Below are 54705 nucleotides of genomic sequence, written 5' to 3'. Positions count from 1 at the left end.
GTACCCCAATTGTACCCCAGTGTGAGAAGTAAAAGAAATTGCGTTTTTCTTACGCAACATGTGCTTAAGGCGACGAATTGGTCAACAATAATTCCATAACCGGTACGCGCATCTAAGGCGCCAAAAGGGGTCGGAGCGTCTGAGCAGGGCGAGGATAACAATACGCGCGCTAGCTTATAACTAAAAGTCGTAAGCGACAAAATGGTTTTGTAATTTTATTATTTAGAAATGATAATTTGATAGAAATTCCTTCTACTCAACTACTAAAAAAGTTAAGAGGCTTAAATCGGTCCCGCTTGCCCATAATATGTGAATCTCTTTTTAAAAAGAGGTATGTTTGATATATTTTTCTCTGTTATAAAAGTTACCTAATCATGTTTCTACGTCTAACAAAATAAGGTTTATATCATGAACTTTCAGGTAACCAAGTTGTATTTTGATCCGTTTTGTATTTACTGAGAAAAATTGAGATCCTTGGCACCAAAAATTCCAATTCGTCCTCTTAAATAAACTATAAATTTAAAAAACTGGGGTAATCAAATCAAACCTAACTTCATATCCTTCATATTTTAAAGGCGAACGGCAGGCTCGTATGGAACTTCCTTACCGCTAATAAAATTTCGTGTTTTGTGATATTTTTTGTTTTAATTGGTGAGTAATATGATAGACAAGCCCTTTGTAAATTCTTACTTAAACTTGGGAAGTAAAAGTTATAACCAGTTTTGTTTTTTAAGGTTATGTACTACAGTGCACCCATATAGGTTGTTTTAGCTAGGTACATAAACATTGTTATGGTAATAAAATAAATGTTCTACGTAGCTCGTCTCTTAATCAACAGCAAAGAACTGAACAGAGACTCTGAAAGATTTTCGTTACCTGTCAATAAAATAATTGCCAATACAAAAAAAAAAACATTGATGGTGAAAATAGTTTATATCTTAAATTGTTAATTATTAAGATAGTATGCAATAATTATTCATATTAAGGTATAATATGTAATTGGTTAATTATATTTACTGTTATTTCTACTTTTAAATAATTATTTATCATTGGCCTCGTGATATTTTACAAATGGCAACTTCTAAAAACAGAACTGCGTTTAGTTACGTTTAGTTTAAGATTATATTACGTTTAATTACTCTACTCTTTTAATTGGTATAATTAATTAATCCGGAGTTCTAAAAATACTACACTAACATGAAAATAAATGGCTTAGCTACCTTAATAATTGGTACAAATTCTATAACTGAACAACAGCAATATAATAATCTTCCACGCCGATTTCGGCAACGGCGACCACTTCGACCCTAATGGCGTGCGTGTGCTCTCATGTGGCTGGAGTATCCAATTTTGTGCGTGAAAGTCCGCGCACACTGCGGACATGTCAGGGTACCAGCCACAAAGTTGTAGTTGATAGCTACAGGTGGTCGAGCTTTCAACTCATCTCGTTTGGCATCCAACTCAGAAAGCCGGCGTGCTTCAAAGTCAAAGACTTTGGCTTTAACGCGGCTTCTCCAGTCTCTGCGGTTGGATGCCAGATTCTCCCACTGAGACGGGTCAATGGAACAGCTTTTCATGTGGCGCTTCAGCACATCCTTGTATCGCAGCAGCTGTCCGCCACGTTTCCGCTTGCCCTCCTGCAACTCGGAGTAGAGGATGCGCTTGGCCACTCTAGTATCCGGCATGCGCAGTACATGCCCGCACCAACGAAGCTGTCTCCTCATGAGGTATGCTTCAATGCCACCTACATTGGCTTTCCTCAACACTTCTGTGTTACGCACACGATCAAACCAACGGATATTTAATATTTTGCGCAGACATTTGAGGTGGAAGCGGTCTAGTTGCTTGATGTGGCGTCGGTACGGTGTCCATGTTTCCGCTGAGTAGAGTATACAAGGCAACACAACTGCCATATACACAGAGACCTTTGTGGATATCTTTAGGTCATGGGAGCTGAAGACCTTCTTGTCGAATTTGCCGAAAGCAGCGGCTGCAGCACCAATTCTGCTATTGATTTCGGCGTCAAGGTCGCACTTTGCTGTTATAGTGCTCCCCAAATATCGAAATTTATCGACCTGCTTCAGGACATCTTCACCAAGCATAATGGCCAGTTCTTGACGTCCGTGATTGTCTAAACATACATTACTTCTGTCTTTTTGATGCTGATTTTTAGACCAAATGTACAGCACTGCTTGTGAAGGTTCGTGACTAGCTGTTGCAGGCCTTCAGGGGATTCAGCCACGAAACAGAGGTCATCTGCATACATAATGTCCTGTATATGTGCATAGGACACCTTTGTAGTCGCCTTGAGTCTATTCAGGTTGAAAAGTTTGCCGTCAGTCCGATAACGAATACGAACTCCTTCAGGAGAAGAAGTCAATACTTCACGGACTACAACTGCGAAATATAATGCAAACAATGTGGGAGCCAGGACACAACCTTGCTTCACTCCACAGGTGACGGAGAAGAAGCTCGATTGGTCATCTTCAACCGCTACACAACATTGCATGTCATCGTGCAGGAGTCGCAGGAGTCTTATGAACTTCTCTGTACACCCCAACTTTCTCAGTACCTTCCAGAGGGCCTCGCGAGGGACGCAGTCAAAGGCTATTTCCAGATCAATAAAGCAGAGATACAAGTGCTGTCCCTGCTCTCTACTTTTTTCCTGGAGTTGACGGACTGCGAATATTGCCTCACAAGTTCCTCGGTCTGGTCTGAAACCAAATTGGGTTTCCGGCAGAATCTTTTCAGAGAGGTTCCTGAGACGGTTTAGAAGTACTCTGGCGAAGACTTTTCCAGAGACAGAGAGCAGTGAAATACCGCGGTAAGAACCACATTCCGACCGGTCGCCTTTGTTCTTATAGAGAGCCCTGACGCGTGATAACTTAAAAGTTTCAGGAACTTGTTCTTTCTCCCACATAAGCACAAACATTTCCCAGACGCGCGAATGCAGTTCCTCGCCGCCGTACTTCAGAAGCTCACCTGGTATAAGGTCTAGGCCAACCGCACGCTGATTTTGCTGTTGTTTGATGGCACAAAGCACCTCATGTTTAGACAAGGCATCATCCAATTCTTCTGCTATTTGAAGTTGAGGCAAACTGTCTATGTAGTGTAGATCGGCTGTTCGATCTACATTAAGTAGATTATTGAAGTGTTCTGCCCAACGATCTAATACTTCATTTTTGCTTTTCAGTAGACTTTTACCATCCAGCGACTTCAGTGGTACCTTTATGAAGTTGGTGGTACCCAGGAGATTGCCAATTTCGCTATAGAAATCACCGAGCTGATTACTATCAGCAAGCGACTGGATGTATTGAGCCTTGTCTTGCCACCATTTATCTTTAGTGTGTCTCGTGAGTTTACGCAACTCACGGTCACTCTCTCTTATAAGTGCACTGTTATTACTGAGCTGCGCTTGAGAAGGTCTCGGTGTTTGGCAATAGCTTTAGAAAGAACTTCGTCGTTCTCATCAAACCAGTCTTGCTTGCGTTTATTTTTTAGCCCTATGGTGTTAATGGCTACGTCAAGAATGGACGACGATAAAGCGTTCCAGTCTGCATCAATATCACCGGTATTTTGATGAGAGTGTATATCACATGCCAGCGTTTCAGCATATTTGCTTCGGGGTCCCGGATGTTTGAGTTTCTCAATGTTTATGTTCTGAGGCTTTTTCCTGCTAGCCCTGAATGGTCGCCGAAGGCAAAGACGCAGTTTGGTGACAATTAGTCTATGGTCCGTCCAGCAATGAGCACCGCGCATAACACGAGTGACTAGGACCTGAGAGATGTCTCGCTGCCTCGTGATGGCATAGTCAATGAGGTGCCAGTGCTTAGATCGTGGATGCATCCACGTAGTTTTGTGCTTAGCAGCAAGACGAAACATGGTGTTTGTGATTGCAAGTTGGAATTGAGCACATAAACTAAGCAGCAACTGGCCATTAGAGTTGATGTTGCCTACCCCATGTCTACCCAAAACTTTAGGCCACGCTTCATAATCTTGACCAACTCTAGCATTGAAGTCCCCTAACAAGAGAATCTTTTCTCTGTTCGGTATTTTATGGAGACATTGTGTAAGTTCTTCATAAAATTTATCCTTGATGTCGTCAGAACTACCTAGCGTCGGTGCATAGACACTGATAACATTAAGGAAATTGTCACCGTCTAAGTGAAGGCGCAATGTGGTTATACGGTCCGAGATGTGGATCGGACATTCTTGAAGTGTCTTCACAAGATTATTCTTGATCACAAAACCAACTCCCGACCTTCTTGGTTCTGTTGCAGCAGTGCCCTTCCAGTAGAAAGTGTAGCCACCGCCATGCTCGACTAGCTCGCCCTCATCGGCAAGGTGGGTTTCGCTTACAGCAGCTATATCAATGTTGTAGCGGCAGAGTTCTCGAGCAACTATGGCTGTTTTCCGTTCCGTCGAGAAGGGTGCGAACATTCCATGCACCAAAAGTCAGTAAAGGTGTTTTACGTTTATTACTATTGTTGTGTCGACCACGAATAAAAAGATGCGGAAGCAGCCGTGGTTACTGCTATCCAAAGAGTGTTTGGGGTGAGCATTTTTTTAGGGCACCTTTTCTAGCCCCCTCCCAGGCTGAGCAAGGAAAGCAGTGCTCCCCTAAAAAGGGCTGCTTTGTCGCTCTGGGTGCTGCCGGATTCCCTCTGTCCCCCCAGCTCAAAGAGAAAACGACCACGGCGTGTACTCACACCCCCAGAGCCGCTAGTGTGCAGGTCTCAGACAAAGCTCAGGTTGCATCAGCCCGAACCTCTCTACCTCAACCTATCGCCACTAGTCTTCGCCAAATCGGGGTCCATTATACGGAAGCAGTCAGATGCGCAGGATATATTACAGTGCTCAAACATACGCGCAAACGCAAGAGCACTCTCTCGTCTAACATCCCTTTATCCGATGGAACGGTGAACCGCTACGATCGGAGAGATGTTAGATGCAGCAGTTTGACATACGATAACACGATCCCTATCGCTGCCTCTAGGCCTTCCTGCGATGCCTCGGTGTCTTGCCACCAGTACCAGTGGTGGTCTGCTATTTAGCCAAGACACAATTTCGGGGGATTTCCGATCAGGCTTGGGAGATGTTGTTACCAAGCCCCCTTCTATAGGTTTAGCCCACGAGCCAACGTGGTTACCGGGGTGCGGCCGCTGCGAACAGCTTCTAAGAGCCACTAGAGAAGAGTTGTAGACTAGCGACGGATTATTTGTTCCCTGTCACCTATATGTAGGTTGGCTAACAGGACACAACGCAGGCAGTCCACTACACCCCTGTACCACTAGTGGCTACTAGAGCCTGCCCTCGCACACGTCCGGCGCCGGCGGTGACCGCCGCGCTACTGACGGCGCTCGCCGCCGTGCTCGACACTGTGGCGCCCTCTAGCAGACACGCCAGGTACTGTGGCTACTAGAGCCTGCCCTCGCACACGTCCGGCGCCGGCGGTGACCGCCACGCTACTGACGGCGCTCGCCGCAACTGAACAACAGCAATAATATGCGGTACGAAATCTGCCGTTCGCCCAAAATCAAATCAAGTGTCATCATGTCTATGACGTTCCGTTACACCCTATATAAAGTAGCCACTTTATACTTAGCGGTACTCCTATACATATAGATATAACTTTTTTTTTCTTTCAGTATTATATATCAAAGATTGCAATGAAGGAGACAAACGCCAGTTGGATGAGTGCACTCATTGCTTCTGTCACGGCTGCGCGAAGTGGGCGTGTCTAAGATATTGTGAAACCATTGAACCTGAGTTACCACCTACGCTACCGTCTAAACCACCATCTATCCCACCATCTATCCCACCATCTTGTACGCCATCTACGCCACCATGTACAGAACCATCTAGTCCACCATGTACAGAACCATCTACTCCACCATGTACAGCACCATCTACTCCACCATGTACTCCACCATGTACAAAACCACCTAAGAAGCCATCTACGAAACCATCTAAGAAACCATCTACTAAGTCATCGACTAAGCCATCTACTCCACCATGTACTCCACCATGTACAAAATCACCTAAGAAACCATCTACTCCACCATCTACTAAACCATCTAGGACACCATGTCATAAATGTAAGAACCCACTTACTAGACCATCTAAATCAACAACGTCCAAAACACCAATGAAGCTACCCCCAGAGTATGATGAAAATGGAAATCCTGTATTTTTAGGTAAGATTTTTTTATCCGACTGCTAAGAAAGAAGGGTTTTTTCTGCAATTATATTTTTGCAATACTTTAATCGTAATAAAATACCTCTATTAATAATACATTGTTTTTATACAAGCTGTTGATTTGCATCCGTGCCATATTCAAGGACGTAATTATGCTAATGATTCTCAACCCAAATCAACAAAAAAATTGGTAGTCATCTAGCCGTATTTAAACTTGGCGCGTGTGTTACTGGCCTTAAAACCGTGCTGCGCCCTCGCACAAACGCAAAGACAAAGCATACGCAACGATTATTCATAATTTTCATTCATAAAATTGGATTACTTCTGAAATACTACGACATTACAATGACAAAAAAAGCAGTGCATATTAGCTATTTCCCGTCTACTGTAATTCCAATCGATTTTACGATTTTATGTCCTCCTCCTGAAGTATGGCACAAATGCAAATCAACACCGTGTATATCTACTGTTTAGTAAATCTATACTTATAATAAATCTGTAGAGTGGTCAATTCTGTACATTGAATATATTTGCAAAAATAACTATTAGGGGGTGATTAGTGATCGATACTGATGCCAAAAATGCAATCAGTAAAATTTTTGTCTGTCTGTCTGTCTGTCTGTATGTTCGTTATGAAAACAAAAACTACTTGAGTGATTTCAACGAAACTTAGTACAATGATTCTTCATACTCCTGGGCAGGTTATAGGATACTTTTCATCACGCTACGATTAATAGGAGCAGAGCAGTGAAGGTAAATGTTAGGAAAACGGTAGAATTTACTCCATTTTTAAGCTTCCGTCGCGTGTGCCGCCTTAATAGTTAAAGATACACAGAAGCCATGTAGGACGGAAATGTTCTCCTTAAAATTATGTAAAAAATACCATGACAGTATATGTCTATCTTTTATGGTTGGCTCACAAATTACAAATTATTAACAGTTAACATTTTATTTCTATTTAGGTAAAGTAGTAGTAGGTACGCATAGATTTAGATAATTGGATAGGCTGGTGTTTATTATTTCTTCCTCTCTTTGCACAAAGTCCGAATCTAACACGAACGAAGTCGCTGGCAGAAGCTAGTACAGAATATAATACAAAATTTCTGACTCTTTCGCAATAAAACGACTGAACAAATGTAAATGGAATTTGCTATAGAGATAAAACATTATTGCAAAAGATGGTGGGTATGACAGTTTGATTAACGGTGTTACAACTTATGGGATGTTTTGTTTCAATATACAGACCACCATTATTAAACCTTTAGAGATAAAGTTAAAAATCTATTAAAGTTTGTTAGATTCGGCCAGCTTGCGCTGGCTATATTTTAGCACTGTACGAGATGTTCTGTAGGAGACAGAGATTTTGGAAAAAATAATTACTTATAATAGTATGTACTTTATAAGTATATCTTAGACACCATTGACTGTGTTTCGGATGGCACGTTAAACTGTAGGTCCCGGCTGTCATTGAATATCCTTGGCAGTCGTTACGGGTTGTCAGAAGCCAGTAAGTCTGACACCAGTCTAACCAAGGGGTACTGGGTTGCCCGGGTAACTGGGTTGAGGAGGTCAGATAGGCAGTCGCTTCTTGTAAAGCACTGGTACTCAGCTGAATCCGGTTAGACTGGAAGCCGACCCCAACATGATTGGGAAAAGGCTCGGAGGATGATGATGAATTAGTACGGAAACAGTTCTATAATAGTCTTTTAGTTCCAGTTATTTAAGAATTTGAAACCTGACAGTTTTAACTGTTTTGTTTTCAGTTATCAAAGATGCAAAATGTAAAGTTGGAACGTGGTATATGATAGATTCATGTAACAGCTGTTACTGCCATCTCCACGTCTGGTTTTGTACAGATAATATTCATTGTGTTCCTGACAAGAATAAGAAGAGTAAGATGTTAATATTTTTACTTCAGGCCGGGCTATGAGAGCGAAAGAATTGGTAGTGCATCTGTGTCTATGTAAATGCTTGTGCACTAAAACAGTCCCACGCAGCTAGCTAAATGAACGGCCGTCATTGACAAAAATAGGCCTTGGACGCCATTACTATTGTTACTCGATCTTGTACTACGTAGCTGTTGCCGCATGTCGTGTGGCTTATGTCAAATTTCGTGACAGTGACAGAGCCACACGACCAAATTGAGTGTTATCAGCTTGGCAATCCAGGACTGGGCGTCGTAACGAGGGATCCAGAGTACTCACCGACAAACTACGTATATTGATTCAGGGAGACCACGACCACGGGTGATGCGCTTTGTGAAATGCACATTCATGCGGCAATGAATTTCTGAATATAAAACAAGTGTACTTATATATATATATATACTTACACTAATATACTATACTAATATTATAAAGAGGAAAACTTTGTTTGTTTGTTTGTTTGTTTGGTTGTAATGAATAGGCTCAAAAACTACTGGACCGTTTTTAAAAATTCTTTCACCATTCGAAAGCTACATTACCCACGAGTAACATAGGCTATATTTTATCCCGGTACGGGCAGTAGTTACCACGGGACGCGGGTAAAACCGCGGGAAAACGGCTAGTATATATATAAGCCTTCAGAAGCTTCATTAATACAAATCCAATAGTTGTATTTTTTATTTCAAATGTACATAATATATTTTGTAGGAGACGCTAAAAACCGCGAAAGATCACTGTCATACTATATAGCCACACTTTTTATGCTCCTTTCAGCTCGCGACGACGATAAAAAATGCCCTTTAGGACAACAATTTAGAGTGGGTACATGTCATCGGTGTTATTGTCGTCCTTTAAAACTTAAAAAATATCATTGTAAACCCGAAATTAAGTGTAAAATCGTCTCACGTAAGTCAACTCAAAATATCTTGGTATTTCATAATTTGAGAGGCAGGCTTGAGGATTAAGTTACGCAGTACCACACCAAAAATATTGCGCAATAAAACGTTTAAATTAAATGATATTAAGTCTATACGGTCAATTACTTTGCACCCTAATTTCCCCTACGACCGAGGTGCCGACCGGCACCGTCATGTCCCCGATAGGCCATGCATCTACCCTCCAGATAAGCCCCTACCGTACAGCGGAGGCAGGGAGGCACGCGATGCCATTTGAGAGCCTCTCGCATACAACTCCAGGGAACGGTGTTGAATGCGTTGGAGATGTCTAAAGACACCGCCAGCACCACCCCACAGAGAACAGAAACTACACAATAGAAATAAAAACTACAAGTCTGTTCAATAATATTATAATTCTAATATTATGATGGTCTTTTTGGTTTTTTTTTTTCAGGCTGTCCAAAAGATAGAAACTTGGATCCAAAAACTTGTCAAGGTACGATACTTCTATAGATAAAATGGACCATTTTTGATGGTTTCTTTGTACCCTAAAAGCTACGAAAGTACTGAACTACTTATAAAAATTGCATATTTGTTGGAAAGCTACTACTTTGTCCGGTTACGGGAAGAAATAGCCCCTGAATGCGGGCGAAACCGCGTTTAGTAGCTAGTGGCAAATAAGTCGCCTACTTTATTATTAAGTAAGATTTTTTCACCCGACTGCCAAGAAAGATGGGTTTTTCGAGTGGATCTTGCTTGTATGTAATCATTTTGATTACATCATACCGTCGTAATAGCATTAAACCGTATTACCTATAAGGGTATCGGTGGATTGATCTCGATTGCCAAGTTTTATACAGGAATTTATTTATTCAGGCAAACCAACAAAATATTTACAAAACAAAGTATAGTATGTGTTTACAGTGTAAATATGTCACAAGCATGCACAACATTTACAATAAGGTACAGAGAATAATATTATAACATTACTGAGAATGAATTTTAAGCAGTGCGCAAAAAACTGGTAGTTCAGAATCAATAACAGAACATATCTGCATCATTAATAAATATTTTTCTTTTCATATTTTTATCCGCCCTAAAATCAACTTCTTTCTGATTGCTTCTTCGCCCGTGATCGTTGCCGAGAGTGGACGTGTCGCCGATTTTAATAAAAAGTTAAAAGTGCTCACGCGACTATAAACCGTCAGGGCAAAGTTATTGAGTTTAGTTTCCCTATAAACAATAAAGTAATATTTGTCATCTTAATTTCCATACCGTCGCGCTCGCCCGGCCGGCCACGCCTCCGTGCTAGACTAAGCCTGGAAGCACACATTCGGTTTCCGGATACGGTTTCCTGATCAGGAATTCAGATTCGGGATTCCGTGACACTAGCGCACACGTTCCGGTTTTCATTCGGAATTTGCATGGTCAGTATGTAAAGAGGAACTATATTGAAAGCACAACATCATGGACTATGACGAATTGATTGCGGTTGCACTTTTACTGGCGCTAAACAAAAACACACTAAACAGGTACACCCGTCGAATGCTCAAAGATTATCCGAAAGTCAATTCTATGTTAAAAGAGCTAAATTACGAGCATACCCAGAAGAATTATTTAAGTATTATAGAAAGTCCATTAAATCCTTTGAACTTTGAACTTCATAAAGGCGTAGGTAAAAGAGAAATTAAAAAAAACGGCCAAGTGCGAGTCGGACTTGGCTTTTTTAAATATATTTTTTTTGTATTCACACTATTATTAATTTATATTCATTGAAATTTTTAACACTATTTTCTTAATTTAAATTCATTAAAATTTATTTTCTATTTTTTAGTTCGGTTTTCTATAAAAAGCGTGTTTTTTAGTTTTTTTAAACTATTTTTTATTTTCTACTTTTTAGTTTGTTTTAAAACTATTATTTGTTTTGTAGAATTAAAATTATCTTTAGTATACAAAAAAATTTCAATATTAGAGAAAACGGCTAAAGATAATTATTGGAAATAAAAATTAACATCGAGTCCTGCCTTATCGACTGTAGAGAAAAATTCTAGAAAATTTTAATTAATTTCCTTACCTTATCGACTATAGATGAAAATTATATAAATTAACAAAAATCATATTTTGCAAATTGAAGGCCTAGAAGTCGGTGTCTAAAGGATGTTACTAAGTTAATTTTGCCACCTACTTCTAGGCCGATGCACCTAAAATTAGTATTTTTTTGCTTTTTAGTGTTTTGGGAAGTCGGTTTATTTTTTTTGTAAAAAAGTTTTTTATTTAAAGCTTTTCAGTGATACGAGTAGTTGTCACTATCCATACAAGTGGGAAGTTCTCATCAATACAAAGAATATAAGTCCAAATGAGGTATTTTACATATTCAGTTGTCGAGTTCCCTCGACCCTCTCTGGTCTCCATCATCAGGTCAGCTCCAAATCTTCACAGTTGAATAGTGCTTTTAGGCGTACACCTGAGTGTCAAGTTTTTACCCTATATATGGCTACAACTTTCGAAGGTTGCCCTCGATTTCTCAGGGTTTCCATCATCAGATCCTGACCTGATGACTATGGGACCAACTGGCAGCTATTCCGAGTCGAACACATAGAAAAAAAACATACCGGCCGAATTGAGAACCTCCTCCTTTTTGGGAAGTCGGTTAAAAATGGAATAATTTTATCAAATTAGTGTATTGTCATCGGTCCTCAATAAATCTACAAAGTTTGAACGAAATCTGGCCGTTTAAAGTGGGTCAAAATCGCGCCCAAAGAAGTCGGTTACAAACAAACCTACAAACATACAGGTGAAGCTAATAAAAAGCGTGTAAAAAGTAATATTCTATATATATATTTATAGATATCGTGCAAAAAAAGCACGTTAGTTGTATGGGAGACCCTCGAAATATTTATTTTATTATAGTTTTCTGTTTTTGTTATAACGGCAACAGAAATACATCATCTGTGAAAATTTCAGCTCTCTAACTATCACGGTTCATGAGATACAGCAACAGACGGACGGACAGAGGAGCGACAACAAGGTGTTTATTTATGCAAATATGTATACGTTTGTTAATTGTTAAATATACAGGATTTTTAAAAAATAATATTTGATACAGAAATAAAAAAGCAAGTCACAGGCGGGCTCTGAATGCTCTGATACACGTCTATTCGGAATAGGGCTACCTTGATTCTGAATGAAAATTTCCGTATGTGTGCGGCGGTCGAACCAAATTGTTCGCAAGCGCTGCGTTCGGAATGACGTCATTAGGTTTTATTCCGTTCTGAGTACCCGAACGCACGGAGAAAATTTTAAACCGACTGTCAGGTTTTTTTCCGTCCGGAAAAAGTAAGAACGTGTGCGCTCTTGTGAACATTTTGTATGAAAAATTTCGGTTTCCGAATCAGAATTCCTGATCAGGAAACTGAATCCGGAAACCGAATGTCTGCGGCCGGGCTAAGAGAGTGGCCATAATTGCCATCGCGCTCGGACATCTGCGCTTGCACCGACCGTGACCTTGGGACGCCTCGCTCGAGATAGTACTCGCACCTATGCACTAAAGTTTACGGTCGACATCTCACCGTAGATAATGTCACGCGTGCAGCGATCCCCGCCGGCGACTAACAAGAACTTAGTGCAAGTATCCTTGGACTCAGACATAACGCATTCACTATCCAGTAGCCCACACGGAAATGAAAATATATCTTCCAGATACAAACGTGCTCAAGACGAGTCATTATCGCCTCAAGCGGAGACACCATCTCTAAGCGAACTACAGGGCTTCAAACATGTGGTTTTCCAAATCTATACTAATATTGTAAAGCTGAAGAGTTTGTTTGTTTCTTTGCATGCTTGAACGCGCTAATCTCAGGAACTACTAGGTTAGACAGCCCATTTATGGACTTGTCGGCTACTTTTTATCCGGGTTCGTGCCGAGGTTCCCACGGGATGCGGGTGAAACCACTGGCAGATGCTATTGCTTAATAAATGGAAAAGTGAACAGGAGTCCATTTTAAAAATATACTGGATGGCCAGGCTTCTTCTATGATGAAACTGGCTTCCGATATCGCTGAGTTAAAATCTCAAAATGCTTCTATTCAGAAATCAAATATGGAGACTGAGAAGACTGTTAGTTTTATCAGTAAGAAACAAATGGAGATGTTAAAAAAAAATAGAACCGCTTCTGAAGATAGCATTCAAACAATGGAAGCTAAAATTCAAGATCTTCAGGTATCTTCGCGTTCATCCACTATTGAGATCCGCAATGTCCCTCCCTCAAAAGAAAAAGAAACTTTGTCAGAATTAACTAATATCGTTAGCAAAATTGGAACTGCAGTAAACTTACCCACAAATTCCATGCACATACGGGACATTTACAGCCTCCCTGCAAAATCGGGATCTACCAGACCGATAGTTACTGAGTTCAGCGTACAGACTAAACTCGAACTCCTCACATCAGTTCGAAATTTCAATAAGAAAGCAAATAAAGAAGAACGACTAAGTATGCATATCCTTGGTATCGCTGGCGATCGCTGCCCAATCTGCTGCCGAGTATCTTCCTCCGAGTACAAGAAAGCTATTCTTCTAAAACAATTTAGTTTCTGCTGGACCACTAATGAGAATGTTTTTCTACGAAAAAATTAAGGCGACAAACAGATACTCGTAAAATCGGAACAAATGCTGCGTCATATGGAAGTGAATCAATGACTTTGTAAAGTCATAACAATACTAAGTTTATTTTATGATTTTTGTGTACTTTTTAGAATAGGTTCAAGATCTCACACACAACTACTCACGTAAATCTTTTCCTTACCTAACACATGAGCGGTTCATAACTATACACATAGCGAATTTCTTATTCATTTACTGTTATTAGTTTTATCTATCCTTTCATGTCCAATCTCCCTCTAAAGGCGCATCCCCAATAACCTAGACACACTCAGTGTTGCCAAATCATATAAATGTCCACCCGAGGCGTGTTTGCGGTATATCACTCACCCTATCAGAGGGTTAAAGGTACTTCATCTAAATATCAGGAGCATTCAAAAAAATTTCGATGATTTAACTGCAACGTTATTGTCCTATCTGAGTGTTGGCTGAGCAAAATATCTCAACTACCTACTCTGGACGGTTATACCTCTTACCACACTAATTAAACTTTTAAACAAAATGATGGATGTGCTATTTATATCAAATCTTCTATAAAACATGATGCAAAAGAACCTAATTTCGCCTACGCAAACTGTCTTATCTGTACCATAGAGTTTATCTCAATCATTGCTATGTATCGTTCTCCTTCTTATAGAATCGTAACCAACGTTTGGATAAAATTCTCACACACCCCACCCAATCTGTTGTCTTGATCGGCGATATCAATATTGACATCAAGAACAACAACAATGACACCAACTCAGACGAGTATCTCACCTGTGCCGCCGCACATGGTCTACTTCCGGCACACCTGTATCCCACGCGTGTTTCAAACTGTATTGACCATATTCTTCTAAAACCTAACTTTTCTGCCACAGCAATTGTCATTGAATCGTCCGTCGCAGACCATAAACCCTTATTACAATTTTTGCAAGCTAACAAGGATCGTAACCTCCCTTTTACCAAGTACAAATTAAATCATGATGCAGCTAAAGAAACCATTAAAGGCTTTGACTGGACCCCATCCTAAATATGTAGGACAGATGCTGATAGTGCCTCAGAAGAGTTAGTAGGTAATCTCTCTACCATAATTTAGGCCAACACATACGAATATAAAATACCAAAAAAACAAAGAACTCTTAAGCCCTGGATCACGCCTGGTCTATTAAGGTGTATACGAAACCGTGACCGCATGCACGCCAAATTAAAAAAAAATGCAGTAATAACGAAATACTGAAAATCACATATAACCGCTACCGCAATCACTGCAACAAATTATTTAAAAAACTAAAACCCTCGTACGAGAAAGAACAATTTTCTAAAGCTAAAACTAATATAAAAGCAACCTGGGACATAATTAAAAAAGTGGCTGATATCAGTTCTAACATCACTCCTCCGGTCGAACTGAACTCGTAAGCTCATTTACGTTTTCAAAAAACTACGTAATTCTACTGATACGGACATACTAAAAGTCGTGTCTTTTGCTTTATGCCAATCGATTTTAGCGTAGTGCATTCAAGCCTGTGGTGGTGCTACGGAAAACGTCTTCTTACGACTAGGGCGAGCGCAAAAAGATGTATTGAAAATTTTTCTCTATCGCCCGCGGAGATATTCAACAATACAGCTTTATGGTGAATCAAAAGTTCTGACAGTAAGACAGTTGTATATTTTCCAGTCCATGATCCGCAAACACTCTGTGCGCCCAATATCAGAGCCTACTGGCAGAGTCACACATAGTCTTTCCCCAACAATCGTGTAAAATTTCTTCCGCTAAAAGGTGCTACCATTTCAACAGTTCGAAAATGTACAACCAGCTTAATAAAGAATTTTAAAAAATTTCATTCCACTAATTATCAGTTCAAATCTGCCTTACGAGAATATCTTCTGAAACTCGACCATCGCAAGACGGAAAATATTTTGATGGGAAGCTATTTCAATCTAAAGGACTGAATTTTCATTATGGACAGTAATATATAATTCATATTTTAGTTGTTATATACTACGCTCACAATCATTCTTACTTACAAACACACCCTCACTTAATCCACATTCCCACCATATATCACACACACACACCCTCACACACACCCACCTCACAGAACCATTATTACTTTTTTTTTCTCTCCCTTTATTACTGTTTCCACTATCAATACTTTTTTTTGACCTGGATTAGCTTACTTTGATCTGTAACTTTTTATTTATGTTTTTTGTTATGGTCCTATCCAGGTAATTGTATTGGCTTATTCATTAGTATAATTTCGAAGGTGCACTGGCTTCTAAGATACAGGATTTTTCCTAGTTTAGAAGTCAGGGTCCTTATGCTCTGGCCCACATTGCCATGATCCTAAAAATGTAAAAGGACAATGTCCAAATTGGCCCTGTGCAGTAAAGAGTATCAGAATATACGATAATTAATCGCCTATTTTATTATGTAAGTTGCAAATACTCCTGTATCACGGACTAGCTGTATTCCAAAATATACTTTTAATAGAATTTAACGCGACTAATAAAATTAGATCGCCATCTTTGCATAATGTCATGTCATGTCAGAAGTCCAATAGGGATGTCCAATCAATTATAATCTATTGATTGAATTATTAATCGATCGATTGCGTTTTCTTTTCTAGTGCTTTCTTTTAAACCTAATAAGAATACTTTATGAATGCAGTCATACTCCAATTTAAATAGGTAGTAAGAATAATATTATACAGTAATCAAAACTTTTTATTTCTATACAATCATTAAAACATCTTATTCATTTTTTACGACAATTAATACAAAAATAACATTTATTTTTCGGCGTAAAATAAACCATTGTCATAAATACCTACTTGTAATGTTTATATGACAAAGGTGATGTAATAGACAGTTTGATAATTTAAGACCACAGTAAATCTTAATCGAAAAAATCGATTATTGGTGTGGTGTTGTACTACATCCCTAGTTTTGCTGTGAACGTCACGTCGTCCGTCATTGATGTTATTAATGTTATATGTCATTTTATTTTTGTACTTCATCCACTTTTTAGAAAAACAACTGCATAGGTACCTAATTATCTAGGTAGGTATTAAGATATTACCTACTTTTCAGTTTCTTAAAAATCACTCAAAGCTATGAAAAATCGTAGGTAGGTAGGTACCTACATTTAATGGTACGTTCACACGTGCGCGTTCAAATCGACATTCAACGGGCACAGTCACGTTCATGAGCGTGTAAACGGTACGCCCGAGCCCGTGAACGCGCCCGTGTCCGTGAATGCCGCGAATCGGGCGAGTGTCAGTTTTTTGGCAAAGTTCAAAGGATGAATGTGCGGGCGCCCGGCGACTGTTTACACGCGCGCGGGCAGTCAGTCTCTCCTGCGCTTTCGCGACGAGTGGATCTTCATTCAACGTTCTAAGAAAGTCGCTTCGATCGGAGATTACAACATGGCGGAATGATCAACGTCGTTCATCATTTTGTTTCTTTTTCCAATAAAAATAAGTTAAGCCAAAGGCTATGACAGCAACAACACCGAGATCCTCGCTTCTCGCCATTCTTGCACTGACTGACACGACGGCGCGTGTGAACAGCTTGAATGTCCGCCTGCCCGCGACGGGCAGCCCGCCGGGCTGCGCGGCGCGCGTTTGAACGTAGCATTATACTTATTCGTTGTTATGGTTAGATTATAACCTCAAAATCTGATACTTTTTTTGAAATATATCTTTTTTGCAGCTAGTCCGCTATAAATACAAGATCTTCTAGGAATCTACTAATGATAGAGAATACAATACATAATTATCCGATGCTCTTGGCTCCAGGGCCAACTATGTATGGACGCAGAGCAATGTCCTTTGTGTTCTTTTTGGAAATAATAAAGATTGTTTATTTATTTATTTATTTAACTAATCAGTTAAGTGTCCATATTTTGCTGATTTTAAGTATATCGTAAAAATTTACGCGCTTGGAGCCGCGCTCGCGTCAGTAAACGGGGTTTGGGTGCTTACTATGACGACTGTGGCCATACAATCGGTAACAAATTAATTATCTTTTGCTATCAATAACTATTTTTAACACGCTTATATTAGTTTCACTTGTAACTATGTATGTAAGAAAATCTTGATGTTTTAATTTGACCCACTTTCTGGTCTTGGATTAGGATGAAAGCACCCGCACTAAGTTCTGATGACAATACATTACTAGCGTGTTCTCTAGTTTTTTATTTATTTAATTTTCTACAAAAACACAAATTAACAAATAAGTATCTAATAAACTAATAATCAGCGATGAGGATCAATTTTTCGACGCGCTTTATTAGTTTTGAGTTTTCTTTTTTTTATGTAAATATATGTAGATATAGTACACACATACACCGTGACTTTTTAGTCGTACAAAGGTGGTCTACTCAATCTATCCGACATAATTTCGAAACGATTATAAAATACCACTAGACACGATTATTAATTTTATAGCCTTACTTAATTAAGATAATAGGTGCAAAGAAAAATACTGAAGAAAAAATGTTTATATATCAAACGGTAGAAAGTAGGTACCTTCCCAACGCGCCGCGCTTTTTTTTTTGTCAGAGGGGAAAATCCTCATGGACTGTACTCCACCTGGGGTAGGTGGAGGGGTGTGCGGCGGACTCTTACCGGCTAAAAACCCTACCTGGTGTTGCCTCCAATTACCTGTTGTCGAGGGCACGGGTATCGCCAAAGCATTCTTCCGCACCCCCGACAGGTATTGGCCCGCCAGATGTTCGAAGGCGGGCCCCGTCACCCTCTGTGGCCGTCACCCAGCGGCCACAGTAACTCCACTAAGAGAGGCGCGCGCAACACAACGCCACCGTCTCGAGGCCTATTTCTAATCGGACGACAGACGCCCCTAGTCTGTCGTCCGCAGGCCGCGACCTATGGTGGCCGGAGATCAGCCACCCTGCGACGCCCCCTACTTCTGCTGCGGGCGGGGAGAGAGGCAGCAGATTCTCTCTCCCTTTCCGCCGCCTCCTTTAAAACCATCACCTCCTCGCAAAAGGAGACGACGGCATTCCACTCTTCTTCGCTGCTGACCATGCAAGACACGACGGCCAGCAGCGAAAGATTTCCCGCAGCATCCAGTTGCCCATGCTGGGCAACGCGCCGCGCTCCATTGATACAAGATTCGGGCAGCGCCCACAACAGGGTGTTCTTATAATCTACGTCATGCATCATAATAATGAATTAATTTTTATTTTTAAATTATTCAAATCTCATAAATATTTTTTTTTATGAACGTTTACTAGTCATAGGATACATGAAGTGGGCTAAAAAAGACGCCTAAAAAGTCACCGTGTATATGTCACCGGAAAATAACGGGATCCGTAAGTTTATCAATTTACTAGGAAGTTTATAAACTTTCGTAAGATTCTTCTAGTAAATTGATAAACTTACGGATCTTGTTATTTTCCGGTGACATATATATTATTATAAAATATAATTGAAATAACGTATATATTTATTTTAAAATATAATGTACAGATTTTATTGAACAATCTATAAAACTTATTTAACTATAAGTTGACAGCGCACTGAATAAAATGCAATCCCTTTATCGATGCCTTAGAGTGAAAACCTCGTAAGTGCAAGAGATAAATTTTCAGAATAAGGATTAGTATTAGATATTTTTTACGATTATCTTCCAAGAAATGCAATAAAGAGTGAAAACCTCGTTAGTGCAAGAGATAAATTTTCAGGATAAGGATTAGTATTCGATATTTTTTACGATTATCTTCCAAGAAATGCAATAAAAAAATATTGAGAAAAAATGCATTTCCGAGGTTTTCATTCTAAGACGACGTTATATGTATTGGTTTATTCATTAACTGGAAGGCGAGAACACCTGAACCGTAGGCCATATGATTTTCGAATTTAATTATCTTTTTAAGTTTTTTGAGGGGTACTTTAGTAACTTTTGTCCGGGCGTCACCTACAAAAATGGAACCTTGCTTAGATACCGAATAATACCTTCACGCGACGGACAGTGTCATCTTAGCAAATTATGTATTGATCTATTTCTAGCGGCAGGTTTGCCCTTTTACTTACATTTTTTAGAGTACAGTGTACGAGTACGACTACGAATAGTGTATGTAGGTATTGCTAGTATTAACGTGTGTATTTTTTTCAATGCAATTGCATTTTGTTCATGTTTATAAGTCGGAGAAAGAGTACCCGCACATTGCAAACTTTAAGTCAGCCGACAGTTTGTTGGGAAAACAGTATGGAAATGATTAGTATAATATTACGCAAGTAACACAGAGATCAGGCAGGTACTTGGCCGGTATCAGACCGACTGAAGACTTTGATTGAAATCAATTTTCTTTAAGGGTGTATCTACACGGTACAAGTAGCTTGTGCATGTTTAGGCACATGCACACAATGCACAGGTTACATGCATTTTAAAAAGTGCGGGTCCAGCGACTCGCGCATGTACCAAAGCAAAATACTCAGCTGCGTGCTCTTGTCACTTGCGCATGTTAACTTGCTGTAGCTACATGCACCGTGTAGACGCACCCTAAAAATATTTTGTTCTAACCATCACGCCAACTGTCGGTCGACTGTTTAGTTTGCGGCGTGCGTCTTTACGTCGGTATTAAGAGGGATACTCTTAAGCTAAGTAAAAAATGTCTGAAAGACATACACACTTTTGAAATAATTTTGAAACTACTTCAGAGGTATATCTTTGCAAATTTCAGCTCTTCAAACGAGATATTGCGATTTAGGACATATATTAACACTAGATGAATGCAATTACTGTATTTGCTTTCTTAAGAAATACTTTTGTACGGACATTAAATGCTACATTTTCAAAAGTAAGTCTAATTTTTCTGTCGTTTTTTGCAATTATATTGAGGCCGCATCTGAGTATCGGTGTTAAGAATGGAGCTCCTGTTTATATAACCTCCTCAACTACGTCAAACCAGTTGCTCGTTATCTCGAGGTTACTGCTGTGTTTATTTTGCCAGATGCAACCGGCGCTCACCGCTTATACAATTACACGATAGATATTGTATGATCTGGAACTCAAAAGGGTCCAGAAGGAACAAAGTTGGGCACAAGTTTTACACTCCTATTCCCTGTTTCACCCGCAGCGATAGTGGTCATCTGAGGGTTTTGCAGTTCAAAACAAAGAAGTACAGCCGGGCCGGACCACCAATAAAATGTCATCTTAACATACAAGCTCATTTTCTTGAGTGTTTTTTTTATATTCAGGTACAGAAAGATCTGGCAGATGTGTCGAAGGACACAAATATTACTTGGCTGATAGTTGTAACTTCTGCATATGTCAAGGCGGCCAGGAGTTCTGCACGTCAAGACCTTGCCTGCCCAATGCTGATGGTAAGTACTTCTTCAAGTAGCGGCGACATGAACTTCATTTAGAATAATATTGTTCTAGAATAGGACTTGGGAGTAACTTAACCTATCGCCATGACATTAACTAATGTGAAATAAATAAACAAATACTAAAGTATGTTTGTATGGTTAACATTAGATTGGATACGTAGGTTTGTGTTTGTTTGCAGGTACGACATCTAGGCCTACTTTGAATTACAATTTTAAAAAGTACTAATAATTTTCTGTTTTCAGATGAGTTCGAATCTTTTGCGGACTTGAGGATTAAAAAAGAGAAAAAGTGCCAAGAAGGGGAAATGTATAAGAATGAGCACAATGATCCCCGGTGCCCCTATATATGCATTTGTGACCACGGCGAAGTGCTCTGCACTAATAGGGAATGTGCATGGGGTCATGGAATCGGTACATAAAAGCTTGCTCTGCATACGAAAGCACTGATTACTAAATAGTTACTAACGAAAGTAACTTTGTTAGTTATTACCGCTGATTTTAATTTGAAATCAGAGACCACAATTTAGTATTATTTTTCATTCATATAATTTTGTCATTTTCGCAGCACAACTCCAAGGAGGGTCAACTTCACGTGCTGTAGCGAGTCCAGAGCGGCAACTCGGGACTTGCGTTGATTATGAGGAAGTCCCTTCCGACGGTGCTTGCAACACTTGCATATGTCTGCACGGCCGAAAGATCTGCACTATGACACATTGCACTGACAGAACTGCAGACTGGACAACCCGTCTTGCTGCTGCTCACAACCGTAACGACTTATTTCATCATATCCTAAGGCCAAGTGCTGTCAACTACCTCGTTGGTCTAGTGGTCGCAAGCGAGACTGCTGAGCTTGAAGTCTCGGGTTCGATTCCCGGGCCGGGCTGAAATCGCTTTGTGCATTTTAGGAACTTTCACAAAAGCAGCCCGTAGTCTGGAAGTTGGTGATTGATTCACCCGTGCATCGGAGAGCACGTTAATGTCGGTCCTGCACCTGATCTCTCTCCGGTCGTGTCGAATTTTCCGTCCCATCGGGCTATGAGAATGAAGGAATAATGAGTGCACTTGTGTAAGCGCAAATGCTGCTTGTGCACTATATGTCTTGCGCAGCTGACTGATCTCCTTATATGGGAGCAGCCGCTGTGGCCGAAATCGGATGTGGACGCCATTAAGGCCACGTGTTTTAACTGAATCTACCTATACCAGTTTCATAAACGACAATGTTATGTAGGTATGTAGTAAAAATATAATTTATTGGCATTTTCCACATTTTAGGCATCATTAGGAAGAGTTACACCAAAAATATATAAAAAGTCGATTGAAAGACTTACACCAGTACTCGCTTGTAGGTATTGAGTTTTCAGTTTGCTTCAAATACATGAGAAAAGAATATGTAAATAATGACAAATTTAGGTTGTGCTTGTGTGTGTGTGTACACACACATAGGTACGTAAATTTTAAATTTCTGATAAACATAAACATTATCCTTTCCTTTCCAGATATACAATACAAAACTCGTACGTAATATAAATCGCATTTACTTTTTTTTTCTTGTAATTCACAACATTTACCTATTTATAATTTTTTAAAGTACTACTTTACTAACGAAACCATAGCGGGATTTAGACCAGGACAACGCCATCTACCGAGCGAGCATGGAGCATTAATATGAAAGATTTTATCATTATTCATTTCATTTTAACCTACCTTTTTTATTCATATATATGTATATTTAATACATAATAACAATATACCACATTATACAGGAATGAATTTTATCCAGTGCGCAAACTTTGTCAACTTATAGTTAAATAAGTTTTATAGATACGTATATTTTTATTTTGTCGTGTTTTAGTACAAATAAACCGGCCAAGTGCGAGTCGGACTCGCGCACCGAGGGTTCCGTACAAATCCTGGTTAGATAAAAAGTGAGTCTCGCGCCAACCGTTCAGTTTAGAACAATCATAGTTATGGTAATTTCGTGAGAGTCAAAATAGCTAATATTTTTTATTTTATAATATAACTAAAATAGTAGGCCAGTACCTTGTAAAAGTTATTTTATTAAAGTTATTTATATACAACATTTTATAGTCATCATTCAGAAATCTGATTGAAAATAACTAATTATGTCTTAAAGGTCATTGGGCATATCTGACCCGCTTTGTAAAAAGTGGCGGACATGAATCAAAGTAGTTTTAAATCGTGGAGAATGGTATGACGTTTCTTTGAATGTCCAGGATCGTTTGAAAAATATAATAGACAAGCAGTTTCAGAGGATTTTACAGGTTGCAATGCTAGTTTTTATTGTTAAAGACTTTTCATAAAGAAAGGATCTGGAAACCCTGAGTAATCGAGGGCAACTCTTGAATATTGTAGTCACGCATCGAGTCAAAACCAGACATGTGAGTGTATTTTTGAGGGTACTTGTAAACAGTGAAGGTTTGGAGCTGATTTGATTATGGAGACTACAGAGAGTCGAGGGAACTCCTGAACGGTATGTTGCAACTACCACGTGTTTGGGCTTATTTTATTCGTATTGGCGAAGACTTTCCACATAGATAGGTTTAACTGCCATTGTGGGATCGATAGCAAAGATCAGATATAGTTATGGGAACTCCTTTACAATTTATAACGTAACCTTGTGTTGGAGCTTATTTTATTTTAGGTGATGAGAATTCACTACTAATGGGATTTATTATTTTTTTAAACATGCATAGAGTTCTCTCGACTTTCTCACGTCTCCATCATCAGGTAAGCTCTAAACTTTCACTGTTTGATAGTATCACCAGACATACATCTGAGAATCAAGTTTTAATCCTATGCATGCCTACAATTTTTTATAGTTGCCCTCGATTTCTCAGGATTTCCATCATCAGATCCTGACCTGATGACAATGGAAATAAACGGCGAGTATACTCTTTCACTACAAAGAAATGATTTCTCAAATCCGTCAAATTTGGTCGTTTAAATTCCCCATTGAAATGAGGAAAATATTTGATGTTTACACCTGATTTTCTCTAGATTCTCACGGTTCACATAGATGCGACTAATGCCATAGTAAATCAGAGCCTTTATCATTATACTGTGCTATATTTCGTTCGTATCCGCCGTGGGTATGGTTTTCATACTAAGGTGCCCAATGACCTTTGAATGATTTAAAATTTTTCATAGTTTAGTGGCAATTATATTTAAGAAGTGTTTGATATGAATTTCAACTTTAATATCTCTACGCGTTCATGTAAAAAAGGGTAGTTAGTAAGTTTATAATTATTAAAAAAATATTTTATGTCGTGTAAGCAAAAATAATATTTTAATATTTTATGTAACTTCAAATTAATCATTTTCGCAATTTTTCCTTTATCTGTACTATATAACGCTGCTTCGTGGCGAATTTCAAGATTCTGAGTTCACGGGAAGTACCTTGTAGGTTTTGATTCCCTAGCGTGTGACAGAAATTCGTCTAAGGTGTCGGTATAACTGCTGTATCTTTTGATCGCGTTAACTTAGAAGTTTGTTTTTTTCACTGCCTAAAGGGACAATAGACTTAGGTATTTGGTATAAATTTCAATTTGATACCTTTATTCGTTCGTGAGAAATAAGGTAGTAAGTTTCATTTTATTAAAATATATTTTTTTATATTATATAACTAAAAAAATGAGATTTTCGTAATTTTTCCTATATTTGCATTATATGACAATACTTCATGCCAAATTTCAAGACTCTGAGTTTACGGGAAGTACCCTGTAGGTTTTGATTCCTTTGCGAGTGTCGAGAATTTGTTGAAAATATCGACATAATCGGTTGTATCTTTTGATTGGCTTGGCTTAGAAGCTTGATATTTTCACAGCTTAAAGGGACAACAGACCTGAGCATTTCATGTGAATTTCATCCTGATACGTCCACGCGTTCTTGAGATAAAGGGTCTTGACAGACAGACAGACAGACAGACAGACAGACAGACAGACAGACAGACGGACAACAAAGTGATCCTATAAGGGTTCCGTTTTTTCCTTTTGAGGTACGGAACCCTAAAAAGAATAGTTATTGATATCGAAAGATGTTTATTTTGTAACCGCTTGTACGGTCACAGTCGTCATAGTAGGTACAGCGGCAACGCGAAACCGGTTTACTGACGCGAGCGCTGCTCCAAGCGCGTAAGAATAGTTGGTATCCATATTTTGCTGATTTTAGGACGGACAAAAGAATGAAAAATTTTTTTTTACTGATGATGCAGATATGTTCTGTTAATGATTCTGAACCACCAGTTTTTTTTTTTGTGCACTGCTTAAAATTCATTCCTGTATAACAATAAAACAAATAGTAACATTTTGAACATAAATAAAGAACAAAGTTATCAATGCAATCAAACATTCATATACAATGTTCTTGAAAAACCGCAAATATAAATTTGTTTCCTATTATTTACTAAAGTATACACGTTATTAAGGTTTTTATAATTTTCCCTTTAAATGTACCTATCTTGGTGCCGAAGGTTTTAGGTTTGCTTAGATTTTTGATGATCGGTCAGTGAGTGAGTCAGTGAGTGACAAAACTATTTATTCAAATGTCTTGTAATTTTGAGACTGAGCTTTTTTTAATACTTACTCTTGGTCATCGAAAACCTAAACTCCTAGCTTTGTCCACATGGATGATACAGAGGGGTGAAATAGCCGCGAAAGGCTTCGAGAAAAGGATGATACGGCCGTGCCCGCTTTGCTCGAGTCTTGGCTGGGGCACTGCCGTGCCCCCAGGTTAAAAGTGTTGTACAATATCACACTCACGCTGCGAGTATTTCTTATGATCAATTTATACTTTATTTCAGATCACATTAAGTAAAACTTCAGTATAATGAAAATACACGCCAAGAGCGTGTCGGGCCACGCTCAGTGTACGATTCTGTAGTTTCCCGATTATAACATATATCTATCCCATCCCCATAAACTCACAAATAATCTTAACGGCGCGAAGTAGCCCAAAATTTTAATAATTATTAGCCTAACATTCTTTCCGAAGACATAAACATGATCAAAAATGATTTTGAGTCAACTCCTATTTTAAATACCTGTCCAACAATACATATATCAATCTTTAGGGCTGGAATGAAAAAAAAGCATTCCGCAGTTTACGTGTAGGGGAGGTACCCTGATAAAACATTCTTTTTCCATATTTTGTATCCTACCATTTGCCGGCGTTATTGATATGCATATTGGTAGCAAACAGCTGTCTAGTTCTAATGGTCGCTGAGATTAAGCTCGGACGTACAGACGGATGGACAGACAGACATGGCGAAACTATAAGTGGTTCTATTTGAAGCACTAGCAATATTTTCAAAGTTTTGGAACATACGGCCCCAGGGCTTTCTGAAGATATACTGATATCTAACTTAATAAAATAGGAAAAAAAAAACACATTTATTATAATGACGATGAAATGTACGTAAGTAAATAAATGATTGATTGCTTGATCTTTATATTAATGATACCACGTTACATTTTGCAGGTAATGCCGCATGTCCCAAAGGTACCTTCATCCACAACCCGAACCAGCCCTGCAGTATATGTCTTTGTGGCGGCAACGATCCAGGGTCCCACAATATGTGCTTCACAGATGCCAAGTGTGTCAAACAAGTCATCAGCCACTTGAACGGCTAAACTGTAGTTTCTTTGTGAATATCAACGTCAATAAATCTTATGAAACTGGTCTCAAAATATTTTGCTCATCCCTGATAGATACTTAATGCAAAGCGACATAAATGTCAAAAAAATATGGAAACCAGAATGTCTAGAAGGCAGTCGCCCCATGTAAGTCTGCGTCCAGGCTTGCCGAATATGCCGGTCGTGAACTAAAGTTTGACAGTTGTTTAGAATTTTAGATCCGTATTATCATTATTCTAAATACCTCGTTGGTCTCTCTCGTTGTGCAACAGGTCCCGAGTTCGATTCCCGGGCCGAGATAGCTTCGTAGGTTTTAGAAACTTTCACAAAGCAGTCCGTAGTCTGGAATTTGGTGATTGATACACCCAGTAAAATCTTTGTCAGTCTGTCTGTATGTTCGTTATGGAAACAAAAACTACTCGACGGATTTTAACGAAATTTGGTACATTTATTCTTCATACTCCTGGGCAGGTTCAATCAATGGGATCAGAGCAGTGAAGGGAAATGTTGGGAAAACGGGAGCAGTTACTCCATTTTTTAAGCTTTCGTTGCGTGTGCAAACTTTATATTTAAAGCCACACAGAAACCATGTATGACGGAAATGTTCTCCTTAAAATTATGTAAAAAATATCCCATGACAGCATATGTATATGACGGCGCCACCGTCCATGTGTTGCCATGTAAGTATGTGTCCACCGCTGGGACCTTATATAAAGCAGCGCGCGCGCACGACTCGGTTATACGCCACTATATGCCTATATAGGGACGTCTGTCGAAATATATACAAAACATTTACATTTTTCCACGCTTCCCATATAAATTACCATACCTTACTCAATGTATTTGTCCACACTCATTACATACAACATCACTTTATATAAACAATATTTACATTATAAAACAACAATACAATACTACAACTCACTACATACAACTTTATACAAATAATATTTACATTATATACAACATTTTTCAAATTTTATTTACATTTACAACTACAATACTACAACATTGTTACTATTTGATTACAAATGATTACAAATAAACGTATTAGGTTTGGTCTATTGAATGCAGGCTCCCTGGGGACTAACCAGGACGAGTTTTTGGTCGCAATGGGCAATCATTCAGTGGACATAATGGCTGTCAACGAAACCTGGTTGCGCAAAGGTGAAGATGACCGGGCGCCTAGTGTACCTGGTTATAAACTTAAGCACATCCCGCGACCATTGTCTAAAATCTAATACTATTAGGAGACTTCAATGTCAATATGTTGGACGTTAGTAACTCGAAATCCAGACAACTTGCAGATTTTCTCAGTTATCTCAACTTGACTCAAGTGGTCACAACTCCCACGCACTTAATAGGCAATAGTAGCTCGCTCATTGACGTAATCTGCACTGATGCTCCAATCCGCAATGTTGAGGTGAATCATATAAGTGAGCTTAGCCATCATGCATTTATCACCTGCGAGTCGGTCTTCAAGAAACCTAAATGCCGACCTAGATCAGTGGTTTATCGCCCTCTCAAGGACATTCTGCAGGATTACTTCGACAGCGATTTAAAAAGTATACCTTGGTCTACAGTGAGTGACATGAAAGATGTTGATTCAATGGTGCAAACTTTCAACTCATTTGTTATTCAATTGTTCGACCTCCATGCTCCCACTATATGTAGAACTTTTAGATCCCGTCCCACTCCATGGATCACTGATAACATCAGACTAATATCGAAGCTGAGAGATGAGGCCAGGGACAAATTTCGTAATTCAAAGCTACCTGAACATAAGACTAATTACCTGGACCTTAAGCATCTAGCCATCACGGCACTGGCTAACGAGAAGACCGCTTATTTCGCTAGTAGCATTAATAATAATATCAGGGACCCTAAATTGTTATGGCGCAATTTAAAAGCAGATGTGTTGCCTGACCACAAACATAGACTTCTACCGGAATACTTTGATAACCCTGACGAAATCAATGCGGCGTTTCTAGATGTTCCCGGTGATTGTAGTCTTAATGATTCGCAGTCATATTTCTTTGAGTCGCATAGGTTCAGCGATGCTACTTTCACCTTGACAGCAACCACTTCCGAAGCAATCCTCAAGATAATTAGAAGCCTAGGGTCTAACGCACAGGGAGTTGATGGCATCAGTCTCGACATGATAAACCTCACATTACCAACTACCTTGCAAGCCATCACAGATATCATAAATTGTTCAATCATTACACACACATTCCCTGAACTCTGGCGATGCGCCTTTGTGCGACCGATCCCTAAAATTAACAACCCAAATAACACAAAGGACCTAAGGCCAATCAGTATACTGCCCTGCCTTTCTAAGATACTGGAACGCGTAGTGCACTCGCAGGTCATTGAGTACCTTGAAGCTAATAAAATTCTTCCGGACCTACAATCGGGCTTTAGGCAGGGCAGAGGTACTGCAACGGCTCTGGCCGACGTAGTGGGGAATATTCTTGAGGCACGTGACAGGGGGGAGGGTACAAATTTGGCTCTGTTAGATTTTTCCCGCGCTTTTGATGCAATTAACACCGCTCTACTTCTGTCAAAGTTAGCTTTCTATGGTTTCGATAAGAATACGGTGGAGTGGTTTAAAAGCTATCTTTCGGGCCGATTTCAATTTGTAGAGATGCAAAGAGAGGATGGGTCCAGAGTATCATCCTCCCCCCTAAGCGTGTCCAGGGGCGTTCCCCAGGGATCGATTTTGGGGCCCTTGCTTTACATCTTATACAGTGCGGATATTGTAAAGTCTTTCACCCATTGCAAATATCACATGTACGCTGACGATATACAGCTGTACTTGTCGTTCAAGGTCGATGAAACATAGGAGGCGGTGCAGAAAATCAATGAGGATTTGCATAGGGTGGTTGTATGGTCGGAGATGAACTCACTGGTCCTTAACCCGCTCAAATCTAAATTTATGATTCTGGGTTCCAGAAACCAAGTTCTAGCTATTCAGTCAGCTAACCCTGAGATAGTGATCATGGGAGAGAGAATCGAGAGGGTTGAGCAAGCATGCAATCTGGGCCTGACTATGGACCCGGAGCTACGCTTCGAGTCACACATAACAAGAATCCTAGGAAGTTGTTTTTATAGGCTAAAGGTATTATATGGTATACGGAAATATTTGAGCATTCCTTTGCGCAAACAACTTGTTGACAGCCTCGTCCTATCGAAGTTAAACTATTGTGATATAGTGTATGGTCCATGTCTTCTCTCTAGAACCGAGCGCGTTATCCAACGTATTCAAAATGCCTGTGTTCGTTATTGTATAAATATTCCACGTAGAAGTCATGTTACCCCATACATTAATGAACTAAAATTATTAAAGATGGCTGCCAGGAGAAAACTTCATTTGGCCAATCTGTTGTTTGGTACTGTTAGGGCTCAAACACCAGAATATCTTTTCAAAAAGCTGACCTGGAAACAAAGCCAGATAAAGCATGGTCTTCGCTCCATAGTGTGTCCGCTGACCGTTCCCACGCATCGCACTACGGCTTTCAGAGGATGTTTCAAGTTTGCAGCTACGCGCTGCTGGAATGATCTCCCTCCCCCATTTCGATGCCTGAAAACAAAACATTCTTTTAAAACAAAGCTCAAAAATCTGTTATTACAAGAACAAATTAGTTTTAATCCATAATATTATTCCATACCTTAGGTTTCATGGCACACATGCTTTGGTTTGGGGATCACTTCCTGCGGTGTGGGCTGCTTTTGAATCATCCTCTTCGGTATGGAGGAGCATCTGCTCTGGTCAAACTTTTTTTCCTCATCTCTCTGTCATTTCCTCTATTTTTGTCTGCAATTTTAATTCAAAGTTTATTTCAATTCTTTAATTTTGTAATCACAATTTATATTCAATTCAATGGTAAGTATGTCAATTTCTAGATTAGTATTTGTGTCAGTCCTATTTTGTACAGCAAATTCCTATTATGTAACTTTATATGTAACAAATATTCATTTATAATTCAGGTAGTGGCGTGCCTAGGCATAAAAAAGAAAAATCTATACATATAATAAATCTGTAGAAAAGTAATTTTTGTACATTGAAGAAATTGGCAAAAAAAATAGCCAGCATGTTAAAGGATAACTAACAGAACCCATTTCCATCATTTTTGTCATTTTTGTCTGTTTGTCTGTTTGTCTGTTTATCTGTTTATCTGTTTGTTCGTTCGGGATTCACGTAAAACCTACGAATTCAATGCAGACAATGCTTATATAAAAAAATTCTACGTAACTTGGGGTATTACTTAGTTTTTGTTTCATCGAAATCGATTCACTCTATCAAAAGATATGATTAATTTTGTGAATTCAAGATGTAAATTATTACGACACGCAATCTGTTTGTCAAAACTGTACATTTGAATGTTGTACTTATATTAGTTGATCGGCCTATTATTAACCTTTACACAGAAAATCACACCTTCATAAGTAACTTCGGAAGAAAAAAAAAATTAAAATTGTGTTTAGCCAAGGTTAAAGTAGCTCCATCTGTGGTAATCTGTGTTAAATAAAATACATAAAATTTGTCAAAGGAGCGAGGTGGTAAATGACAATAAATTACCATACATTCTTTATAGAGGATTATTATTTCAACAGATGGAGATGTGTATTTTCCGTAATTCACCATATTTTAACACGTAGTGTAATTTTTCGATAGACATTTCAATAGTGTTTGTCAGTTTGCCGTGCCACATCAAAATCCAATTATAATTATCACCTTGATGAAAGGAAAATAATAGTTCTCAGCCAAATATAAAACGGTGCCATCTAAATTATTTTTTGAATATTATGTCAAAAATGATGACTTTAGTATAACAATTAATTATCATTTAAAGTTACAGATGGAGTTTATATCAGGATGTTTTCATAAACATAGTTTAGCTTCTCTTCCACTAATGTGGTGGCCTTAAAACAAATTACTTTGAGTGAATAGTATTAAGTAGACCTTCATTATTTTTTTTGATGCAAAGTATGTAAACTTAATCCTAGAAGAAAGGAGGATCTGTCTCTCGCAAGTGCTGCTAAGCGTGAGGTAGGTAGGTAATGTAGGATTCTGTAGCTTTAAGAACAAGCCCAGATACAAAGTGCAGATAAGAAATGGGAGCTTTCTCGATTTAATACCATACACACGTAAAATGCTTTATGCGTCTGAAAACGTACAAATTGCGCGTCGCATACCAGACACATGCTTACTTTCAACTTCTGATCGCAAATGCACTGGTCACGATTACGAACAGTCTCAGTAAGACCCGAGCCAAGTCTAAAAAAACACCTTTTATATAAAACTACGTTTGATGTCATTCAATCACAAAGACAGAATTGTTTTCTGTTGCAAATCCTATCCACCTGTATCCTATCCTAATCCAGCATGCGTTGCAGGTGTGCATTGCACAAAAACCAATGGTATCCTATTCGAGAAGTCAAAAGAGTCGACCTGCCAACGTCAGCTTCTGCGCTAAGCAAGTGTTCTTAATAGTACCATCAGAATTACATTCATCGTTGAATGAGGTGAATAAATTTTCAGAAACCACAATAACAGTAGGAGCCAAAGCATATGATCGCTTCATAGAGCTCTGATTGGCCCCAGTTGACCAAGTCAGGTCTGATTTGTTCGTTCATCAGATCTTTGAAAGTTTTTCGGTGGACTTTTTTTACTTACTGTCGTCCTGTTTACGTGTGACACAAAATATGGTATATAAACGCAAGAGCGAAATTTTCCTGGTGTGCGGTAGTGACTCCCAGTATACAACACTTTTGTTTCTTTTGATTTGCTGGCTCCACCAAGAAATGACAAATTGAGAGCGTACATTTTGAAAATCTTGGCAAAACTGCAGGTTTCAAGTACGAACACATGAAGTGGACTCTCACAGATACGTACATTTTGCCTATTCGTGAACTAATGCAAACATTTCGGTGGAGTCCCGGCTTAGGCCTCCCCCACATTAGGCGTGCGCGATCCTCGGGCGTGTGAGTAGCGCGGGCGTCGCGAGCACGCTTCATGAACGTCGCGTTTTGCTGCCCTGCGGCATTTACCTACAGCGAGGTCGCGGCGCGCACGCGCCGCTCTCCTTGACGTTTAACTGCTAAGGCGTTTAGCGGGTGGCGGGGATAGCAGGCGAAGGGGTAAGAACGCAACTCGAGCGCCGCGTCGCTTGCACTCTTCACACATGCCGCAGGGCAGCAAAACGCGACGTTCATGCAGCGTGCTCGCGACGCCCGCGCTACTCACACGCCCGAGGATCGCGCACGCCTAATGTGGGGTCAGCCTTACCATAGTGAGTAAGTGCACAGAAAATCCCCGTCATACAAGTGTTTCTCCCCAGTAGTGAAACTATCCTACCCTATGCGCCTGCTGATGATGATGACTCATTTTATCATCCATCCGGCTATTCCCCAACTATGTTGGTGTTGGCTTCCAGTCACCGAATCTGTTTGAGTACCAATATTTTGCTTGGAGCGACTACCTATCTACCTATCTTCAATCCAGTCAACTACACAAGCCGATATCCATGGTAAGACTGACAGACTTTCTGGCTTCTGATTAGTCGCAGCAGCTGCAGAAAATGTACAAATGACAGCTTTGTCAGACTCAAAGCATATCATCATCATCATCAGCCTATCGCAGTCCACTGCTGGACATAGGCCTCTCTAAGTGCACGCCACTGAGATCAAAGCATATAGACATAGATTATAACTGTTTCCTGTGAAAATTACTTACGCACCATACGTAATAATTTTCCAAATTGGCTGACTAGATCCAGAGATATTCACAACGTCACAAACTTTACTTCTTTTGTTTAGATAAATGGTCACATCCACAACACAACCTTGATCAATGAATCTATGCGACTGCTAAGTGCTAATCCTAATTATACTGTCACGTGAAAGAATGCACCTACGGGATAAGTAGTATTTTGACTATTCTATATTGCCCACGCAGACGAAGTTGCGGGCAACAGCTAGTATACAATAATTGTCACTTACCTACGCCATCCTGGTAGCAGGATTACGATCGACCTACATACTCGTTCACACTTAATACGTATCCTTTACACAAATTCATGTTCGTTATTTTATTTTATTTTTCTTTCATAACACCATTTCAGACACTCATTTCCACAATTTGAACACAATGATGCCTTGCATAATAATTGTTGATAAGCACTCGTCGCCATTACGTAATTCGTAAATAGTTTATAGTTTGCATTGTGTGGGCTTTGACCATAGCTAATTATAGAATTTTGTGAAGCACGTCAAGTGTCACTTCCATTCACATTCGTTCAGAATGTTGTTATGTTAGTTAGTTTTTTCTATTTATATTTAGTATGTTTTTATAGCAGTATATTATATTTTATAAATATATATTACACACTTAGTATGTATATACTTAGTTAAGGTTACACACCGATTGACGTCACATGTTAGTGTTGGCCATCGCTGAAAACCAGCGCCGCGACTCTGTCTCGCATAGGGTCGCTGCATATGCTGAGCGAGGGCCATTTCGCGTGATCGTGACGCATATTTTCCTTTTTCCATTCTCTTCTTTTTTTCGTTTTCATTCCTGTTTTGTTTCATTTTTGTGAGCTTTTATATGTATTCGTTTTTGTGTGTGCGTCACGAACGCGAATAAACGTTTTGATTTGATTTGATTTAGTTGCAGTGTACTTACCGTTGCTACAAGAAATCCTTAGGTAAACACCCATAAAATAATACTAGAACGCCGAAAAAAATATTCTTGTTTACTACAATTTACTCTGTTGTGTTATCGAATCCAAAATAACAGCGGTTGCGTCACTTTGGAAGTACTGCTTTTTAGTGATACCAATTTAAAAATAAACATTACAGTTTAGTAGATTTTGAGGTGGTACAATTTACGAGCCGGTCCAATTTATGCAACTCGACCCTACTTACCACTAGAGGGAGAGCAGACCAACATCCAAACATTCTGCCTATTCTCCTTTAACTATTTGTGTGTAATATCATGTCAATATAAATAAATAAACTAGAAATACAGCGCAGTACCATAATTGCAACGCAAATTGAATGAGAATTGACATTATCTATTGAACAATGCAATAAGCCAAACATTTTGATTATTCGCTCCCAAATTTCGACGAAGCTTATCTAGAATATTAGGTGAGTATCTAAACTGCTAATAATACTGTGGATATTGTCTAAATATTTGAAAGTGTACCGGAGTTATCAGTTGGAAACGTGCCAACGTTAAACTACTGCAAAATCATCTTGCAGATATTAATGGAGTTTCAATAAACGTACAGTCGATATTACAAGTTAAGTGCGAAATGAGAATACATATGTTATTGTATTATAATTATTTATAAGAAACTCATAAAGTTGAGTAAGTCTTGAAGATATTACAAACTGCTTTCATAGTTTCAGCTTGTCTATATGAAAATTTTTACAGAAATATGTACAGTACAATTTGAGGGTACTGGATTGCTGATTTTCACATTAGAACCAAAAGGCGGTCAGTTTGAAAAATCGTGACAAGAAATCGTCACATATTTTTATCTGATTCTGTCGGAAGGTGATTACAATTTCCCCACCGAGGGGGTCCCCACGTTGTCGTCGTGGTGGGGCTTGCGTGCCTCAATGATCCTGAAGCTCTGCCGGTAGAGATACTCATGCCGGAAAGGTTCAGGGGAGAGGCCAGACAAAGAGGGACCCAGGGAGGGGCCGCTCCTGACCAGTCGACGTTTGTGGACATGGCAAGGATGCGGCCATACCCGCAGAGGTGCAGGCGCACTGACGCGGCGCTCGTTGGCTCTTCGTACAACGAAGAGCAAACCTTTTGGCGGGTTTGCTGAGCCGGGATGGCCGGACAGCAGACGGAGGCATGCCTAATGCCGCCGCCGAGGGCTTGGCTTAACCGCCCGGCCCAGAGGAAGGACACCTCTAAGATAAAAAACCACCCAATCCCAAGTTTCGGGAGCGCGGCGAGGGGATGAATGGCCGTGGGGGACACGGTCGTTAGCGCTCCCACCTGTTGGGGCCAGCCGCCCCCAACAGTATGTAGGCTTGCCCCGGTATGAGGCCACTGCCGGGGTTGACGGTTACTTGCTCTCATACTCGTGGGACGTATATGGATTCACAAAACTTACAAAAAAACAAAACAAACGAAAAGGAGTGGGATGAGGACTCGGACTCCGAGTCCGTGTCCAGCGAGGGGGATGCGGGGGGTTTTAAGCTCCCCCGCAACAAGAAGGACCACCGGGCCGACGCCTTCCTCAAGAGGAGGAGGGAAGACCCCGGGTCCTCCTCTGGTGGTCGCGGGGCCTCGGCCAAAAAGGTCGCCAGGAGGCCCGTCAGCGAAGGGTCCGCTGGGGCTTCTGGGGGTGGCGGAGGAGCGGCTCATCTGAGCTCCTCCTCCGAGGAGGAGTCGGCCATCGGCTCCGACCGGGAGCGGAGGGCGGACTTCAAGAAGACGGTGGAGTCCGCCATCAGGCAGGTGGCCCTTAAAAGAAAAAAGGCCAGCAAGGACGGCGCCATTGAGGCCGCCACCGCCTCCATCACCGCCGCAGCGGTGAGCAACTTTGGCCGGGCTCCCGTGAGCGAGCTGGCCAAACTGCAGCAGGAGGTGGCTCGTCTGACGGCCGCCCTGGAGTCTCTCGTGGAGGAGAACAGGAGTCTCCGGGCGGAGCTCGCTAAGATGCGCGAGCAGGGGGCGGAGCGCGGCGGGGCCAGGCAACAGGCGCAGACTGCGCCGGCTGAGAGCCAGATCCTGGCCCTAGTCCGTCAGGAGATGGCGGCCTTCCAGGCTCGCTTCTCAGTCCTGGAGGGCAGGGTTCTGCGCCCCCCCCTCGCGGCGTCGAAGCCCCCAGCGGCCCAAAGGGCCTCCTATGCGGCTGCGGTTGGAGCGGCACCCCCACCCAGAAGGGGACCGCCGAGCAAGCCCCCTGTCGCGGCGCCGAACGGACCGACCAGGAGGGCGCCCGCTCAGCCAAAGCCCAAGACCGCAAGGGCGGTCCAGGCGCAGAGGCCCCCGGTGCCACCGTCAGCACCGGCTCCGTCGTCGGCACCAGTGGCGAAACGCCCTCCAAAGCCGACACCGTCTGCGGCCCCTACCTCTTCTGCCACTGAGTCTGAGTGGCAGGTGGTGGGGGAAAAGAAAAAGAAACGGAGGGCGGCCAAAGCGGCCAAAAAGAAGGCCCAGAAACGGCGGCGCAGGGAGCGAGCCGCCGCGGCGCAACTCCGCGCCCCCAAAACCGCGGCTGTGGTAGTCACACTACAGCCGGACGCGGTCAAAAGGGGCGTGTCGTACCGCGACGTGCTCGCCCAAGCAAAGGAGGCGGTGAACCTGCAGGAGCTAGGTATCACCTCCGGCCTCCGGCTCAGGGTGACCGCAACGGGCGCCCGAATGCTGGAGGTCCCAGGAGCGGCCAGTGGGCCCGCCGCAGACGCTCTAGCCGAGAGGCTCAGGGCGTCCATAAATGCGGACGATGCCCGAGTCTCCAGGCCCCACAAGTGCGCGGATCTGCGCATCATGGGCCTGGACGACTCAGTTACTGCGGAGGAGGTGGTGGCCGCCGTCGCTAGGACGGGTGGGTGCTCTGCCGTCGAAGTGAAGGCGGGCACCATACGTCCCGACTTCAGGGGCACGTGCACCATCACGGTGAGCTGCCCCGTGACGGCGGCCAAGCGCATCGTTGACGGCCGAAGATTGCTGGTTGGCTGGGTGTCGGCGCAGGTCAAGCTGCTTGACCCCCGACCGCTGAGGTGCTTCCGATGCCACGTCGGGCATCATGTGGGTGTCCGTTGCACCTCGGAGGTCGACCGCAGCGCCCTCTGCTTCCGCTGCGGTCAGCCCGGTCACAAGGCCGTGGCTTGTAGTGCCGCGCCGCACTGCACTGCATGCGCGGCTGCTGGCAAGCCGGCCGAACACCGGGCAGGGAGCAAGTCCTGTGCCCCACCCGCCAAGACCAAGGGTAAGGGCAAGGGCGGGCCGTCCGTCGCCGCCACCGCCACCACCTCCGCAGTGGCCACCACCGCAGCTCCTGCGGCCGCCGCCGCCTCCAGCTGTCGACGCCGTCGTCGCCACTGCTGCTGTCGCAGAGCCCGTCTCTGCGTCTCAAGAGGAGGAAGACGTGATGGAGTGCTAATCTGGCTCCACTACGCTTCCTCCAGGCGAACATCAACCACTGCGCCCGTGCCCAGGATCTGTTGCTCCAAAGCATGGCGCAGTGGTCGATCAACATCGCCGTGGTCGCTGAGCCGTACTTTGTCCTTCCCAGGGATGACTGGGTTAAGGACCTTAGCGGCTCAGTGACCATCATATCGTCGGCCGCCGCTGGTACTCCTTCCCTCGAAGGGGTGAAGAGTGGAAGGGGTTGCGTCGCAGCACGGTTCGGGGAGATAGTCGTCGTGGGGGTGTACTTCTCCCCGAGCCGAACTCTCGCCGAGTTCCACAACTCCCTCCTGGAGTTGTCCGTCGTCGTCGGAAGTTATTCCCTCCCTGTGCTAGTGTTAGGGGACTTCAACGCCAAGAATTTGGCCTGGGGTTCCCGACGCACAGATGCACGGGGTAGGATGGTGGAGGACTGGGCGCTGGAAGCAGGCCTGGTCGTCCTCAATCGGGGTTCTGTCCCCACGTGTGTACGGATGCGGGGCGAGTCAGTGGTGGATATCTCGTTCGCCAGCCCCGCTCTGCTACCGCGTGTCTTTGACTGGCGCGTGGAGGAGGGGGTGGAGACCTACTCCGATCACCGGTACATCCGGTTTGACGTCTCCGCCCAGAACCCTAGCGCGCCGGTCCTGCAGACCCCGAGTGGTCCACGTTGGGCGCTGAGGCACCTTGACCGGGAGCTTCTCCTGGAAGCCTCAGTCGTGCAGGCCTGGGTGTCATCACCGGACAGGCCCGCCGACATCAACGACGAGGCGGAGTGGTTCCGGGAGACCATGTCCGAGATTTGTGACGTGGCCATGCCCCGAGTCCCGCCAGGACGCGCCCGACGCCAGGTGTACTGGTGGTCTTGCGAGATCGCGGCCCTTCGAGAGGCGTGCGTCGCTGCGAGGCACCTGTACACCAGACACCGCAGGCTGCGCATCCGCCCTCCGGATGCAGAAGCCAGGGAAGCAGAGCCGTACGAGGGTTACAGAGCTGCGAAGACCGCCCTCCAATTGGCCATCGTCCAGGCCAAGGAGGTGGCCAATGCGGAGCTGCTGGGGTCTCTGGACAGGGACCCGTGGGGGCGCCCGTACAAAATGGTGCGGGGCAAGCTCCGCCCATGGGCCCCCCCGCTGACCCAGAGTCTTCGGCCTCAGCTGGTGGAGGAGGTGGTGAGCGCTCTGTTCCCTTCGCGCGGGGAACACTCTCCCCCGCCCATGTCTCTGCAACCCGCGGTGTCAAGTACGGACCACACTTCCGACGACGACGATGTCCCCGAGGTGACTGGGGTGGACCTGAGAGTGGCGGCGGCTAGGCTGAAAGCCAAAAACACCGCCCCAGGGCCTGATGGCCTGCCTGGCAAGGCCTGGGTCCTGGCCCTTGAGGCTCTCGGGCCTCGACTTAGGGGGCTTCTCAGCGCGTGGTCTGCTACGCTGACGACACGCTGGTTCTGGCACAAGGGAGGTCGCACCAGGAGGCGGCCGACATAATGACGCGCGGGGTTGCGATAGTCATCGAGAGGATCCAGCTGCTGGGACTGGAGTTGGCCTTGCACAAATCCGAGGCCATGTGCTTTCATGGGCTTCGGAACGCGCCACCTTCAGGCTCCCAAGTCACGGTGGGGGGGGCTACCATCGGCGTCGAGAGGGCGATGAAGTACCTGGGACTCGTCCTCGACGGCCGGTGGAGCTTCGTCGAGCACTTCCGACGTTTGGGCCCCAAACTGGAGAAGGCAGGTGCTGCATTCAAGCGGCTCCTGCCCAACCTGGGAGGCCCAAACGCCCCCTGCCGTAAACTCTACGCGGGGGTCATGCGGTCCATGGCCCTTTACGGGGCCCCGGTATGGGCACGTTCGGCACGGCCGCGGGCTGTGCACTACCTGAACGTGCCCCAAAGGGTGATAGCCATTAGGCTAATCCGGGGGTACCGCACGATCTCCCGCGAAGCAGCTGGCCTACTCGCTGGACTGCCACCGTGGGATCTGGAGGCGAGGGTCTTCTTGCGCCTGTACGACTGGCGCGAGGAGGCTCAGCGCCGGGGAGAAACCCCGTTGCCGCGGCAAGTTGTCGCGCAGCGGGCGGAGCTCCGGCGCGATCTCATGGTGGCCTGGAGGGAGCGACTATCGCAACCCAGTGCAGGGCACGCCACCATCGTGGCGGTAAGTCCCCTCTTTGAGGAGTGGCTCGGGAGGAGTCACGGCGCCCTCACGTACCGCATGACGCAGGTCCTCACCGGACACGGTTGTTTCGGGAGGTACCTGCACCGCATCGGTCGTGAGGAGGCGCCCGGGTGTCACCATTGTGCGGACAGCCCCGAGGACACGGTGGACCACACAGTCCAGGTGTGCCCCGCATGGGAAGGGCACCGCCGGGTCCTCGTCGAGGCTTTGGGCGGCGGCGACCTCTCGCGTCCGGCCCTGGTTCAGGCCATGGTCCGGGGCGAGAGGGAATGGGATGCCGTCGCCTCCTTCTGCGAAGCGGTCATGCTCGAGAAGGAGGAGGCGGAACGCCAGAGAGTTCGCACCTCTCATCCCGGCCGCCGCGCTGGACCAGGTAGACACCATGGGCGCCGGGTGTCGCGAGATGACTCCCGGCCACCGTAGGCGTGGGTCTGTGGGCGGTGAGTTCGGGTGGCTCATCGTCCCTCTGTCTTCCTAGACGACAGACCCGTGTCGACGGCGCGCGTTGTTCCACGCGCTCCTCAAAGAGACGTCAGCAACCCCAGCGGGGCCCAGCAGGGCCAAGGCCTGCCGGGGCTGCGGGTTGTTCGAAAGAGATACCGCGGCCCTGGTACATAAAAGGCCTATGACGGAACACGACGATTTTAGTCAGTAAGAGTCTGACACTCCCTCACCGCTGCTAACCCACAGCGGGAGGGGTCATTTGATGATTTTACGTCGATAAAAAAAAAAAAAACAAAAAAGGTGATTACAATTTTAAGCTTTGAAGAAACGAAAGCATACAACTTTACGTTACTGTTTCAGTAATTAATCAAGAATTTTTCTTTAATTAAATACATTTTGAACACCACAAACCAAAGAAAACAAGAATCATAATCAAATACCTACAAACAGTCTTAAAACGTGGTTTTTTATCAAAGCGGACGGCCAGACTGTCTCACTGAGCTTTGACGATACGTTCCGGCTTATTTTGCCGGACACACTTTAATTAGTTAAAAGCTACTCTCTGAAATTGTTGAGACATACACTAATACTGTTAAATATAAAGGAAACATTAGTAGGAAATGGAGAGAGCCGCGTTTGTGACTGCTTTCTGATCTTTAGCGATAGAGGGTGTTGCATTAACCAGTGATACACTCGTTTTTTTTTTGTAATGAAACTTTATTAAGTATGTTTGGTTTAACAGATACTATTTTTAACCGACTTCCCAAAAAGTAGGAGGTTCTCAATTCGTCGAGATCTTTTTTTTTAATGTATGTTCACCGATTACTCGAAGACGCCTGTACCAATTTCAAAAATTATTTTTTGTGTGACAAGGTTTATCTTCCAAGTGGTCCCATAATCATCAGGTCAGGATCTGATGATGGAAACCCTGAGAAATCGAGGGCAATTTTCGAAAATTGTAGGCATACGCAGGGTAAACTTGACACTGAGGCGTATGTCCGATAAAACTATGCAATGGTGAAAGTTTGGAGCTGATCTGATGATGGAGACCCGAGAAGGTCGAGGGAACTCGACAACTGAATGTGTAAACTACCTCGTGTTTGGGCTTATATTAATTATATTGATGAGAACGTTCTACTTATGCGGATAGTGACAACTATGCTTGTCACTGAAAAGCTAAAAATAAAAAACTTTTTACAAAAAAATAAAATAGACTCGACCCGAAAGAAAGCAAAAAAAAACTATTCTTAGGTGCATCGGCCTAGAAGTCAGTGTCTAATGGACGTACCTAAAGTTTATTTCGCCACTAACTTCTAGGCCGATGCACCTAAGAATAGTTTTTTTTGCTTTTCAGTGTTTTTGGGAGTCGGTTTTATGTTTTTGAAAAAAGTTTTTTGTTCTCTTGAGTATATATTTGGTTTAGTGGTACACACGCAAACAAGTATGGTTCATCCACTTTCTTGAAATAAAACATCAGTAACTGATGACGGGAATACTGATTGACATATGGCGTCACGTGGAAGTGCTCGTGGTTCAGTCAAAGCCGCGATCATAAAGCTTAGCAACGCTTAGCATGGTCGGTCCGTAGTAGGGTGACCATCTTGTCAAAACGAGATCTTCCGTGTTTTAGATAGCATGATAACTGTAGGTCGCGGCTGTCATTTAAACATATTTGGCAGTCGTTACAGGTTGTTAGAAGAAATAAAGTCTGACAACCAGTCTTAGCAAGGTTTATTGGGTTGCTCTGATAACTGAGTTGAGGAGGTCAGATAAGCAGTCACTCCTTGTAAAATACTGGTACCTACTCAACTGCATCTGGTTGGACTGAAAGCCAACCTCAAACCCGAAGCCAGTAGGAAAGGCTGGGCCGATGATGAGAATCTACAATTAGAGCTATACGACTCTATGTCTATGTGTCTATGTCTATAGGTACCTAAGTAGTATTCTAGTTACGCACGCTCAAAATTTGACTTGCACAAATTTGAAATATGACGCTCAAATGAAAAGAAAAACGTGTACAGAATTCAACGAATACGTAATACGTCACGAATAAATGATTTGATTTGATTTGATCGAAAATTACAAACAATATAATTAAGTACGAAAAATAGCTATCGTGTTCTCACATTTTATCAGCAAAACAAACCGTAAAAACAATTAAAGTTGACACGAAATTGAAAGTAAGAATAAATTGAGTTAGTTACATAGTTTACCATAACGTAATGTAAATTACTTACCTACTTCTGAACGCCCGTGACTTCGCCCCTATCAAGGAGATAAAAAAGTAGCTTATCTCCATCTCCTGTGTCCTATCTATCCCCGTGAGAAATTTTATCAAAATCTGTTATACCGTTAATGAGAATTTGTAAAAAACTAACGCACGTTCTTTAATATTGCTAGCTTTCAGGTGCGTTTTCACTCTCGTCTCAAGGGTTCTTTCTACGAGGGCACTTGAATAAATATTAGATCATATAAGTCTAGCTACAAAAGACTGTACATAAAAGCTATGTTCCTGCCAAGTTTTATCAACATCCGTTCAGTAGTTGTTTCACAGGATTTGTATACAGAGTAATAAATCCACACAGACATAGATACATATCACATACATAATAACGTAGAAGGATTAAAGAATTGTCTGAAACACACATGTGTTAGAGATTTACCCACAGATTAAAGTTGCTCTGGTACAAATTAGTTAGCCAAACCCGGTTTTAAATGATATCCGGATAATTCCGCGATGATTATACCTAATGACGGATAAGGGAGAGGATTAGAATAAAATGGCTTGTGTTTAAACACCACCCAAAAAGTACCTATTTTACTACCAAAAAAATTCTAAACGGTTACCAAAATGGATAAATGGTCACCAAATAACGTTTCCAAAAATATTATTAGGTAAAACCATTTTTTCGTATTATTGACTACTAAAAAAATTGGACGCCTTTAAAATACACTTTAGACCAAATATTATATATTGTCACTACTTAGATGTTACCAATTATGTAATACCATGACTCCTAATTTGGTCATTTTTGTTAGACTAAAAAAGCTAACGATCGCTAGAATATTTCCCAAATACCAATTAATATACTGGGGTTCCCAAACGTACGTCGCTTATTTATTGTTATATGAATTTGTGTGTAACTCAGTAGTAAAATGTAAGCACGCAACATGCAGCAAGCATGGCTTCTGTCACGGCTCCGGCACTGCGGGGCTCCGGCGGTCCCATGCGAGCTTATCGTCGCAGATGGTTTTCACGCTCACCACCGCAGCCTCGGCTTGCTGGCCGGCTCTGCCGGCCAGCCTCAGCCGCGGCGGCGAGCCTTAAAAACTACCTGCGCCTCAGCTCGCAGACCGCCTCGCCCCTCCGCGCCTACGCGGTTTTGAATTGTACTCTAGGGGTAGGGCAGACAAGACTACGTGGAGTCGGTTTTGCAGCGATTCGTTTTCATCACTAACTTTGATTTTGGTAGTAATATTAATCTTTTAGTTGGATAGAATTTGGTGACCATTAATCCATTTTGGGAACCAAAAATAATATTTGTGCGAGATTTGCGATTTTTCTGATGTTATTTTATTTTTTTTGGATCATAATATTATATACTTTAGTGCCCTTATAATAAAGTCAATTTATTTTTTTTGGAGTTGTTTATTTTATTTGGTGCCTCAGCTTAGAGTCTTAAAAATATTTTTGGTGATCGCCTAAATTATACCCGAATAAAATATTAATTGACTTATGTTAAATAATGATGAAACTAGTTGGTTTCGTATAATAATATTGTGTGTCATATTATGTATTTAGGTATATTGTACTTTATCAATTCTAATAATCAAACAAACATAAAATGCGGGTGAGCGGGGGACGAAGAACGTTACTAGCTCCGCCCTCATACGCCTTCTTTGGAACCAGTCCATTTTTTTATAACTAAAATAAAGACTAATCTTTAACAGATTCGTCTTGATTTGAAAAGTAACGCGAACGCCTTGTTAATTCTAATAACTGGTCATGCCTACCGTGCGTTACTTGACCTACAAGAAGGCGCCTGACCTACTGTCTTATGGCATCTACACTCATTTTTCTATCTTCCGTGGTTACCTCCGTGGCAATCCATTTATTAGCTTGTAGCATGGAGTAGCTTGCCATGGGGCTAACCAAACATCTGGTCCCGATATAAGAAAAATCTATAGGTATTTTAAAACGTATTTAAAAACATAAACATCCGCTTTTCTTGAAAGAATCCTTTATTTTGAAAATGTTATATGAAAATTATTAATAAAAAGTAGAATACGTACGTAGTTACGTTTACGTTGTCGGATCACTATCATAGAAGTGGCAAAATTAATGTAGGTAGGTATCAATCATCAAAACAGGTAGGCACCAACTGATTTCGAAAACAAACAAACGGGCATCTATCCACTAGCACTCGGTTAATACCCACATCCAAACAATCAAAGGAAAGTTTCGCACAGAAGAAAGTAAATAGGCGACCTCATTGGAAAGTTAGCTAGTTAGCACCAAAATAGGGATCGCTGGCCAGCCAATATAACAAAGTTTCCACTTGTTATTTATCTAATTCTTGGTGGGCTAAAGCTTTGTGAGCATCGCTTTCAGTGTAACGACGGCCTAAACTGAGTTTGTTTTCCCATTTTGTGAAGAAAAATTAAATTGTGGGATTCTCTTTTGAGACGAACGTGTTAATGTTTGCTCTATAAATAATTGAGAATATTTAATTAATAGGTACGATTATATATTATAATGTTGTGGACAAACACATTTAACGTTTAAACGTAGGATAAAACTAATCAAACGTTAAATGTTTGTCTTTAATGAAGATTAAGGCACAAACAAAAAAATCGGCCAAGAGCATGTCGGGCCACGCTCAGTGTAGGGTTTCGTAGACTGCCTCGTTGGTCTAGTGGTCGCAAGCGCGGCTGCTGTGCTCGAGGTCTCGGGTTCGATTCCCGGGTCGGGCCGAAATCGCTTGGTGGGTTTTCTTAAACTTCCACAGAGTAGCCTTTAGTCTGGAAGTTGGTGATTGATTCACCCGTGCATCGGAGAGCACGTAAATGTCGGTCTTGCGCCTGATCTCTTTCCGGTCGTGTCGGATTGCCTTCCCATCGGGTTATGAGAGTGAAGGAATAGTGAGTGCACCTGTGTCTGCCCAAATGCTCGTGCACTATAATTTGTCCTGCGCAGTTGGCTGATCTCCTTAAATGGGAACAGCCGCCGTGGCCGAAGTCGGTCGTGGACGCCATTAGGGTTCCGTAGTTTCCCGAGTACCTATTGCCGATATCGAATAAGTGGACAAAATAGATGGGTTATGTATGTTGAGTTTTCAGTGGTAATTTTGGATTTCTTGAAACCGATTTTAATACCTAATTATTTTTTATATGCAATGTAGCCTTTTAGGCATTAGACGAACTGATCGTGTTAGAAATACCGACATACGTTCCAAAACGGGTGTCGCTGATGTGGGCAGAAAGTCGGCAATATTAAAATGGGACTGGGCCGGACACGTCAGCCGAATGAATCCAGAAAGATGGGCCACTATCGTCGCTCAGTGGACACCTCAGGATGGACACCGCAGGCGGGGTAGGCCCCGGAAGAGATGGCGTGACGATCTAGACGCCTATCTTCGAGACTGGTGGGCTCGATCGAAAGATCGAGAAGTGTGGAAACAAGATGGGGAGGCCTTTGCCCAGCAGTGGGACATTATGGGCTAAAAATAAATTTAAGTAAATAAATATTTTTTTATATTTGACAGAATGTACGCTGAAGATAATAAAATACGTAAATTGAGTTAAATTAAATTGATTTTTTTCAAATACAACAATGAATCGAGTTCCAAACAATTTTCTAGAAAGTTTATATAAATAAAACTAGTTAAACGTAGTTTTACTTATATAAATGTCTAATATTCGTGTAAGTGTCAGAAATTAATAAGTTTATATGAAGTTCTACATTTGAGATATTTTTCATATTTTTAAATACTGTGATTCAAAAGTTAGATAGCGGGGGGGATACATTATTTTCAACTTTTGGAGTGATGATATGAGTAAACTCCTATTTATTTTTAACGATATATCAAACGATAGAGTTGGAATGAAAAAAAAATCACCACTTTACGTTTACCCTAATAAAACATTTTTTCACTTTTTATTTTTGCACTTTATAGGCGTGATTGATATACATATAGCTGTTTAGTGCTAACGGTCACTGGGATTAAGCGAGGAGGGACGGACGGACGGACAGACATGGCGAAACTATAAGGGTACCTACCTAGTTTAATACGGAACCCTAAAAAGTGAATTGCTCACCTAAAGCTTGTTCCATACAAAATTTTATTCAATAAAGCTCAGCAGGCTCGAGGTATCCAATGCAATAATTCTTTTTACAAATCGATTAAATACTGACATTCAATCCGATTCACCTCTCGAATCGAGATCGAGAAACTAACACAACGGTGTACATTGAATGAATGAGGTTCCATGTAGGCAGGCTAAGTCGATCGATCACAGCTGATCCGGCCGTCTCTCCGGTCGTTTTAGGTTCGATTCCGGCTCGATGGGGAATCCTAGACGGATTTTCAAATTACTTTTGTGTTTAGTACAAGAGTTTTTTGTTTTTTTTTTTTTCTATTGAGGTTTTATAGAATAAGTGCTGCTATTGTGTTAGTGAAATTAATTAGCAAGATTACTTATAGACGTTGAAATATGACAGGTAGATTGTAAATAGCGCCTACGTCAAAAGTACTGTTTTGTATTTAACTGACAACTTGCTAATTTTTGCACAAATAAAAAAAAAAATTATATCTTTTTATCTACGAAATCGATGTGGTCCAAAATGTAATTCTGGAGGCTAGCAACTCTGGGTGAAAAAAAAAGCTCAATACTTTTGCGCCGTTTCTTCACACTGGGAAAAACTACAGCCATCCTGATGTCAGAATGGGTGTCACCTTTAGATGCTGGATATCTTCAAAACCACCACGGTAGTAATTGGTAGCAACTAATTATAGCAACTCTCTATATGTACAGAGGATCATTGAGGAGTGACAGCGATCCTAACCTAGACTGAAAATCGAATGCATACTTATAGTTTATTTTTATTTTTATTAAAAACCAAGATAATTGCGTTGAACCAATTTTGAACCTGGAGAATGGAATTGCTTACATCTACGGCGTCGATTAATTAAGAAGATTATCAAATAAGTCGGGCAAATAATTTATGTAAACTAAAAAGAGGAACGGACCTAATACAGAACCTTGTGGTACGCACATTGCCATCATTGAGCCTAGTGAATTTACGCCGTTGACTTGAACTTTAATTTGCCGATAAGGATATTAAAGCCGTTAAGGAATGATTTCAATAACTGGAGAGGCATCTTTTATTCCGAAATACTCTAGCTTCCGCAAAAGCTAACTTCCTTAAATTGCAAAATTCCCTGAAAATCAGCATTTAGGTAACTCTTCTTCGTCACAAAAGTGCCTCATCAGCACTTTTGCCACCTAGCTAGGCAATCTCTCTCTTTCATTCAGTCATCTTCCAGATTCCTAATTTTAGCCTCTGTCTCTCTAATGTCTAGTTCATTCTAAATCCAGTGAAATTATTCTAATTCAATAACCCAATACAGTGGTTTAAGTGAAAAAATGATTTTTAAAACTTTCCCGGCTGACAATACGGACAGACGCGCAAGCAGCCATTTTAAATGCTTATAAATGCAAAATTAGTTTTCCATTAACTGACACATATACCGCTAATCTTCCTGAAATAGGCGATAAAAATAATAATCATAAAAAATAATTAAAATACCTTCAAAAGTACGATATTATAATGTGACAAGCAAAATGTTTCAATTAATTTTTAACTACACACACACAGTACAGTACAGTTCCATATAAAACGTCAATCGTAAGAATATTAAGTACCAGTAAACGTTCGGTCTTTTGGTAATCATGTTGAGAGTACTGTGCCTGATAATATGTGTAAGATAATTATATTTTTTTTTACCACTGTAAGATAATTATATATTACTTTTACGGATTATATTACCAATGTCTGATAAAAAGGTGAAGGAAAACATCTTGAGGAAACCTGGACTATTAAGTCTGATATCACCAACCCGCATTGAGCAAGCGTGGTGATTAGTGCTCAATCCTTCTCCGTGTGAGAAGAGGCCTGTGCCCAGCAGTGGGACGATAAAAAGGCTGTTACAGTAACAGTTATATTATAAGCTATCGGGCTATGAGGTAAAAGAATTGGGAGTTGTCCTGTGTATGCGCAAATATTAGCAACTCGAAAACATGAAGAACCTATCCACGAAACTACGATGTTTCTATTGCTTTCTTAAATATTTCAGGCTACAGTTAGTGAGGCTATCCACGATGAAAACAGAGGAACATCCAACTTTCCTGACAATTTAAGAAAATTCGCTAACAACTACCGAAATATACCAGGTAGGTAAAACTAATGAATATTAAGTAACAGGTGAATTTTTGATGCATAAATCCAGGAGAGAAGTTTTAATTTTTAGAAGAAAATAAAATATTTCAAGCGCGTTACTATTCAGACTTGAATGGGAGGTTTTCTTTTGGAGAATTAAAAAAATAGCTCCCAAATATAAGCCTAGAAGTCGGTGGCAAAATTAACTTAGGTACAATCTATAAGTCACTGAGTTCTAGAAATGTCCCTAAGAATAGTTATTATTTTTTTGCTTTTCAGAGTTTTGGGGTTTTATTTTTTGTAAAAAGATTTTTTTTTATTTCTGTATCTCCCCCGTCTGTTGTTGTAATGTGAACAAAACCATTGATATAGTCACAAAATATTGATTTATATTACAAATAAAGTTGAACAGGACTTGGCTTTTATGCGATCTCAAGACTTTCTACGGTGGAGGAATTGCGTAGAGGCTTGGCTTTTTACATTTTATGTTTTTGGCGGGATATGTATATACTAATCTACCTATAGTTAAAGGGTAATGCCCGGTCTTGGCCAAGTACTTGCCCGTCTATGTGATAAATACAATAAAAATCCTAAATAATCAATTTAAATACTGCGAGTATTTATCTGATAAAAAAAACCCAGGAAAAAAAAGATGAAATTATTCAGAACTCAGTTGTTTATTGTAGTAAATACTTCCGCTGTATCGATCATGCCAGCCTTGTCAAACTAGGCAATTAGGGATTGAAACCCATATTGAAAAAAAATCGATTTACGAGTATTAAAAACCGGTTCTTGAAAATCGTTTTTTTTTTTTAATATTTTCTAATAATTAAAAAAAATATATTTGTAAATATCTATTCATTGTATTGTTATCATTAACCAAAATGTTTGGTGATTGATGTACCTTTAAATATGATTTTATGCGACTCCTTTCAAGGATTCCGTGTTTTTTCGGTTTATGACAAACATTAGATTTTTCGATAAATTGATCCTACGTCCCATCCCTAATGCTCTTGTTTGTTGACGTTTACGTACGTCATTTACTCAGTGTCATTATTCGAAGATTTATTATAGCATTTATTTTACCGTATTATTATATATATTATATTTATTGACCGTAGCCCGGTCAAATTAGACAAAATTAGTGGCCAAATAACAAAAATTCCCGGAAAGCTGAATTTTGATGGAGAGCTTGGGTTTATCATAATAAATAAAATATCAAAAGTCTACATCGATCCCATGTGTTCGTCAAAAGTTATTCGAGGTTAAATGTCAAAATTTTAGGTTTTTGATTTTTTTTCGAAAACGGTAAGTTTTATCAAAAAAAACCGGCCAAGTGCGAGTCGGGCTCGCACACCGAGGGTTCCGTACAAATCCCGTATAGATAAAAAGTGACTCTCGCGCAAACCGTTCAGTTTAAAACAATCATAGTTATGGTAATTTCGTGAGAGTCAAAATAGTTAATATTTTTTATTTTATAATATAACTAAAATAGTAGGCCAGTACCTTGTAAAAGTTCTTTAATTTATTTATTTACAACATTTTATAGTCATCATTCAGGAATCTGATTGAAAATAACTAATTATGTCTTGGTCATTGGGCATATCTGACCCGCTTTGCAAAAAGTGGTGTACACGAATGAAAGTAGTTTTAAATTATAGAGAATAGTACGACGTTTCATTCCATATAAAAATTTTATTAAAATTCCATGGAGAAGAATGTACAGGATCGTTTGAAGAACATAATAATAAAAAAACAAGCAGTTTTTGGGATTGTACAGGTCACAATGACAGTTTTTATTCTTAAAAGACTTTTCAAAAAGAAGGAAAATCTCAGTTTGGATGACCAGGACCTCATGAAGATCTGGAATCTACGAGAAATCGAGGGCAACTCTCGAATATTGTAGGCACGCATCAAGTCAAAACCAGACATGCGGGTGTATTTTTAAGGAACTGCGAAACAGTGAAGTTTTTGAGCTGATTTGATTATGGAGACCAAAGAGAATCGAGGGAACTCCTCAACCACGTGTTTGGGCTTATTTTATTCGTATTGACGCATACTTTCCACATGGATAGGTTTGATTGGCATTGCGGGATCTATTATAAAGATAAGATATAGTTCAGGGAACTCCTTTAGTATTTATATCAATTACCTTGTGTTAGAGCTTATTTTATAGGAGGTGATGCGAATTCCCTTCTAACTTGGGCCATTGCGGGAATGACATCTTTTCTTATTGAGTGGTTTGATCATCTCACAAGCCCTAATTACATTTTTATTTTCTTTCCATTCGCCAAATCCACCTGACGGTTGCTTACATTGACTTGTAACAACTACTGCTACAGAGAAGGATTCGAGGACGCTGGCTTTACGTTCCTAGAGCCTTGCCAAAAGTTTTATTTTGTCCCTTTCACTGTTTCATGAAGTCGGTTTTTTGTTGTTGTAAATAGTCTTAACTTTTAACTTTCCAGTAAAAGTACTTGTCAATGCGAATAATATAAGCCCAAATACGACGTAGGTAAAACATACCGTTGAGGAGTTCCCTCGACTTTATCTTGTCTTCACCATCAGGTCAGCTCTAAACCTTCACTGTTTGACAGTGTAATCAGACATAAATCTGAGAATCAAGTTTTATCCCTATGCGTGCCTACAATTTCAGAAAGTTGCCCTCGATTTCTCAAGGTTTCCATCATCAGATCCTGACCTGATGACAATGGACATAAACGGCGAATATACTATTTTACTATAAAGAAATAATTACTCGAATCCATCCCATTTGGTCGTTTAAATTCGCCATTGAAGTGGGGAAAATAATTGATCTTTGAACCTGATTTTCTCTATTCCCATGGCTCACGTTGATGCGACTAACGCCATAGTAAATCAGAGCCTTATTTCATTGTATATTTCGTTCGTGTCCGCCGTGGGTATGGTTTCCATAAAAAGGTGCCCAATGACCTTTGAATGATTTAGAATTTTTCACAGTTTAGAGGCAATTAGATTTAAGAAGTGTTTGATATTAATTTCAACTTTAATATCTCTATGCGTTCATGTGAAAAAGGGTAGGTAGTACCTAAGTTTATAATTATTAAAAAATATTTTATGTTATGTAAGCAAAAATAATATTTTAATATTTTATGTAACTTCAAGTTTATCATTTTCGCAGTTTTTCCTTTATCTCTAGAATTTCAAGATTCTGAGTTCACGGGAAGTACCTTGTAGGTTTTGATTCCCTAGCGTCTGACGGAAATTAGTCTAAGGTGTCGGTATAAACTGCTGTATCTTTTGATCGCGTTAACTTAGAAGTTTGATATTTTCACTGCTTAAAGGGACAATAGACCTAGGTATTTGGTATAAATTTCAATTTGATACCTTTATTCGTTCGTGAGAAATAAGGTAGTAAGTTTCATTTTATTAAAATATTTTTTTATATTATATAACTAAAAAAATGAAATTTTCATATTTTTTCCTATATATGCATTATATGACAATGCTTCATGCCAAATTTCAAGACTCTGAGTTTACGGAAAGTATCCTGTAAGTTTTGATTCCTTTGCGAGTGTCGAAAATTTGTTGAAAATATCGACATAATCGGCTGTATCTTTTGATTGGCTTGGCTTAGAAGTTTAATATTTTCACAGCTTAAAGGGACAATAGACTTGAGTATTTCATGTGAATTTCAGCTTGATACGTCTTCGCATTCTTGATATAAAGGGTCTTGACAGACAGACAGACAGACAGACAGACAGACAGACAGACGGACAACAAAGTGATCCTATAAGGGTTCCGTTTTTTCCTTTTGAGGTACGGAATCCTAAAAACAGTAACCACAGCTAAAAAAACTACATTATAAAAACAAAATGACCAAATCTAACAATAAAGTAAAAACAATGTGGAGCATAATAAATGAACGTACAAATAAGAAAATTCCAAGTGACAAATGTAACATAAACCTACAAACAGATAATGGTGTAACCTCTGAACCTATGAAGGTAGCAAACATATTTAATATATTTTTTGCTTCAATCGGAGAAATAAAGAAAAAAACCAATAAATACCCTGAAAAACGTAACTGCGGTGCACCCTACAGAGAATACAATCTTCCTCAGTCCAATAGATCCTTGTGAGGTGAACAAATTAATTAAAATTTTAAAAAATAAAAAAAGTCACGGTATTGATGAACTCCCACCTACATTACTCCGAGAATGTGCAGATGAATTAACCTTGCCATTTTATAAACTATTACACCAATCATTCGAAGAAGGTACATTTCCTAACCTCTTAAAAATAGCCCTTATAAAACCTATTCATAAAAAGAATTCTAAAACTGACCCAAGTAACTATCGCCCTATTGCCCTTTTACCGACGGCTTCTAAAATATTCGAAAAAGCGATGTGCAACCGAGTTTATGCGTTTTGTGAAAAGTATCGTATATTTAACGACTGCCAAAACGGTTTCCGTAGAAACCGACACTAAGTCGGATCAAATTAATTCTATTTCATTTTTCCTTCCAAATCACCACGTCAATACCACAGGGCAGCGTAATAGGATGTTACTTATTTTTAGTTTACATAAACGACCTTCCTGATAACATTAATGAGTCATGTGTTCTATTTGCAGACGACATATCTATACTTACGTCTTGTGAAAATAACATAAACTTAAATGAAAATTAAATTCTATATTAGACACAACAATAAACTGGATGACAGACCATAACTTAGAAATTAACTTTAACAAAACCAAAATAATTCCTTTCGGCTAGTAATAAAAGCTCCGACAAAAAAATAAGAATTGCCCTTACTCAAAATACTAAAGCTACTGACTAAAATACTGACTTTCCGACTACTTTTCTCCGAATAAAAATTACGAAACGACCGAATGAGATACTAAAGTCTTCGAAAAATAAACATCACTGTTTGTTGCTATAATACTATTCTACCTGTATAAATTACTTTCTACTGAAAACTATAGTTCGGCCATTCAGAGAATGCGTTCCTGACACGTCGCGATTGAACTGACGACGTAACTTTGCAATGGCGTTGCAGTTACGATAAAAATATTTTTGCTGGTTGTTTACCGTTTTAACAATTGAGGAGCATTAAAACAACATTATTATATCAATAATCAATGAATGTAGTTACGTCGTCAGTTCAATCGCGACGTGTCAGGAACGCATTCTCTGAATGGCCGAACTATATGCTTTGTAATTTTTAATCTTTACTTGCCTACTATTAATTCATAAATTACCTTTCATATTTCATAGACTTGGTGCCATTTTAACTATAGCATTATACTGAAAATATTATTCTCAGTGGTTAAACAATACTTTAAAAAAATATAAAAATGTACTTGCAATATAACTTTTACTTGCTTCATATATCATGAATTTTACTTACCACGGGTATGCTTCGATATCGTTACTTATTTCAGGTTCAGGAAAAAGTTAGAATTAAAGTAGTATTTACGCTTTAATCTAAAACCAAGTAGATTTTGGTTTCCTAGAATATTTTTAACCGACTTCCCAAAAAGGAGGAGGTTCTCAATTCGGCCGGTATGTTTTTTTTTCTATGTAAGTATATACCTACGTCGAATACTCCGAGGTTTATAAACCGATTAACGTGATTCTTTTTTTGTTCGACGCGGAATAGCTGCCAGTTGGTCCCATAGTCATCAGGTCAGGATCTGATGATGAGAACCCTGAGAAATCGAGGGCAACTTTCGAAAGTTGTAGCATTTGATCAACACCCAACTTTTATTTATTTACCGGTAATGATGAACTAGCTCCCTCCTCTTCCTCCTCCGATCCAGAACGGTACATGGGTACCTCATCCATAT

The 54705-nt window shown here is 40.9% G+C and overlaps 1 protein-coding gene and 1 long non-coding RNA gene across 3 annotated transcripts; one reads left to right on the top strand and one right to left on the bottom strand.

Annotated features, from left to right (window-relative positions):
* The first annotated feature begins 6148 nt into the window (after window positions 1-6148).
* LOC124635812 lies at window positions 6149-26838 on the top strand. Of its 2 annotated transcripts, XM_047171764.1 has the most exons (9): window positions 6149-6197; window positions 7963-8096; window positions 8907-9030; window positions 9475-9516; window positions 20365-20481; window positions 20882-21007; window positions 21579-21779; window positions 22510-22527; window positions 26510-26838. In XM_047171764.1, exons 1-9 carry the CDS (start codon window positions 6149-6151, stop codon window positions 26659-26661), a joined length of 963 nt encoding a protein of 320 aa, XP_047027720.1. In that variant the 3' UTR covers window positions 26662-26838. The 2 variants fall into 2 exon arrangements, 1 of the variants encoding a protein (XP_047027720.1); XR_006985067.1 differs by lacking the exons at window positions 6149-6197; window positions 7963-8096; window positions 8907-9030; ... (2 more) ...; window positions 20882-21007; window positions 22510-22527 and having other exon boundaries at window positions 21663-21779; window positions 26510-26640.
* Window positions 26839-27460: 622 nt separating this feature from the next.
* On the bottom strand, window positions 27461-34095 carry LOC124635964. The gene is made up of 3 exons (XR_006985089.1): window positions 33670-34095; window positions 30336-30481; window positions 27461-30247 (listed from the first exon to the last, which is right to left on the bottom strand). It is a non-coding gene; the product is annotated as an uncharacterized LOC124635964 (long non-coding RNA).
* Between the last annotated feature and the right edge of the window lie 20610 nt (window positions 34096-54705).

The sequence above is a fragment of the Helicoverpa zea genome, chromosome 13 (genome assembly GCF_022581195.2).
Source record: "Helicoverpa zea isolate HzStark_Cry1AcR chromosome 13, ilHelZeax1.1, whole genome shotgun sequence".
NCBI classification, from domain to species: domain Eukaryota; kingdom Metazoa; phylum Arthropoda; class Insecta; order Lepidoptera; family Noctuidae; genus Helicoverpa; species Helicoverpa zea.
This window is presented reverse-complemented; position numbering and strand designations above follow the sequence as displayed.

What these genes read in the sequence shown, in the direction of transcription:
- LOC124635812 (XM_047171764.1), top strand. Translation starts at nt 6,149, where the DNA reads ATGAAGCTACCCCCAGAGTATGATGAAAATGGAAATCCTGTATTTTTA. An exon ending in ACAAGAATAAGAAGAGTAAG is followed by an intron (nt 8,097 to 8,906) that starts ATGTTAATATTT and finishes TCAGCTCGCGAC; the next exon opens with GACGATAAAAAATGCCCTTT. An exon ending in GGATCCAAAAACTTGTCAAG is followed by an intron (nt 9,517 to 20,364) that starts GTACGATACTTC and finishes TGCAAATTTCAG; the next exon opens with CTCTTCAAACGAGATATTGC.